Below are 72,028 nucleotides of genomic sequence, written 5' to 3' on the forward strand. Positions count from 1 at the left end.
AGGCTGTAGGAGCGGTTGACTCATGCAAGTACCTGAGATGATTAATAACAACCTTAACTTTAGCATTTACACAGAAAGTCAACTTATCTTCTGTCTTCAGAAACAAGGAGAGTTCAACATAAATAAAACCATCTTTATAAATCCTACATTGACTCTGTTTTACCGTTCTCTGTGGTCTGTTGGTACAGGGATCTCAGTGTCAAGGCTAAAGCTGACATAGGTGCCCAGCAAAGCAGCCTCACAGACCTGTACAATAAATTTAACATGAAAAAGGCAAAACCCACTCTCCCCATCAGTGAGTTCCTGTTATTACCCTCTGGTTCAGGTTTCAGATGCCTTTCTGCAAGAACCAACACATTTCAAACAACTCTTTTGTACCAAGTGCCATTTATCTGCTGGAGGGAGCAATAAGTCTCAGTTGGTTTATCCTGGTATTGGTGCTGGAGAGTTTCTTCATCACATATATATACACACACACACACACATATATATATATATATATATATATATATATATATATATATATATATATATATATATATATATAGTTTGTTGTCCTTTGTTTTTGATGTCTTGCTGCACACTAATTGCTTTTCCGGGATGATAAAGTTGAGTTGAGTTTATTTTGGCACCGTATAATAATGAGTGAATGTACCCTGGTCTGTTAACACAGCTGATACAAATACAGTACATTAGGTGCATTTTAGCTCAAAAAATATTTTGAAGCTGTGTTGTGTTTTGAAGCTGTGTTTCTAGGAGGCTGGGAGGATGCTGTACACCCACCTGCATGCAGATTTTAAGAATTCTCCCAGATGTGTGAACCAAAACACATTTTGTATCACAACGCCCCCGACTGCAACTCTCCGTTAAAACCATGAAACTCACCCTGTTTATTTTTATATTTACGAAACTATCCGACTACCCCCTCAAAAAAAGAGATCCCCTTCGACTTTACATCAGTAGCTCTGGTCAAATACCAACTCATAATCTGATTTGAACCGCAGATGTCTGAGCTTCAGTTGGAATGGACCACAATTTGGCCAATTAACTTCTTTCAATCAATTGTTAAAATACTTTTTAGAAATCTGAAAATTGAGTTTTGTTACTTAAAATGGAAACAATATCAAAGTGAAAAATGTCTTATATTTGTGAAGGGAGAATAATAGAAACTCTGTGATTGGACCTAATGGCAAAAAGCACAATTCCCAATACTTTGATCAGGCCACAAATGTGGCTGAATAAATATGTGCTCTTCCTCCACCAACACATCCACGTTCTTCTGAGATGGAAATATCAATGGTTAATAATCATTTTTCTAGAATAAAATATTGCTTAACCCATTCTCCAATATATTCAGCCATCATAATACAAACCTTGTGTCACAGATTGCCTGTTTAAAAGAAGAGAAAAAAAAGAGAGAATAGAAAACTTCCCAACAGGATACAAAAATGTTCAATACCTTTTCTTAAAGTTTATTGTGAAACAGCTGAAGTCAGTCATTCTTGAGGTCCGAAAGACTGAGGTTTCCTGATTTGCATTCATAGCTCACAGATAGTGGCAAATGTCTCACACAAACTATGATTTTGATCAGATAATTACTAGTCTTACTAAAGAACACATTTATGGTAAATCAAATGTTGCTGCCAGAAAAAGGAAGATTGTGAAAGTTATAACTATCTTTGGTCCTTTAAATGCTTTAACTATGGTCATATGAATGTAAAACAAAAGCTTTGTCACTTGGTATTTAAACATTAACTGAGACAGTACGGGTTTGATGAGACATTGTGCATTTGTCAGCCAAAAGCAACGATTGTAAAACTACTCGAAGCTCGGAAGGTTTCAGGAAACCTCAGTAAGAGTACAAAAAACAGCCAGCAGAGAGCGCTGCAGTCACAACCATTTGTGTGCCTGTCAAAGAATTAAAATAAGGTTATTTATTGAACCATAAAACTCACACATTTGACCTTTAGCTGATAACACATTGAGTTTAATCCTTTTATTCCAAGTCAAATGCTGGTTTCATGAAAAATGGCTTTGATTTAGAGATTTCCTGTAACACTGCGTCAGTCTCATTGATTGAAAAAACAAACAAAGAAAAAACATGAAAAGAATATCTGTAGGTGACGGTACACCAAAAAAAAGTTACTGCAAAGAAGAACAAATTTACACTCTTAGAAATTAAGTGATACTTTTAAAAGATTTCTCAAAAACAGTGCTACATTTATAAAGCTGCATTTGTTTTTGTTTTTAATCGTTTACGCAGAGAATTTCCATGTGAAGTTTGGCCCAGTCGGGAACTTGCCGACGGCAGGAACACACTCAAACATTCATGCAGACAAGGACAGGCTCGCAAACACAGTTTGTAAATAAAAGGATTTTTTTGTTTTTAATCAAAGAGGAGTATAAAACTGTAATGTGTTGCTGAAAAACTCTATGGAGTGATTACTGCATTATAAAAAGCAACAAAGACACAAAATCTGGGCTAGAAAGTTTAAAGGATTTGATGACAAATCCTTTTTGAGTCCTGAGCTTATCAAACATAAACAAAACAGACAAAAAAGGCCCACGTTTTTATATCATAGAAACACAATAAGGATTAAAAAAACAGAAATGTGATTTGTCAGATTTGACTGTCCTCAAACTTCCATGTTAATAATAACAGTAATAAGAGTAATAAAACAGGAAAATGACATCAGTGGCTCTTATTTGGAAAGAAACACATTCTGCAGCATACGTGTTGTTGACAGCATGTAACAGCAGTTTCAAGTGAGGTGATCATTGTTCAGGAAAAGCAGCATCTTCCTGTAAAGTGTAAAACTGTATTGATAAGAACTTCAGTAAGTTTTCGCATCATTATATCAACAAAAATATAATGTTACTAAACTTCAAAGTATCTGTGATGCTTCCTAGCAGCACTGAAGTGCATCATCCTGAACTAAACTCGACTGGGTGTGAGGAGTGCAGGCTGAGCTCAGGTCAGTTAAAGAGGAGCTTCTCACTGATGTCAACACAACTAAAAACTCTAATTACTCTTTATTTGCTTTATACACATAAACTACGTTCAGCTCTCCAGTTCAACCATAACCTTTCACTGGCAGAGAAGAAAGTACCTTCCTCAAAGGCACCATGGCAGCTGTTACTGAGAGGAAGTATCAAAACTCTAACTCAGTGCCAACCTCACAACTTCACTGTTAAATAAGAAACATTGAATAAAAGACTTGAGGAGCTGCTACCGGTCTGACATCTAATAACAGATCTGACATCCTGATCCAGATACTGAGGCTGCTTTCGGGATTTTAGCAGCCAAAGGTTTTTAAACATTTCAAATGCAGCTAAGGAAACATTTACCAGCCACAGATCAGATGATACCAGTGCTCAGTTTGTGGTCATCTATATACCATTTTAGTTTTAGTCTGGAGACCACTGAATATCACACCAGACAAGACTAAAAGAGTAAGTATATAAACTTTACCTTTCCAATCTTTAACTGCCTGTTTTTAAATATCTGTACAAATAAAAAATATATACAGCCTTTTTTATAGGTCGTTCAGTTCTGACGCAAGCCTCGACATCTTCATAACATGCTGGGTTATATGGCAGCTCTCTAAAGCTGTTCACTTTCACAAATTGGCTTGAACTAACTGATGAAAGTTGAGTTATTCACCATCAAACAACAGGAACATAAGTGATGAGTGCTAAGTTTCCAGTTACAGTTGTCAGCTGAGTATTTTGGAGTGTTAAAAACAATCTTACCATATAAAATCTGCCAAATCAGTGGACATGGGTTCCTAGTAGTCAACTTTCTCACACTGCAGCAACATCTGGTTTTAGAGCACTGGTAACATCTGGATGTGGCCAGTAAAATAGTCAAGAAGATGTATTTTGATTAAGATGTGAGTGGATCAGTTTGTTTCCTGGCTGCATTAGAAAGCAGGAGCTCCTTCCCACAGCCTTCCTAGTCCAAGTCTTCCACTGCTCTGAACTGCAGCAGAGATTTAGCTGACATTCTTACCCAGGGCAGATTGCGGTTCAGTGCCTCACTCGAGGACAGTCTGCCAGGATTTTTGGCTTCTGTTACATGGCCGTCTCTGTAACCACAAGTCCGGCCCCAAGGATGCCCAGCAGAGCTTGCAGTCTCTACCGGCGGGGCTGGATGCGACTGTGACGAGGCAAGGAAGAGGAGGGGCTGGAGGAGGGCGACATGGAAGCCAGGGAGGCGGTGGCGGCCGCGTCCTCCGCCTCCTCCAGGTCTCCGCCTGCTCCGTGCAGCTCCTGGCTCACGCTGGACTGTAAGGCAGCCGGGGTCAGCCACTCTTTGGGCAGGCAGCTCTGGAGGAATGGCACGCAGGAGCTGAAGTAGGCCAGGCGGTTTACCCAACGAGGGATCTCCCTGCCACACAGGATCTGCAAGAGAAAAAGAAAAAGACAAATAAATACTTTCAGACATCCACAAAGATTCATTGAAATACTGTAAAAAGTGTCAAAAAGAAGCACTTCAAACTTATACTGTTAAACTCATATTCAATGTAAGCACAAAACAACATATTTCTTGCGTTTTTTAATTATGTACATTTATTGCTTCTCTAAAGTCATCCAGGTGTTGCTCCTTGAACAAAACCAAGCCAGTGTTTCTTTTCTCAAGAGTTTGTGAGCATGTTTCCTCTCTTCTGCTTCTAAAAACAACTGGCCTTTACCAATTAAGTCATAGAAAAACAATAAAGTGTCTCCTCTTCCACCACCTCTACTACAAACTCCTGTCTATGTGCAGTGGCACCACCTGCGCAGGAATTAAAAAAATTAACCAAACGTTTCATGTTTGATACAAGGATTTCTGACACCATAATAGAAAAGAGAAATATAAATTGTTTCATACAGTGAAAAATAATGAATCAATAGATACAATACAAAAAATTTTACCCAACATATTCATAATAATACAAAAAAGTATCATTTAGAGCAGCAATAGAATGAAAAAATATCTTCTGGAAAATGCTTAAACAAAATTCACCACTCTTCTCTTCATGTGTTGCATGTTTTGTTGTGTTGGTCATTCATTGTCTTCACTCATTAAATCAAATTGTTTGAGCAATTTATACATTTGAAGTTTTACGTGAAAAAAATGATTGCATCATGAGATTTTCCATCCTGCTCATCACAGTTACTCGCAGGGAAATGTTGCACATTTGCTGACTTATTCTGTACCAAAGAAACCTCCAATAAAGAGTATGTTTCTGGAGGAGCAATTCATCCATCTGCTGCAACAAACAATCTACTCTACGTGCACAAGAGCAGTGTGATTGGTCCTTTTGAGTCTCTGATGGATTTCCTTTAAAGGCAGTAATACTGTCTGTAAGGGGAGTAATTATCATCACTCAGCTCTATCAGCCCCATTACAGCATGATGGGCCAACTGGCTTCCAAGAAACTCAGTATTTTCCCAGTATAAGGGCTGAATAGTGCTCTTATCAGCACACTGACTGAAGCTGCTGATGGGAGGATTTCTAATATGCACAAGAAGACAAAGAGAGTACATTTACTTTATAAATTACAAATATTTCTTGCAAACCATCTGATCCTGAATGCTGTGGATGTTTTACAGCCAAAAGGACAGAAACAGAGTCCTTTTAGGTGCCAGCAACAAGATTTGTCTACCTTAGTTACGTTCTGATAAGTACAGGATGCTAAACACAATGGACGCTATTCATCATGACCACATTGCTTCAGCCAGCAGGAAGAAGAGGAGGAGGAGCAAGTGGATCCCAGCATCCATCAGAAGGAAGCAGCTAATCCATACATTTGACCTGGGTAAACAATGTGCATCGTTCATGACAGAAAAGCTGACCTTTCATCGCAAGCAGTGCATATGAATCATAATATTAATCACTTCAATGCCAAATAAATAAAGGAGGAACAGAAAGAAAAATACGAGGAACAAAGATCTTTTTTTCAAACCTGTGCAGGCCTCTTCACACAAGGTGGAATTTCATAAGACAATGCTCCATTTTCTAATCTCTTTAAATACTTCACCCCTTCTTATGTCTTAGACATACGTTTTTCCCGATCAATCCTAATTCATTATTATTTTGTTACATATGCCCGGTCCAGTCACGGGTGAGATATTATAACTGACCTTTCAAAACTGCAACAACCATCTCTGTGTCCAGTTATCTCCACACCTCTCTGTCCAAGCCAACCTCTCATGTCAACAGATTAAAAAAACAGAGTTAAACCCCGAGAACACCACTTCCTCTGTGTGGTAATGTGTAACATATAGCAACGTGTGACTGTTTCACAATGTCCCTCAGTATGGATGTGTGGTTATATAGGTCTGTTTACTGTATTGATGTGTCAATCCATGTGTAAACATGTATATGAGAAACTGTAATTCTGTTGGAGAGGATAAGTCTGTGTATTTTATACAGGGCATATGTGCTGTCTTAGGGTGTGTGTGTGTGTGTGTGTGTGTGTGTGTGTGTGTGTGTGTGTGTGTGTGTGCCAGCTGGCTATGCAAGTCGAGGCTTGTATCACTGTCCTAATCCCCATCTGAGCGCTATATGCTAACTGTAAGTCTCCCTGCTCATTAGTCACTCCGACATAAGCTGATTGGAAACACAAACACAGACACTCACACCGACACACAAACACAGACACAGACACACACACAGACACACACACTCACACACATGGTTTTGAAAACTCTTACCAGGAGTAGGAAAGACAAAATGAACTCAGCAAGAGTTTTATGTTTAACTGAGCATGATGCTCCGTTTCTTTTTGTACTCTAATAACATCTAATAGATGGAATTACATCTACGAACTCCCATCCATCCATGATCTATAGCCACTTATTCCTGTTCACGGTGCATCTGTTCGAGGCTGCACAAAGGATAACGGTTTGGTTTGCAATAAGGGTAATGAAACAGAATGTTCTGTATGAACAAATTGCGCGTGTGTGTTTTTTGAGTACCAACCTCCGACAGCGCTGAAGAGAAGTGGTTGCAGTTTTTGTGCATGAGGTGGTAAGCGTTGCCTTTGTACTCTTTCCCCATCTCCTCCACGATCCGCTCCACATCTTCCTCTGTGAAGTCTGTGCTGCCCAGGACTATGGCCTCTCTGCAGAGACCAGAAAGGAAGAGGCGCCTGCATTGAGACTCACTGAAGATTCACTGAGGGCATCTTCTGGGAACCATCAAAGACCATATACTAGAATGCTTCATGTAAACAGATTTACCAATTTAAGTCCTACATTTGTAGCATTTATCCATTTCCAATTAAACTTTGAGGTTTGAGAGTTTGTACTTTCTCTTTGATACAAATTGACCAGAAATCCTCCTTATACACAAAACAAAAGAAGCATACAGACAACAGAATTTCACTGTGAATAGTTAGGTAACTAGAGGATGAATTAATCACATAAAAAGACATTACGTTCAATTCTTGAGCCACTTTCCACTTTAACAAGACATCAAACAAACGAATATGAAGATGATTTTAGTTTGAGAGAGCGCTGATTCAATTGGCTCATCACAGTGGATGATATGCAGGCATTTATCTGAGATGATCCATACTTATGGTCTACTGGCCTGCATGGAGACAGCAAACTGTGTGTGTGTGTGTGTGTGTGTGTGTGTGTGTGTGTGTGTGTGTGAGAGGCAGAATCTCTCTGTAAAGCCACAGGGCAGATCAACTAGAGCAGAAGTAATACACAGCAGCACAGCAGCTCTCAGCAGACAGAACTCATCCAAACATATTGAACCAACTAGATGTTCTACAGTTTTATTGACTCCATTCCAACGGCATTAAAAACAGCAATAAAAATATCTGCCCACCTCGCAGACATGATGCACAGCATGAAATAAATGCACTACAGTTTTGGCTTAATGTATTTAAAAATCAGCTCCACATCTTTGATTTCCTGAAAGCATACAGTGTCTCTTATAGTTGGGTTTTATATTCCAAAACAACTTTTATCCAACACATTTGTCCCCTATCAATGTTTATTTTATCCATTGGTGGTGAGACTTTGCAGAATGGAATAAAGAGTGAGAACCACATTTTATTTTCTGCTCAGTAATCTAGTCTCACCCACTGTTGCTCTCTGAGTTAAATTTTGTGTTATAGTTCTACCTGTATTTTACTTTTTCATCTTGTTTATCCTCTAGTTGGACCTCCCTGCATTAGATACCAGTTCACTGACAGACTGGTTGACTGAACAGGACTGGAATGTCTTGATTGCTTAGATATTGAACGACTCAAGTAATCACTAACAGCAAAGACCTGGATGGTTTGACAATACTTCTCAACTCAGATGGTAACCCTTGAGCCAAACACAAATATAAGCTTTGCATTGTATTAAATTATATATCTAACAGTCCACAAGTGAGTGAGTGACTGTACACCTTTATTGCAATCTGCTCAGAAGCTATGCAACTAAAGATTTTTAAATGTAAACGGACTGCATAAAATTTCACTGTACACTTACAGGCTGACCCTAAATAAAAGACCAGGAACTGCTATCCCGCACAACCAGATAAAAGGAATACTATGATCAATTTCTTGAAGGTTTATGTGTTATTGTTGAAAAAGCGATAATGAGCTTAATCGCTTGCATGTAAGCAGGATTGGTTGGCATAATACAATGAAAATAAAATCCCTGATTCATATAATAGCTGGTAAACAATGCTGTTACTAAATGTCCTACATTGACGGGGAAAGAGGATGGAAATGCGGCAGATATCAACAGGAAACAGCCCCTTGGACTATTGTTAGTTTTACAGTCAATTGTGCAAACGCTCATATAACTTTCAATGTTTTCATTATGATCATTCCTTTCACAGCATCCCGAGTTGCGAGGCAACCGTCCTACATTAAAAATGACCTGTAGCATTATAGCTGAGGACAATGTTTTAATTGCATTAAAAGCAAAAACATTTGAAAGCAATGGTGTAGTTGCACTGGTTCGTTCAACGATCCGTTATTTTGGGTCACTGCTTATTCCCTGATTTGCTAAGCCTATATCATGTAACCATCGTTAGGAAACAACACACAAACACTCCCCAACACCCGTGTGGACAACATGGAGGCAGAACAGATAGTGCTGCTGACTCTATTGTCTTTAGCATCAGCTGTTATGCAGCTTTAATCTGCATTTAATGACAGTGCAGCTCCTACATGCACAGAGGCAATGCTGTTATAAGAGCAACCAGCAACAAAAGGTTATTTCTGCCTGTTTTTACTCTTCGGCGAATGCCTTGTTTGGATCGCCGGAACGGCCATGTGATACGCGTTTACGGTCATTTAATGCGGACAGAAATATTTTCTGACCGTGCTAATATGAAGGCAGTTGGTTTTGATTTAAAACAAAAATAAAACTAGTGTGAATTTAGTCTAATTATATCTTTGGTGAAGCTGCGAAAACTGGCGGTTAATCCTAGTCAATTATCCGACTTCCAACCTCATTTTGATAGTGTGACAACAGTAGAAGTAACTAATCAAGATATGTCCTGCCTGATATGTGTTTCTGATTGAGTTTATATGGATGTACTTGTTACAGTTGTTAGTGAACAAACAACTATAAAAATGAAAAAGAAAAAAAAGAGAAAAAAAAAACTTGATAAGGAAACATTACAACCTCAGAACAAGAAAAGCAGAAGCAATGGGAGAACAATTCTTCCAAAAATATATAATTAAGAGGCTTGTTACTGGGTGTGGACAGTAAAGCTAAAGGTAGCAGGTTGAGACAGTAAACTTTCTTTTCACATACACTCAGTGCGATCAATGGAGTAGGAATGTTATATTTCACATGCTGTGCATGAAATGTTTTTTTTTTTCCAACTGTAGATAAAAAGACACACAACAACTTCCTTGACTTGTCCTGATTCTCTTCAGGCATCGGTCGGTTTTTACTGTGGTTTTCACGGTTTTCAGCGTGTCTTTTTGAGTTCTTGTTTTATAAACTATATAATTAATAGCCCTGTTGCTGTTCTCTAATGGAGTGGCTGTGCAGATGAAGGCTGATCCAAATCGATCATCCATGAGAATTATTTTATTTTATCTTCCATCTCCACTGAACAAAATGACTAAGTCATTTGTCGACTCAATTGACCATTAAGTAAATCAGCTGAGACTTTGGAGCTGTGACGTGACTTAATGACGGATTCACTCACCAACTGGCTCATTAGCTTACTGACTGGTTGCGTAAGAACACCTGATCTTTAATAAGCAGCTACCTGCCTGATAGCCTCTAATACAAACCCTGACCAGTTGCAACGTGTTTGGGAAGTGCCAAAAAAAGGGTGACTGATGAACAGTTTGCATGCACACACGCACGCAGGTACCTGTGCTTGCGTGTCTTATTAAAACAAAAGAGCCAAATTCCACGTACTCACTTGAACTTAAATGTCTCGCCAAGTTCAGTTGCATCACCTGGTGTGATCTCAAAGATCCCTGAGAATGGGTACGGATGTCCGCCGTAGGCAAACTCTAAAGACAGACAACGAGAAATACGTTAAAAAAAGCTCTTATTAACAAATACAAATGTATAAACAGATGTTTAGTAGAAAACACAAGGACGTATGTATTATGGAGGTTGAGGTATAAAAAAAAACATCCTCCTCTCTGAAACATCCTCCTCAGGCATGCAACTAAATGTAGCTGGTGTCATATTTCTGGGTAACCCTACCTCTTCCATAGATCTCGATCCCTGAGTGAAAGACTCCAATGCCCAGAGAGCTGGTGAATTCATTGATCCAGTACTGAAAAAATAAAAGAGGCAGACAGTCACGAAGATTAAGTTGTTGTGTGCAGAGCATACTGCATGTTTAAGTGCAATTTTATATGCTGTATCATCAAAATACAAATCACAGTTAAGCAATCTTAGGAAAATATGAATAACGATGTTTGGAGTATAAAAAGATCCACATGTAAATAGTATAAATGTGAGTATTTTAGAGATTTGGGTCTTTTTTCATAATTACATTCTTTTTTTAGTCTAAAATTGTCAAAATGGTTGAAAAATAAAAACCAACATCTATCACAGTACCAACATTAACAGGAAGAAGAGCAGCAAATTTGACTTTCACAAATCCACTAACTGCTGCAGCACTAAAGTAAATCTCCAAAGGTTAAATTACAGTCGAGCCAACTGGTGTGTGCCAGCTACATCTTTTAGATATCTAGAGATGCATCTTTAGTGATGCTCCTGTGATCGCAGTGGTTTCGGGTCTTTCAGCCTCAGACACCATCACCCCAGCAACCTTGTGTCACTGCAACAGTCGACTTCTGTTCAGCCCTCTTGATCACAAAAACACCTGCTGTCTTTCTCCGTAGTTTTACTCACAAATTAAATGATGCTCATTGTTGACTCTACTGTAATGCCGAGTTGACTGATGATTTTGCAGAGTGAACATCCCACAAAAACTCTACAGCCAATCTCTCTGCCGTGTCTCTGTTCTTCTGACACTTCCATCTTTTCCCCCCTCATGCCTTTCTCAAGTCACTTACCTTGGGTACAATTACCCAACGGGGGTTCCCAAAGAAGTAAATTAAGCTTCTGCAATTCAAGCTTTTAGACTGAATAAGTTTCATTTCGGCATTTCTATTCTTACACCCCTCAGATGGAAGATACTTATGTTAAAAACACATTAAACCTAATGCGGGAAATACTGCTGCTAAATAGAAGCGGTTTCTACCATGGTTTCTTTTATTTTTTTGCAACTGGTCAGATTTTTTTAATATACACGTGTATGTTTGTATCGAATTAGAACAGCAGACATTTAGAACTAAAAAGTAAATCAAATCTGCCAGATCGCTATAGTGGGAATACAAACTGTGATGAATACATTACAATAATGCTTGGAGACAAGAAGACGGGAGCAATGAAAGACATATTTTAACAAATTCTATTCCAACTGTGTTCCTTTGTGCAATTGTGGGAGTGATTATCATTTAAAACACTGAGCTTGTCAACAAGTCTTGTCATGGACTAGATGTGTCATACCAAATGTTTGACGTGAATAAAACAAGTGTTACACCCTTAACAATACTGCGCAATAAACCAGTCACATAGACAATTTTATTTCCTAACATCAAGCCTCAGCAAGACTCGTCTGAGCTCCAAGGGCTTTCTTTCTTTTCTTTTTTAATACTATTTTATGTTTATGTTCATGTTCTGGCTCTCTGGAAAGCGTCTAGAGACAACATCTGTTGTATTAGACGCTATATAAATAAAATTGAATTGAATTGAACTATTAATTCCCTTTACGTGGTCTATGTAGTTGTATGTCGTAGGTTCTTTTAACTTTAAGTGATTTGATTTTCTAACCAACTATCAATAGTATTTATTTTTAAATCAAAGCCTTAATCACCTACAAATACTAAAAAGGCCTTTTTAACTTCTCCGTTTACCAATGTCCATCAGATTGCATCGCAGAGTACTCCGGAGGGCTGGTTGGTTTTAAGACAATTTGTTTGCAAATTCACACTACGGGGTAAGAAAAGAAAATGTAAAGAATCAAAGATGACAAATATTAGGTCCAAGAAGTAACAGTCCACAACCGTCATTAATTTTCACATTGCCAGTAACAGGGTTTTCCCCCCACAGAATACTTTATCTATCAGCTGATCAAATCAGTTCAGCATTTTTTTCCTCTTAATACAAGAATAATACCCGTCTGTTTCAGCAACAGCTGGTTCTCGCATATCAAATAGGAGCCATGACTGCTGTAAACTGCAGACACTCAGTCTTAGGATACGAGAAGCCCACAGCTATTAGATACTCAGACTTTATATGGAGACAAAAACATAAACAACAATCTTTAGCTCTGGATCCTGATACCTGAACTCATCGTTGATAAAGAAGCTTCTCCAGAGTGTGTGATGCCGTGTTAAATGCCTTAATGTAGGAACATTCACAGGAAACTAAGAGAAGAAAACACAAAACTGATCTGTTTATGGGAGTAACAAAGTCAGAGTATGTAATCATTGCTCGGGGTCATGTTCTGGGTCTCTGCAAGCGCCTACAGACTTGTATTGTAACAGATGTTATTTAAATAAAACTGAATTAAATTGAATACATAAGAGTTTTCTATTTGATGGTGAAATAAGACTTATCTGAAAGAATGAAACAGTGGCCTGTTTCCGCCGAGGAAGAATAGGCTCTGTATTTATAAATGAATGAAAGAGAAGAATGGCTGCAGCAGTTCAGTGCTGTATTTTTGTTTCATTTTCATTTTTGTTATTTTTTTATAGCACATCAGCGCTTTGTAAATGCAGCTCAATATACTGAGGGATCAGGCTGATAACACAACTTGAGAGAGGGAAACTGCAAAAACCAAACCACAAGCCAAAAGCAAGCAACATCTTGCTGCATCTGCTTTTAGCCTGTGAGTCGGATGTACAAAGTTATTCTTATGTCTATTATCTCTAAATGTGTTCTTCCTTGCTAATTCACACTGGTCACAAAGCAAGCTTGTAATTTAAAACTTTAATAATATATATATATAAAAAAACTGAAATACTGATAAGCACCACAAGCAGTACGAGTGAGGAAAAGAAGGAGCAGGGGAAACAAGAGGATATTGGTACATGAGACCTCAGGTGCAGGGAAATGTTATGAATTCAGGCTTGTGAAGGCGCGCTGTTTACGCGGTGATCAGTTCAATCATCATACTGGATCGATGCCTTTGTGTATATTGGCAGCAGCAGGCTTGGAAGGCCATCAAGCTTCACACTCCAGTGTGCATTACCCTCTGATCAGAGCAGCAACAAACTACTGCAAGCCAAAAGACTCAGGAGCAGTAAATCACTCTTGCTGTTTTTTTTCCAACTACCAATGAATAAAAAAATGAAAAACATAGCAAAATAAAAAGCCACATTTTTTTTTAAAAAAAGAAGAAGATGACAAAGAAAATCACACTGGAACGACAAGATCAACACTGAAGTAGCTGGAATGGTTCTGTAATTCTGTTTCATGGTGCTATAATAGTGGCAACGGATGAGGAAAGACGATTCATTCTCGTCGGACATTTTGCAGTGGCTGAACAACATCTTCTCCTGTCTACTATATAACCACTGACCACAGAAGCAACATCAATGTCTCCCTGGCAGTTCAGGGCCACAGTGAAGAATGTAAACCTAACCTAAGGCAGGTGTGTGTTTCCCCCACAAATAACCTATGATGCAGGGCTGTCTCTGCTAATGAGGCTCTGTAAAAACACACTGGATTCTGAGAATGGGAGCCCACCTTTTGTGTGCTTTTTTTACTTCCATCATTACACAGTTATGTTGATATAATTATTGACTGTACATTTGTGTCACAAATGTTTTCACTCAAGCTACGAAAACCCCTGCTTTGAAAAAAAGACTAAAAAAAATCCCCAGAAAAGGTAGTTACATTAACTTTAATTGACCGTACAAGAGAAGCACAAAAGACAGACGGTATCATGGAGGCTGCATGTGTCTAAGTGATGCAGAACAACATGCACAGCAAGACTCTGCAGCCACCACAGAGACATACAACCTGCGCTGCTGCATTACACAGTTAAACCTAATACGCTAACACATCTTCCCAGTGATAAAGCAGTGAATGGTGCTGGCTGGCAGGCAGGTGGTGTACCGATAATGCGCTCTCATTAGACCAGTGTACTGAAGCACTCAGAGCTGGCCAGGAAATCCACTTAGCAGAGGTGGGAGCAGGACAGCAGGGAGGACCTGACGGAGAGGGAATTGTGGAAGGAGAAAGGATGGTACGGCGCCTATACTTAAGTCTGCATAAACGTTCCTGAAAGTCACATGACACCATTGATCCTAGAATGGAGAGGGGACATTTCCTCCGTCTTTTTTAGTAGTGTTGTTATACACACTAAAGAAAACCATCAGTTATTATTTCGATCCTTTCATTTCCTCATATTTGTACAGAACTAGAAATCCCAACGTCACATGAATCTCATACATTTTCACAGTAGACATCCTATACTTAATGTAAATAACCTAAACTTTATTAATACTTCTTTAAAAACCTATCTGTGCATTGGTGTATGTTAAGATAATTACCAAAAAAAAGACGTTTGTAGCTATGCAGGGTGCTGCATAAGTTAGATGATTAACCAAGCTTAACATAATAACTTGAAATGAGAGGAAACTGCTCATCTGGCTGGGGGGGGAAAACAGTCCGTCTGAAGCTTATAATAATCACATTATGTAATATATTCACAGGTTTAAGTTTACAAGTCGTCATAAACATAACAAACTATGGTATTCCAAGTTTTATAGTTTCATTTCCTATACCTCTCAACAAATTTGAAATACTACTCAAAATATGAAACTGTTTCTTTAATCACAGGCTACTCACAGGCAGCTCACAGCAAGCACTGAGTCAGTCCATCAAACTGAGTCAGACACAGAGTGACTCAACGAGTCAGCATGCAAATCTTTAGTCATGCACATTCACCATGACTGATCTCTACCAAAGTATATTAGCAGTATCCTCAAACTCAGCATGTTCACACAGTTCAGTCAAGCCATGTTTTTAGCTCAGCTAGGCCATTTTTATTGGATTCAAGTATAAAAGCACTTGAAGTGTGGTAGGGGGGCTATTCACTAAATTGACCTGTCACAGCTTTTCCCACTTGACCCATTACATCACAATTTAGTTGGCAGCAAATTTGTACCATTTTGATCGCTGAACTGTACTTTTATTGCTCTGAGTATTTTATATGTATTTACGTACACATACATACAGCACAGAGCATACAGGATATACAGTTACGTATATATACCGTAAACATTACTTTTTGCCTCATTAACCAAATAAGATGCACACAATCCTACACAGCCTGTTGAATCTCCTGCAACCTCTGGGTCAACGCTAAGCTCGAGAACAATGGAGCACGCAGAGCTAAAGGATGCAGATCACACTGAATCATTTGGTATATGAATGTACCGTTACCGAGTCACAGAGTACCCGATGTACCCTGATGCATATCGCATAATGTAGCAGAGATACAAACCTCTGATAGCTATTGTAAGCTTTTGCATGTTGCAAAGTAGGATGAGGTCACTGCAGCCAGTCACACGAATAAGAGCGAAGTAAAGATAAAGGCTTCTCAGACTTTATGGAGAAAAAAAAAAGCTATAGTGGTCAGTCAGTCAAGTGAAACACCAAAGGAGAAGTGAAAGAAGGGTGAAAAGAAGTGAAAGAGAACAATGAGGAAGGAAGTACAGATACTATCAGACAGAAAAGATGACAAGAAAAAGGCACGCAGAATCAGTAAAGTGAATGAAGGAGGAGAAAGTACGAGTCAGTGGAACTAAATGAATGAGAAGGTAGGATGAGAAGATAAAAAGCAAAAACAATTCCATTGTGCAACTGAAGATCTTCATCACTGTTAATGACTATAGTTTTACATGTTATCCCATTCAAAAGCATGTGAACTGGCCCCTTATAACAGATCATCAGCTAAACATTTGGTCAATTTGGGAATTTCAAGTTCAACATTTTGTAAGAAAGCAGCGTTTAGAGATTGCACAAGCCGCAGAAGATTCGTCACATGTTGTAAAATATGGGAAAAACAAGACAAAAAAAAAAGGGAAATTACAAACAAAATAATAAATATAACACAAGGACACACTTGGTGAGGACATAGCTGTTGTTTTGGTTGTGGTTTTACAGCCCACTATCCACACACATCCTAAAAACTCTGAGCTTTTCTTTTGTTTTGGTTTAGTAGCCTCTATCAAGCCAGTATCCATTTCATGGGTAATCTACCTGCCGCAGGAAATCCATATCAATCAATGATTCATCTACAGCTCAATTAACACAGGCGACCCACTGACTCAGCCCTGCATGATGACAACATTGTGAATGAAACTGATTCTGCAACAACTGCATAATGCCCCTGTGTTAGAACATGTCAGGCTACTTTTGACGTGTGGTTGTTCAGCTATTTGACATAAAGCCATGTCCATGTTACGACGTACATCCTCAATAAACCCATATCCTTAAAATGCCTTACTGCAGACTGCCAAAAAACTAAAACTAAACTGAACACCCAAAGTACAGGCGACTGACAAAATAATATTGCGTCATCTTTTTATTTCAGAAACAACTGGTTAAAATGTGAAATGGATGAGTTTGCTGCATCCCTGGTAGGGAAATCCAGTAGTGTCGAAACAACGGTACGTGTGGGTCAGTGAGTCTGTTATCATTCCTCCTCATACCGCCTCACCTGGCCACATCTGAAAACTCAGGTGAACTTTGACAAAAATGTAGCTGAACAACCAAAAAGCCTTCTTAATATGTGTGCATTATGAAAACAGACACAGAAAACATCCTTAATGGGAAAGAATCAGTAAGACCAATTACAAAAGAGAACCAGGAAACTGGACCATATTACACCGGTCATGAAATCACTACACTGGCTTCCAGTGAGTCAAAGGACAGAGTTTAAAATCTTACTGCTTACTGCAGCAAAGCACTGAATGGTCTTGGACAAAAATACGTGGTAGATCTGTTAGTTCCTATGAAGCTCCCAGACCCCTGAGGTTCATCTGGATCTGGTTTGTTGTGGTTCCCAAGAACCAGAACCAAGCAAGGTGAGGCAGCGTTCAGTTATTCTGCTCCTCACAGGTGGAACAAACTTCCTGTAGACCTGAGGTCTGCTCCAACTGTAGATCCTTTAAATCAGGCCTAAAAACATTACTGTTTACTCAAGCGTACTCCTAAATTAAATACTTACCTGCTGTACTCTACTGCCCTTGTCGTGCCAAAAAGTGATTGCCTGCCAGAATCTGATTTCTCCCCTGAAAATGGGTCTTTTTACCTGCCAAAAATTGATTGAAGGCCAAATACAATTAATGAAAAGTTGTTTCTACCTAAATATGATTTGATCTCATTCTTGAGCTTCATAATATAAAAACTAGAGCTCACATGATTGCTTTTAACTCTTTTAAAGGATCATTACAACACAAAATAGGCATTTTCACCTGCCAAAAATTGATTGAAGGCCAAATACAGTTAATGAAAAGTTGTTTCTGCCTAAATATGACTTGATCTCATTCTTGAGCTTCATAATCTGAAAATATGACGTTTTAGCGCTATCGCTCAACGGGCTGCTGTGCGCGCTCCCGCGGCCAGAAATCAGAAGAAATCAGATGCTGGCAGGCAATCACTTTTTGGCACAACACCCTTACTTTTAACAACTTGTGCTTTTTATTATTTTACCTCTTTTCTTATCATTTTATTTGTTAGTTACTGTTTAATTGTGTCTTGCTGCTTTTAATGTTGTTGTAAAGCACTTTGAATTACCTTGTGTTGAATCGTGCTCAGAGGTGTCAAGTAACGAAGTATTTGTACTTTGTTACCTTACTTAAGTAGACATTTTGGTTATCTATACTTCACTGGAGTAATTATTTTTCAGACAACTTTTTACTTTTACTCCTTACATTTTCACGCAATTATCTGTACTTTTTACTCCTTACATTTTAAAAACAGCCTCGTTACTCTATTTCATTTCGGCCTCTAAAAAAAAAAACTATCCAGTTAAATTGCTCCATCCGGATAGAGTGAATTTGGTTGTGGTTGTTTCAGATGTTCTTGTCCAGTTTTGTTCTTACATCCGTTCCCTCAGATTCCTGCAACTAAACTTGGATGTACATTCCAATAAAGGTTAGGATAAATGATAACATGCCTCTGAAGTTTGACTTTTTGCACCATTACAATACTTATAGGCAACTAGTCATCATATCTCCTGCTCTCTGAAACACATGTTAATGCTCAATAGTACACATATATGGTTCTTTAATATATTTGCATTATACTAAGATACATTCATTTTCAATGGCTTTTGTCCTTAAAGGCTTTTTCCCCCTTACATTACTTTTACTTTTATACTTTAAGTAGTTTTGAAACCAGTACTTTTATACTTTTACTTGAGTAAAAACCTTGACTTGATACTTCAACAGGATTATTTTAAAACTCTAATATCTATATTTCTACCTGAGTAATGAATGTGAATACTTTTGACACCTCTGATCGTGCTCTACAAATAAACTTGCCTTGCAAAAGGCGCATCTGTATTAAAATGAACGCAGCTCTGCGTTTGATGATTGGTTTTCAATCATGTTAAAAGAAAAAAAGGTCCGGACTTCGATTATTATTTTGAACCCAGCAAGGATGAGTCTCTGGATGGGTGCATGATGTTCTGCTCACCATGTCATAAACGTTGAGGATGATCGGCTCGTTGGCCATCACTGGCATCGGGATGTCGGTTCCTCCTCTGCGGTCTCCTCCTCCTCCTCCTCCGGTCCAGAGATCCACACTCTCCCTGCTCGGGTCCTCCCGCTCACAAACGCTGATCAACTGGATAATTCAGGTTCAAAACTCGACGTAAAATCATTAGAGTTCCCACTGGGTTTTCTATTGTTGAACATCGGACTGTCTTTGTCCCGGTGGTCCAGCAGCAGCAGCAGCAGCAGCAGCAGCAGCGGCGGAGACAGATGAGTCTCCAACTCGCTACACCCGCTCGACGAGGCGGAGAGCAGACTGTCTTTCAGGAAGATTACGGTGGCAGGAGAATAATGTCCATTCCACCAACGAGCTTTAAAAGAAATGTTATATTTCTAGGGTCTTTTTTTCCGTATAAAAAAATAATTAAATTGAGCAGAAAGCGGACTTGCTCGCTACTCCGTTACTAGCGGGCTAACGGCGGCTGCGGGGCGGGCAGGATGCGAGTGGATGACAGAGAAATATGAAGGCGAGCGGGGGACGAGGGGGATCTGCGATCGATTCACCAGCCTGATAGGACCAAGCATTATGGGGGATGTAGTTAATTTAAATAAAAGACGCGTTAACCTTGAAACACACCCAAAAGACTACAAAAAAAGCAGCCAAAAGCATTTGGAATCATTTTCATTAACCCTTGTACTGTCTTCGGGTCAAAATGACCTAATTCTTCTATCCTTCTTTCCTCCTGCTTTCTCCTTCCTTCTTGCTTTCCTCTTTTCCTCCTTTTTTTTACCCTCCTTTACTCCTTTTTCTTCCTACCTCCCTTTCGTCATCCGTTCTTTTATTACCTTCTTTACATCCTTATTTCCTTTCTTTCTCCCTTCCATCTTTTCTCCCTTCCTTCCTCCCTTTCCTACTTCCTTCCTTCTTTCTTTTCTCCTTCCTTCCTTTCTTCTTTTTTCCCTTCCTTCCTTCTTTCCTCCTGCTCTCTCCTCCCTTCCTTTCTTCCTTCCTTCCTTATTTTCTCCCTTCCTTCCTTCCTTCCTTCCTTCCTTCCTTCCTTCCTTCCTTCCTTCCTTCCTTCCTTCCTTCCTTCCTTCCTTCCTTCCTTCCTTCCTTCCTTCCTTCCTTCCTTCCTTCCTTCCTTCCTTCCTTCCTTCCTTCCTTCCTTCCTTCCTTCCTTCCTTCCTTCCTTCCTTCCTTCCTTCCTTCCTTCCTTCCTTCCTCCCTTCCTCCCTTCCTCCTTCCTTGACCCGAAGACAGCACATGGGTTAAGAGAAAGATGTCAATCCACACTTTTGTCCACTAAAAATTAAAAAATAACAAGAATGAGTGAATATGTGGAACCAACAATATTCTGTAAAAGAAGATCAGCTCTTCTGTTTATTGTGCATGCATTTCTCTTGACTTTAAGCCCCCGGATCTGTACCTATTAAGAGTTATCCAGTGGTATGACCATGTTGATGAAAACAGAAAACAAGTCATTTGTTCGATGATTACATTCAATTTTAATACGTCAATCTTGTATTTCCAAGGAAATGTTTCTTTTCCTCGTCTCATTTCTCAAAAGGCCTCTCTCACAGTCGAAGAGATGAACAACTGCAGATTGAATTCTTGTAGTTAGTCCTTGCCAAAAATGTTTTCTCCAGTTTAATAGCAGAGATTATCAGTTACCTGAAAGCTTAAAAGTTTTTGAGTGTTTCAAAGTATGAATATCTGCAGCCGAGGTTCACAATCTTCGAGGAGCACTCCGTCCTCATTTTCAGTGTGTTGTGGTCTTTCTCTTTCACAGATTTTACTTCCAAACTTGAAACAGAGCAGGGATTACCAGTACCATAACTCTGGAACGTCACATAAACATGCAACAAGAAGTTTGTCTCTGTTAGGCCCAAATTTATGAGTCATCCTGGCAGCTGTCATCCAGCAGCTCCATGAGCGCTTCCTGATTGGAGAAGTCCTGCAACGACAGGTTCACCTCGTCCAGCAGATCCTCTCCTAGCAGGAAGCCTTTGACGTCGTGCACTGTCATCCCAATGCGGTGGTCTGTTATTCGGTCTTGGGGATAGTTGTAGGTCCGGATCTTCTCTGATCTGCCCCTGGTGCCAATCTAGAGGAAAAAGAAGCTGCTGTCAGTGTTCATTCATTTTAGATAGACCCATTTCTAGTCAGTTTTGCTAATTTTTTGTGTTGTCCATCTCTTAGCAGCATACAAAAATCCCCAATATTAAGATGCAAGGAGTTTTTTTCACTGATTCTATCTTGACATAATCAATCCACTCCAGCATCACATTTGTTTTACTATAACACCTGTATTCTATAATACCTGCAGATGTTGTTTCTATTTGACTGCATGTTTCTCACCTGGATTTTGCGCTGATTGTAGCGCTTGCTGGTCTCCTCCTCCAGCTTCATGCCGTACAGCTTTGCTCTCAGAGCCTTCATGGCTTTCTCTCTGTTCTTCAGCTGAGATCGCTCCTGCTGGCACTCAGCAACCACACCTACAAAATGCAAACATTTGAGGACTACGTTTAACAAGATTTCCCTCTGGCTTATGCTTTTTTCACAACTAATTTTAGGAATAAAATTCTGCACCAAATCTAACCTTGACATTTACACACAACTGTGCAAAAGCCCAACTTACAACAACAGACATTTACAGGAACCGGCAAGTCACAGGTTTTTATTTTCTATTCATTTGACCAAGATATAAAGTACACAACATCAAGCAATGACTTCAATTCATGTATCATCATGTATCAAGAGGATTTTCACATATACATGACCCCCCCTTTTTATTCTCTGAGATTAAATACAAACATTATATAATTTAAAGACTCAGTATTCTTGAAATGCTACAAGAGGAGGACAATACGCTTTTTAAATCATAAGTTCTACTTTAAAGTCTGTGTTCTGAAGTGACCTGACCTGCACAAAAAAAACTTTTTGTGTATTATTTTGCTACGACTGAGTTTTTATTCTCATGAGACAACAGAAGTGGTTAACCTCGCTGCCTCACAGAAAGATGGTTCAGTGTTGCTCTTGTGGCCTACATGTGGGTGAGGGCGTGATTTTCTGCCTGTGTTGGAAACCGGTCCAGGGCATGCTCTGTCTACTACTGTCAGAACTCTGCAACCGTCTAATGGTACAAACCGTCTTAAGATAATAAATAATCAGTAAACTGTTCTTCAAGTAACTCAAGTGCTGAGAAGCAATTGGTAGGGGTTGTAGGGAGAAACTCCTTCTTTAGATAAAAATATGTTCAACATAACTAACTGAGGGAGGGCACTCATCTGCTAGTGGTTGGAGGCGAGGTAACAGGAAAAATGAGACAAGAAAGAGACAGATAACCAGCTTTCACTTTCTGTTTTATACTGTATCTTAGCTTCCTTCTTTTTCAACCCATTATTTTGTTTTGTGCAAACTGTATATTTTTAATAAAGGGTAACTTTTGCTTACATCTTGGGACAAATTAAGTCACCCCTGAAGCACCTGCTGACTCATATCCCACTGCACATAAAGCTGAAATGTACAGTTTTTACTACCTGCCTCCAAACAGTCCTGAAAAGGATGAAGTGTGTACGGAAAACAGGTGGATGTTCTGTCTGACGGCTAAACAGTTGTGTGGTCAATGCTGCCATCCCACAGCATCCTTAAGCAGGAGTAGGAATTTGATGTTCAGTCTTTTGGGGGTTTTGTTTTTACCTGTTGGAAGATGAACTATTCTGACGGCGCTGTCTGTTGTGTTGACGTGTTGACCTCCAGCCCCACTCGCTCTCTTAGTTTCTATCCTCAGGTCCTTTGAGTTTATTGTGAAAGATATCTGTAAAGAACAGCCAAGACAGACAACAGCTGAGCAGAAGAAGAAACTGTCTCCTGTGTGAGGTATCTGCAGGGTAAATACAGTAAGTGCTGGTAATCATTGTGTACAAATGTACTGCTGCAACAAACCCTTAAATCAGAACAAATTAACTGAATTTTAACAAGTTCTTCATGGATTAAAGATTAAAAGATGTCCATATTTCTGCAGTTTGTATATTATCTTCATTATTTCAATCTAACTTCCATTCCCAACATAAATGCTTCCTACTAAGGAAGAGGCATAACCTGTCAATGTTTTTACATAAGCCATTCCTGCAGGAAACTGGGTTTTACTGAACTCAACGGTAGCTTGTGTGGCGTCCATCTATGTGGTGCAGCTGTACCTCGGTGGGTTGGGGCAGCACAGCCACAGTCATGGTGCTTGTATGCATCCGTCCCTGCCTTTCAGTCTTGGGGACCCTCTGAACTCGATGGACTCCAGCTTCAAACTTCATCCTCTTGTAGCTCTGATGACCACTGATGCTGGCTGAAGCATGACGTAGCCCACCTGGCATAGTCACAGGTAAACCATGAACACTATGTCATCGCAGTTTTAGTAAAAACGTTTACTTCAGCTTTATATGAGTGATACTTTTCACAGCCTCAATCATTTTATCGTACACGGGTGCAATGAGACGTTGTTATTCCAATTTTTCAAAAGGGAGGTTTTCCATCTCTTGACTTCAGTTTATAAAAATATCAATTTTGGTGAAATGCAAAAATGTACTGCACTCTTAAGAGTTTCTCTCTCCCTCTTCCTGTGCGAAGCAAAATGTATTGACATGTGAGCCAGTGATAAAGTAACAGCTCCCCCTTGTGTTTGTTATTGGCTACTGCAACGTAGAAACAGAACTACAGAGAAGGCTCAGTATCATTTCGCTGAGATATTAGCTGGATCAGTTGGTTACATACATCCCTTATATTTTGGCCACCTTCTTAAACTCCATCACTCTCCATGCTTCTAACATGGAAACACAACACGAAAACCAGTTTACTTCTTTTTAGACAGAGACATAAAATAATAGCTAATAAAAAACCCTTGTAATTCAGGAAGCATTTTACAAGAGGGTGCACTAAGGCTTTATGACCATGCCTGTCATCAAAGTAAAAGCTACTGACCGATTTCACTAGTCATGTGCTCCAGGACGTCGAAGGACCAACCATGGTGCTGAGAAAAGCCCTGGTACATGTCAAACACCTTTAGAGGACAGCAGACAGAACAACAGCATTTAGTTATGCGGAAAATATTCTACTGTGATTTAAAATAAGCCTGATAAGACACAAAATAAATACTAAAGTCAAGACTATGAATATTAATTTTAGTTTCTGTAATAAAACACTTGCATGCGCTTCAGCATGATCTCTTTCTATCACACTGTGACACATCTCTATTCAATAATAATAATTTTAACAAATCTATTTAAAATAATAACAGATAACAGACCTCAGCAGTAAACAGCATGGCCTCCTGACCACCAACACCTGCCGTTACCTCCAGGACGAGGTCACTTAGGTCGGCCTCCTCCTCTGGGATCAACCTATCTAGGATCTGATTGATCAAGCACATTGATATATGAAACATGAATGAATGTAATAGTAAAGAATAACAAATAATAACATTGTCAACTTGTTCATATGATTCCATTAGAAGATAAAGCAATGTCTTTTTTATGCAATTATTTTCCTTTATATTTCAGGATCTTGTCAGAAAGTGTTCTACCGTTAGTCTCAGGTCCTGAATATCTTGCAAACAGCCTTCTTTCTCGAGCTCTGCCAGTTCTCTCAAGGCTAGATCTTCATCTGTGGGAAAATAAATAAATAAAACATACACTTTAGCTAAGCATTGAGTATAATAATTTAAATTTGTTTATGGACAGAACTTTTTCCAAAATGCTTTTATTCTGGTAGCTAATGTATCAATCGCACTGACTTACTTTAACAAATATTTGACTTTATGTCAATGTTTCTCTGTGTATATGATGTTGCTATGCAGAATTGCAAATACAGAGGTGAAGCATTTATCCATAATTACTCATGATTACAGTAACATTAATGGTTGAATTCTTACAGTCTTGGTTGACTGGCTGAAATATACCTGAGAGCAGCTGTAATGATAAGAGATATGTGCATAAACCTTTCAGAATCAGAGTCAGAATTTATTGGCCAAGTTTGAACATTGCCTGACAAGGAATTTGACTCTGGTTATTTCGCTCACTGTACCCAGATTTAAAAATAGCAAACAGTAAATATAAACAAATGTGGCACTTATTAACATATATACAATTTAAAAAACTGAAAGGTGCAGCTTTGTTCAAACTATTCTGCATCTCACCCTTTAAGAGCACGTCAGTCTCCACGATCTCTTTCTGTTTTTTCTCCAGATCTCTGATGCTCTGAATGAGAGGAGCCAGCTTCATTACTGTGGTCCTCTTGGCCCTCATTTTACCTTCACTACACGGATCTTCTGTCAGATTATCACTGACCCCTTGTAAACACTTGCTGTACTCTGTTTCCATATTCTTCAGGTACTGCTGCAGAGATTTCTTTGCAAAAAGCTCATCCACCGAAAGCAGCTTCATCATCAATGGTACACCTGTGTGAAGAGTCCTTTTGCCTCTCCCAAAGTGATGGATAGCAGATTCATGAGCAGTTTGGGTGATCACAGGGAGAGATTTTTCTATACAGGGAATGCAATCCCTTCCTCTAGGAAGAAGGCTTGTGAGTCTTCTGTACGCCATTGCTTTAGCAGATTTGACTGGAAGATTGTCGCATCAGTGTAGCAGGAAACAGTCCTGGCTGTGCTGCTACTGCTCACACCGCCAAATCGCATTCAAAAATACTCTGCTTTAAAATAATTTGGATTTAATTACAAATCAATGCCTCCTATTTTCTATATTAAGATTAATTATGTACGAGACAAATAAAGTATTTAATTCGGCATGTATGTCATACGAGAAACACGCTTTACTTTTGTTGAAACCTTACAATAGGTTACAATTAATAATTGTTATAGTAAGTTCACGTCCCTGGCAGCTACAGTGGGTATAGGATCAAAATCTTACATCGTAATCATAAATTAAATTCAAAGATATTGATATAAATGTCTGTTAAGGCGTAATGTTGCTAATAAAACCAGATTTAAATCCGGAAACTATAACACGACCATTTGACAGGGTAAACAAAACACATTTCAGTGCTAAAATGCCTCCCTGAAATGATCCAAAGCCTTCATCAGATATTCATCTGCAGCCGGAAACATCGTCGTGTTTACGTTTCAGTCATTTGTTGTCATAAAATACTCCAGTAGCGATTTTTGTGATGCTTGCTCCAAAAACACAGCTCTTACACCACCTTGCAGAAGGGCGCTGACATGTTGAATGATCTTCCTCGCTGGAAATCTTTCTCGACAACTGGCAACAGCGCCAACCTGCGGGAGGGTTGCGTTCCTACAGTCCGGTCTCATCCGCTAGTCTCTTTTAGTATTTTTTTATCAGAGGGGGGTTGGGTAGCCAAAAATTGTACTCAAGTAAAAGTACTGTTACTTCATATTAATATGACTCAAGTACAAGTAAGAAGTAGTCATCCAAATAATTACTTGAGTAAAAGTAAAAAGGTACTTGGTGAAAAAACTACTCAAGTACTGAGTAACTGTTGAGTAACGTCTGATTTATTTTTTTAACACAACCATTCAAACAGACAAAAGTACAAAATAATCATCTTCAGGCAAATTAAATGAATAAAATAATAAAATAAATTAAAATTAATAAAAAATAGCTTAGATTAAAATAATCTTAAAGTAAATTCAAGTACTTTAATAAATAATAAAATAAATAAAATAATAACAGAATAAAAAAATAAATTAAGCACAAGTAGCACAAAATTTCAAGCCTTTGTACTTTTCTTTTTTAACCAGAACTAGAACAAGCCCATGAACTCATATAAATTCTGTGTGTGTGTTCGAGTCTGTGTATATGTGACAAAACATGCAAAAACAAACATTTTTCCCAAAGAATCACCCAGTGATGTCATGAGATTACGCGGAAAAAAGGGATAAAAGAAAAGTAACAGCTCAACGTAGCCTAATGTAGCAGAGTAAGAGTAACAGTTTCTTCTTCACAAATCTACTCAAGTAAAAGTAAAAAGTATAGTGATTCAAAACTACTCCTAAAAGTACAAAATTTCCCAAAACTTACTCAAGTAAATGTAACGGAGTAAATGTAACTCGTTACCCACCTCTGATTTACATAATCAAATAATGCATTATTGTCTATTACTTAAAAACGATATCTGCTGTGATTAAACATATCTGATGTGAAATTCTGCTCATTTTGAATAATACATTCAGAGATTGATGCAACATTATGCACAAATGAAATAAACTGTAACTCATTATTACTCCCCTTTTTTAGTTTTTTTATTACTCCACTTTTCAACTAAATCAAACCATCCCACAGATACACAGTGATATATAGTGTAACTGAAAAATAAAGAAAAAATAAACAAGAGATACAGCTAAATAATATCATAAAGGTATACTGTCTTTGCACATGATATCATAAAGTTAACTGCAAGATACTCGTCACAGCACTGTATTTTGAATATATGGCATGCTTCTTGCCACAGATTAACTGCATGTAGTGGTAATGTGAAAATAGTTTTTCAGCAAAAGTTAAATTGAGTTAGATTTGAAACCATGGGCTTAAACAAATTAAAAAAAGACTTAAATATTCGACAATGGAGTTGGCTTTTAGTTTCATACACTGGATATACATGTCAATTACAGTGGAAATGACTGTGACGTGAAATTTGACTTAAAAAAGAAAACAGGACAGATGCAGGGACTAGCGTTTAATTTGCATTCCTACATGTAAAGATGCCCCACAAACCACATACAAGTCTACTGACCTTTACTGTGTAGCTATCTGAAACCAACAAACACACACACACACACACACACACACACACACACACACACACACACACACACACACACACACACACACACACACACACACACACACACACACACACACACAGACAAAACTTCCTCAGTTTGGTTTCTTTCAAGATTCACTTCACACATTCCAGCCTGGGGTGTGAGCTCACTGCCCTGTGAATGGCTGCTCTTGTAGATCTTTTCTCAAACATTAGGACTCCAAAGACAAATGAGCCCCAACCTTAACCCCATCCCCCTCCTGTCTGTCTTTTTTTTTTAACACTTGCCTTTTAACAGTAAATGCATGTAAAAAATAATAGCATAGGCCTTATTTAATGTTATGTTATCATCTCTTGCACTTTGTGTTGCAGTGCCACATGAGAAGTGCATTACTAATAAAAGTTTAATTGATTGAGATGTTTCACATATGCATCAAAATGAACAATAATATAGACTCAAATCTTAGGTAGGAGCGCAAGATGCTCTTTTTTGTAATTGTATTTAACTTTGCAATAGTAAGGGGCATAGATACACACGTGTAGCCTATATATCCATGAGGAGCCTAGACGGATGTCTTGCTGTAGCACAGAATGGAGCAGCCGACTGCTCCAAAAATATTCCTAATTAGAGCAAAGTGTAACCTACAATTAAGTTCCCTTGAGATATAAATGATTTTAAGGAGGTTATCTGGGGGATGATCACTTTTATAGCCACAGACTGAATAAAAACTATACAGCATAGAATCAGGTCACTTTTTTACTCCGTGTTTCCAGTCGGATGGAAATCTAGTGGGACCACGTTGACTGCGATCTGACGTCCCTATAAAGTCAAATCTGATTGGTCGACGTTTTAAAGGGACGAACACCCACTTTGCTCTGATTGGTTTGCGCCTTTTACATACCCGATTTAAAATAACTGGCGCATTTTTAGTTGTGAACACTAGTTTAATGTTGCAGGCGGACGGTCGTGTCATTTGTACTGCAGCTCAGCGGGTAAAAGGAGGGAAGAGAGTTGTTCTCGGTCACCTGGACTGCAGACCCGAGGTAAGAGTCTTCCTCACATATTCTGCAGGTGCAAACGTATATTATATACCGGAGTGTCGTGGTTTAACAGCAGCTTTAGCAATACTGAGCACCAGCTCGGTCATTCTGCCAGTCCTTCAGTGTTAAGCATTTAATCCAAACTAACACCGACAACCTAAAGAATATTGTATTTGAGATTCTGTTTAAAATAGTCTTTTAAGTGTTGAATAATTGCATTAAAAACCGGCTAAGGTGAAGCTGGTTCTTAATTGAAAGCTACCTGCTCAAAAGCTACCACACAATATACGTGACTAAATATTCAGGTCGATGAAGTTTATTTCAACATATGTATTTTAACTTGCACCAGGATACAACCAGACACTTAATTATAAAGTAACTTGTAGCATTAAGAGATGTAAAACGAGGACCTTCGCGTCATCACCATCTTTCCGCCAAATCGCGTCGCGCCAAAAAGATTTGTTTTAGAAAATACTCATCTATAGCGTCTCTTTGCTTTAACCTGAGTGATGAGGTGAGGTTAGTATTCATTTACAATTATACTTGTTTCATGTCGGGTGACTTGATTGTCAACTTTTGAAAGTAGATTCAGTTAAGTTGGTTTGCACGGAAGAAGCCGTTCTGACTAGCAGGCTTAAGTCGCAGTTTATACATATCTTTTTTTTTCATAATATTTTATTGATTTTCAGTATTAACACAAAAGGTATAAATCAAAAACAGAATACAATACAAACAAAAAGAAAAGAAAAGGGCAATCGACACATCTATAGATACAACACAGTTACTGTGTAAATTAAAAAAATTTATATTGTGTAGTACACACACCGAGCACATCAGAAGGTAAACTGCAAGAGTACAGCTGGGGGTCTAAAATCCAAAGAATCGCTTCCTTTATAAATCAAGGCAGATAGATCCCTGGGCAAATGGTTTATAAGAGGCCACCAAATTTTCATGAAGTTATCTTCCCTATCTTTTAATTTGGCACTGAGTCTTTCCATCGGAAGAACTGTAGATTTCTCTATACCATTGGGTTACTGATGGAGGTTTCTCATGAATCCAATTGAACAGAATGCACTTTCTAGCTACGCAGAGAAGCCTACTAAGTAGCTTGGCTCTACCAGGATCCAATACTCCAAATTTTGGTTTATACATATCTTAACTTTTGCTTTTTGTCTTATTTCTGTAGGAATCAACATACTCAAGTGTGCGTATGTTTCACTGTGAAAGGGTTACCATGAAACACCCTTACCACGAGGCCAGGAGAGACGGCACTATGGAGAAAAGCTTTGCAGCAGAGTCGAAGCTGCTGCAGCTCAAAGCCTCTCCGGTGAAGGAGCCCAACCCCATCAAAGCTCCCTCTCCAGAGGTCACCAACACCCTGTTTGCTATCAAGAACCTCGTCAGTGCAGTCCACAACAAGGAAAACAGCACCACGACGGAACACGAGCAGACACAGGATGAATGCTTTGAAGATAGTGGCTATTTATCTTTGCACAATAGTCGGATCGAGTGTCACCATGAAGAGGAAGGCCTTGTTCAGGAGAAACCAGCAGCAGGGCTCTCTGCTGCCGCAGCACACCCAGAAAAGACTGCTGTCTCAAAGGATTCTCCTACTAAATGCCAAGGGAGGACTAAACCCAGCCATCAAGCGTCTCTGGCGGTTTCCACTCCTGTGGGTCGTTCAGTGAGAAGGACACTGTCATCAACCCCCTCCGACCGACACACTGACCACAACCTGCCCATTCTCAGGTTTGAGCAGGTTGTATGTGAAGAACTTGCTAAGAACTACAAGAAGAATAAGAGGTGAGATTCTATTATTTTAGCATGATGATGTTCATCAGAGGGGAATATAATTACTTATTTTGTTAGTTGAACTAACACTGGGGGATATTTGTGGTTAGAGAAGTCTGACTGTTTCTCCAATAGGAAGTAGTTCTGTTAAATGAGTTGCTCTCTATCTTGCGAAACCAGATTTGCGTCTAGAAAAGAGCTTTACAACCCCCTCTATTTCCTTTGTAATGTCCTGTCAGAATGAACACCTGAAGACTTAACCTTTGTCTAATTTCACTGGGTGGTTGTTGTATTTGATTCAAATGTGTGACCGTCATTGTCTTAAACTAGTCTTGTTTCTTTTTTTTTTTTAAAGATATGACTGGAGCATCATCTCAAAGGTGGCAGAGAACCATCTTTTGGATCGTGTGATTGGGGGTCATATGGGTCTGGAATATGTCGATATGTTTACGTCTCTGCTGTCCAGGAATATGAGAAGCATCCTAACCAACATCCTGGCACTGCTGGGGGAAATGGATCTCATTAGGTAAAGGAAACCTTCACTATCAGTAGAGATGGTTGAGAAGCAAATAGGCATGTTGATTCTTATCAGCAAACATCTTATAAGAGAAACAGGAAATTCAGGTTAAATCAGGAACAACTGCTATTGCAGCCCAAAGTTTATACAGTCTTATCTGATGAAGTAACTGGTCAAGCTCATGACCTTCTCATTTTGGAAAATTTGTATGGACATTTAAGTAACTTAATCTGGTTCAGGGTTTTTTTCATGTTCTTTTCCTCTATATTCAAGTTCTTGTTTTATCACTTTGCAGCTGTAAGAAAGTGAGTCGGACGTGGAGGAAGATAATCTGTGAGGATACAGCAGCTATGAGAAGGTGTCAGCAAGCCGAGACAGCACTCAGGGTGAGAAAACTACTGTAAAACACAGTATGGACGTCTTATCCATCGCAAACGGAGTCCATGACCTAAGGGCAGATGTACTGATATTACTTTTACCTTTTCTAGGAGTCGAGGAGCTCTCTGAGGCAGAAGGCTTCTGGTCTGACGAGAGATGTGACTATGTCCAGGGTGGTGTTATCCTGCATGCAGACTCTGGCTTCCTCAAGTGCACCTTCATCATCCTCTTCCTTGTCCACTCCAAGCTCTAAGAGCAATAGACGGACACCTTCCGTCCAGGACAGCACACCTAAAAATCAGTCTACACGCTTCAATCAATTCACGCAGGCAAGTGTTATTAAAACTATGTTTTCACCTCCACTCTTTAGATCATTTGAAAGTAGTTTTTGCATGAACTGATAGTTGTATCTGATCTAGGACGCATCAGGTGTGTTGAACATCAAAATCTGCTCTATGGCTGTGCTGTGTTGCTTTTATTGCAAGTAAACTCTGTGTAAAGCCTCACTTTTCAATAAACATGACCATCTTTTTTCTCTTTCCAGGCTGCCAGCAGGCTAAAAAATCACGAGTCTCAGCGGTGCTGCAGGCGTTGTGGCTCACCGGCTACCCATTTAAGCGAGGTTCAAAGGGCCACCTGCACTCGCTCCAGCTGCCTCTTTGACTTTTGCACCCGTTGTCAAGAACCTTTCCATGGCTCGACGCCCTGCCGAATGGTGCAGCCAAAATCCCAATTCTCTACCTCCAAGACAAATCCAATCCTACCCGGGAGTGCTCGCAGCAAGAGGAGCATCAGACGCCTCTGATGGTGTTTTTGTTCTGATCGTTTTTAAATGGCCAGGGTCATCGTCAACAACATTTCCAGTGGCTCTGCCAGAACTTCTGGCTGCTTTTATTCAGGCCCAAGGTGGAAATGGCAATATTATTTGTGCTTTTATGGGGGGGGTGAAGAAAAGAACTTTGTCATGCAGATCTCTGAATCAAACGAGGGAAGCACTTATGTCACTGCACAACCAGAAAGTGTCATTGGAGCATCAGAGACCTCTTATTCCCCAAAAAGAAGTATAAAATGTCAGGCTTTAAATGTTGCAGTTTTGTTTTTTTAAGAATTAAATTGCTGTAAATACAATGTTGTTTTTACAAAGTTTTAAATATTTTTAATAAATGCTAATCTCAGGTTTAGTTCTGATTTACTGCATTTGTATATTTATCTGTAAATAGACTATTCATAAAGGTTATCCTGTTGTTTGTATACTTGTCAACATGTTCACAGACCTCAGTTTTTCATGAGTGAGTTTGTCTCATCTTTAAAGGAAACTTTTCAATGTTGCATAATAACAATAAACTGCTTTATACTTATTACATGTAAGCTGGCTTTTCATTCTTAAAGATGGTCAAAAATTAAGGACATGACTCCTTTTGTTCTAAAGTCACTGCAACAGGTAGCAGCCAAGATGTTGAGCTCAAGCAGCACATTCATTTGGGTTTATCTTTCAAAAGGTAAGTTACTGCTCCTTTGAATGTCCTGAAGACACCATGGTGGTTGCTGTTGGCACCGTTGTACTCCTTTACATAGAACCAAAACATCCATGTTTAGGTTGGTTGGTGGCTTGAAAGCTGCCTATGAAATGAGAGAACATGGATTGCTTCTGTGGGGGACTGGCGACCTGTCCAGGGTGACCCCTGCCTTTCGGCTGTAATGAGCTGGGATTGGTTCCAGCAGACCCCCGCGACCCTGCAAAGGATAAAAGTGAGTATAGAAAATGGCTGGATGGAAGAATATCCTGATTTTATTGCACTAGAGGGCAGCATTGCTTGCTCTCTCGGGGCCCTCATCTGACATTCATTTCCGTCACTGTACTCTTGTTGAAATGTTCAAATGAGAGCTACTGACAACAGAACAGAGATCTGCACACCCTCCATAATCAAAACAAAGAAAAATTGTTTCATGTAATATTAAAAAAAATCAATAAAATAAATTGAAAAAGACAACTACCCAGTGTATTCATACAAGTGTATTTTAAATGCAAAAAAGTAATGTTTCTGTGTATTTCATATATCGGGGATAAAGTGAACCAGTTCTCATTTCTGTGATACTCTGATCACACCAGAGCCTGTGTTTTCCAGTCCAAACTGGCCAATCAGGTAAAAAGACACATTTTATTTTATTACAACATGGCTCATAGTCAAACAATGTTACACACTTTAAGTATCCTTTTTCATCCAATATCAAATACTGTATATTACTTTATCTTTTGAAAGAAAAGGTGATTAATCACCATCTTTCTGAACAAATTTCATCAGCATGGAGATGGTGGCGTTGACACTGTTCTTTTTTCTGCTATCGGTTTGTGTAGATTAAACCCTTAAATGCATTTTCTCCAACAGTTTTCCATTACTCTTCATTTTTGTTTTGCATGACCATGTTATTCAATTACATTTTATATCATCTTAAATACTGCTTAGCCTGCAGGATCCCTGGTCATCATTTTCTTTGTGATTTTGTTTCTTGTGAATGAACCTTAATTCTTCTGATTTTTTACACACATTAGAAACAAAATTAATGGTTAATAAGCCTTTATTACTCTCATTTTAATAACTGACATGCGCAAAATATTCTTCCAGTTCACCTTTATGTCCTATGATACCACAATGAACCGAAATATCAGGTAAAATACCATCTCCAGAACCATCTTCATCAAAACTGGGACCTCAGGAAAGTACCAACAATCGCTGACTTTGGAGAAATTCCTCAAACAATATCTGCTATTTCCCTTAAAGTTTTAGCCTTTGCTTATTAAAAGAGTTATGAATCTGCAAATAGCATCACTGACATTATATTGATACCCTTGACATTTAAAAAATGACCCATTTATCTTTCACCTCCATCTCTTGTAGCTAAGTTGCTGCATGTGCTGTGGTTCTGTTGTGATGACGCATCTACACATCAGTCAGCTCTTATTCAGCTCCAGCATGAAAATAGCTTCTGTTCATTGGGATGTCCTGTGGCATGGAAAACCCTCGGAAAGTGCTGCTGTGATAGCTGTTGTCTTTTATTTCATACATTTTGACAGGCCATATCATTCAAAGTGCATGTGTATTGAATTTAATGACTGCTTGGTTCCATGTCTGCTCACAGAATTTATAAAGTTAGATATTATTGTGTCAGTGGGAAGAATACTTAACTGGTTTTCATATATTTGTGGATTGTGCATAGTTCTACCTCAGCAGAGGATTCATCTGCTGAGGATGAACTCACAGAGTTTGTGAGAAGCTCCTACATGTCTTTCATGGTTCATTTATCGAGAATCTTTTGACATTGTCTTTTATTTGTCGGTTTAGTGGTCCTTCAGTAAATGACAGGGACAGCCTGAATGGCATTGTTTAAGCGTACTCAAAGATCATTGGTGTTTAGCTGAGATCTGGCCTTGTTCTGGAAGAGAGATTTTACTCTAGTCTTCAGGTCAACGTTATTAGATGTTTGCAACTAAAACTAATTGGTATTCCAAGAAATTCATCCCATCTGCATCTACTACTACTACTACTACTACTACTGTCATTTAGCAGACGCTTTTATCCAAAGCGCCTTACATCTGAGAGAACAACACAAGCAAGAAATCACATAGTTCAGGTCCAGCTGGATCAGTGCTGGTCAGACTGCTGACAGTCCAGTTGGACGCAGGTGCTGCCATGCTAGGGCTGGAGGATTTTTTTTTGTGTTTCCTTCCTGCCCAACACAACAGTCCATTTATACAAGAAAGCTACATCTTAAAAGACACCATCATGCATCATCTTGTCATAAGTGCATGCAGCTTACTCAGTGCTGAGTTCTGCAAAGAGCTGGACAAATCTTCTAACTAATTCTGATGAGCAGAGAAGTTTACTAGATGCAGAAATGCTCCTTAAAGAGCTGAGTCTTTAGGTCACCTGTAAAAGTAGGGACAGACCCTGCAGATCAGACAGTTTGGTAGGTCGTTCCACTATCGGGGAACAATGGAGGAGGATAGTCTGGCTACTGATTTCCCCCTACGTTGGGGTGGAAGCACCAGACATCTTTCACTGACTGAGCTGAGCTGTCGAGAGGGAGTGTATCTCTGGATGAAGCAGTGAAGGTAGGCAGGAGCTGTTTGGGTAATTGTGTGGTAGCCAGAAGCAGAGCTTAGAACTTGTTGCGCGCTGCAACTGGAAGCCAGTGCAGGGAGATTAGCAGCAGAAAATAAGTAAATAAATTAAAAATAATCAAAGTAAATTGTATATTAGTGACCCTAACCATCGATCCATCCAGTTTCTATACCCGTTTTATCCTTTGCAGGGTGTCTGCTGGATCCTATCCCAGCTCCTTACAGGCGAGAGGCAGGGGTTCACCCTGGACAGGTCGCCAGTCTATCGCAGGGTCACATAGACACACAGACAACATGGATTTTTTTTAATTCAAGGAAAAGTTGATATCTAATGAACATTTATTTTCCCAACAAGGACATCAAATATTAGTATAATGTAAGGCTAATGTGGCTTAAAGTAAGAACATCTGAGAGGCCATGGATGTGTTAATATAAGAGCGACGTGAGCAGCAGCTGCACTCCTAACATGTAAGAAAATGTCATGATGATGGCACTAAATGGACAATGTTGTAAAACACCAGAGCTCCTGATGGAGCTGCTGTGGGGGCTGCTGATTAATCTGTGCTGTGGCCTTTCACTCCCCTCCGCCACTCAGGATCATTTATCTGGCAGATTTATTGATCGGCTGCTGCACACAGCCACATCCCGACACAATGAGACCTGCTGCTTGTTGTAAAAGTCATTAGAGCAAAGTGTTACATCTCTTTCTGTGTGCAAGTGTGTTTCTGATAAACTGTTGAAGACCAGGCACCATGGTAAGCTTTGTCCGCACCAAGCACAAGCTATGGGTTTGGAGAAGAAACACCTTGGAGAGATAGGTCTGCATCTTGTCCACATCCATATATTTATTTTCACAAGATTCTTCAATGTAATTCTTCTTGAAATTTCTCAGCCTATTTTTGCTCCTTCATCTGCTCCTCTTTTAAAGTTCAACCATGTTCTACTTTTAGCCCTTTTCTGCCTAAGGACTGAGGAAGCAAGAGTGGGTGGATGACAAGGCAACATCCGGACCATGTGAGCTGTGTCTTTTTCGGGTTGATGATCTTGATGCGCAGTGACTTCCACAGGTCAATTGACAGTATGCCACCAAAGCTGAACTGTAAAAGTCCTGAAATGAGACTGTCACTTGATCGCCTCCAGATAATCATGAACGAAACAGGAAGTGAATCAAGAAGAGAGCACGACAAACACGCTAAGTTTGCAGCTACGCTGTGAGCAGGGTTACAGTTTGTAGCAGCACAAATGTTTTTTACGTTTTATTGAAGTTATGCTTTTGAAAATACATATTTATAGTTTTAAAGGGACTTTCCCTTCAAAAACCGAATAATAAAAGCTTGTCAGTCTGCTTTTGATCTGTTTCATTGACACCTTGAATAAATGTTTAAGATCCAAGTCAACTTTGGAGACTGGACTTACATTTATTTCACCCTCTTCACAAAAACTACTCACCTCCTCTTTCTAAACAGTTTTGATGAGGGAAGCTTGATATATCCCCTGCATATGAAGCAGACCAAATTTATGAACAAGCTAGTTATAGTACACTTAACTAAGCATGCGTTAGGATGGTAAATGTACTAACTTACTAACTAACATACCCGGTTAGTGGCTACCAATTTACTCATATGTACATCTCAATCAAAATAGCATTTGTTTTATTTTTGGAGGTGACAAAGGTAACCTATCAAATATTTGACTGGAACGTTTTAATTTGATCCCTTTCATCGTTAGATTATCCCCAGTGGTAAAGTCACAGGTGCTATTAGACATATATCAAATGTTTAGATAAAATGAGAGAGAATGTAAAATAAAAACATTATTCTTAAGGTGTTTTTGTGTCTTTGTGTCTAAGGACTTAGCAACAAAAACTGACTTTCTTTGCATTCTTTTTATGGTAGATTTGATGAATGGTCAGGATCTTCTTTTATGACATTTTTCCAAGTAATTTGTGTGCTATGGAGTGATGCTTAAGTACACGACGATTAGATAGTAACATAGTAAGACCCATGTATGTCTCCAGTAAGGGTATTGATGGTGAAAGGAACCACTTTCACCTTAAGCAACAGGCCCACGCATGCACACATTGCTTGGTGTTAACAGGCTGCAGTCCTTTTGCTCTGTCTATTTTTACTCTGTTTGGTCCATTAAGATCAGCAGTGATGATAGTTAATGAGTGAAGCCTCTTCACAAAGCAGCCAGTAATCGCAAATGCCCTGAGCAGCGGACACACGCGCATGCACAAAAAGTGAGTGAGTGAGAAAAACAACACGCTACATGTGCAGGCTATGTTGGAAACTATCCACCCATCAAAGCGTTAACATATTTTTTGTAGAAAATAAAGTTCAAAACATTTGTATGTTCTATGGGTTATTACGTCTTTGTGATGCCACATGGGTTTACTTTTCTGTTTACATTTGCAGCTTTCATTTTGAGATATATTTTGGGATATATTTCAGATTCTTTTACTTTAGAGAGCTTTTCATACATCATATTATAATTTTTCAAGACTTACTTTAAAGGTATAGGGGATAACGTTCACAGAAAAGCTAGATTTAAAGGTTTTAGATTAATTTTAACATATCACGTGGTCTGTTTCTTAACAATTCTTTAATACATAGATGTTTGAGGTTAGCAAGGCAAGGCAAGGCAAGTTTATTTATATAGCACAATTCAACACAAGGTAATTTGTAGTGCTTTACATTGACATTAAAAGCGGCAAGACATAATTAGACAGTAAATAACAAATAAGATTGAATAAAATTATGAATAATATGATAAGAAAAGAAGTAAAATAATAAAAAGCACAAGCTGTTAAAAATAGCACTCATATATAGAAAGATATTCAATTCAGGTTTAGAAATGTGAATTTCTGACATTGTATTTAATCTTGCAATGACTAATTTCAACAAAATGTGCTAGTTCTTGAGGTCATCTTGATTGTCACTTGTTTCTGTGGGACTTTGATAAACACACGTCCGGCTGAATTTTCTTTCCCCTTCTCTTTCGTCCTGTTTTGGTGGTCGCACTTTTATAGTTTTCCTTTTCTATTTGGCTAACGCGCAGAAACAAGTCTGGTCGTCAATGAGCATGTTAGCAAGTTGACTGTATCTGAAAGCATGACTTGCCCAGTCATGACCTCACTGTGCTGTTATCATCGCTGTACAATATCATATTGTCTGAATTAAATTAGCATGATGTCAAACTATGAGTTAAATCGTATATCACGGTATTTGTAAAATGCATTGTTATAAAATTTCTTGCTCACTTTAATCTGATGTAAATCAAGCCCTGAAGAATGTTGCTTTAGTCAAATATCTGATACTATTTTGACTCTCATGAGCAAAGTCAAGCAGAGAAGCATTGACTAAAAGGATATATCAGCTTGTCGATCTCCATAGAACAATCACAGTACCTTAGCTGGGCTTTAAGAAAGGCTGAATGTATTTAATAAAACAAAACAAGGAGTAATATCTCCGTTTTTCCCTTTAAGGGGTTGCTACAGCAGATCAGTATTCTGGATATTGATTCGGCTTGGGTTTTACAGTGGATCCCTTTCCTAACACAACCCCTCCCAACGATCCAAGCTTGAGACTGACACTTTGAGAACTGTGGCTTGGGACCCGTTAGTGCAGTGTTTCCTCAGCCCTGTTCCTCGGGGGAAAACTGTCCTGCATGCTTTAGACCGCTCCTTGCCTCAACACACCTGAACAGCCTTTTTTATCAGGGTGAATTGAAAAGGGGAAACATCAAAACATTTCAGGAGAGTGTGTTTCCCCCCCATAAGGTAGGGGATTTATTCAGTAACCTCCGGTTGGAAGTTTTCTGATTGTTTTCTTTTCATCCTTATCCTGCCCTATGATCTTGTGGTCCTGTCTCTGTTCTCATCTTCAATATATTTCTGCTGCATATTCTCTAATTGCTTGTTCACTTCAGCTGCTAACTGCTTCAGCTGGTTATCCATATCTGTGACTGATTACAACTGCTGAGCATTTAAGCTCCACTTGTCCATCTCCCAGAGCCGAATTGTCTGGGTCAAACTGGAAGTCATGTTGTTTTCCCTGACAGCAGTTGGCTTAAGTTTTGATGCTGTTTGTTTATTGGTTACTGTCTCGTGGTAAACCTCTTTCAGAGCAGGATGCTCGTATTAGTCAGACTTTCTGTGTACCATTGGCTTTGATGATAGCTTTCTGTGTTTTTACCTGTGAGCCAAGCTTCCACATGCATTTGACTCTTCTGTTCAGGAGCTAGTTCTCTTGCAAAAATGAAAAGAGATAAAATTCAATTAAAAAGTCCAAATTCTTTTTTTTCTCAATTTCTTCAGTAGGTGCTAGCTTTAATGCTTGGAAACGATATTAAAAAAAAGCATGTATGTCAATTAAGCTTTCTTTATTGTAGGAAAGAGCAAAATTGACATTTTCTATTAATGCCACATATTACAACTTTGACTTGGGGTTTCGGGGCCTGAGAAAAAATAACTTTGCACTTCTTTAATCTCCTGTCTTTATCTTTTCTAGCAGTAACTTTAAAAGAACAGAGAGGTGGGACACTAACTGGGAAGTTTGCTAATGGTGTGATTAATGGTAACATGGATAAAAATAGACATGTTTCATACATTTAATCATCACGGAACTCTTTAGAAATGACACGGTGAATCAAACCATTATCCAGAGTCACACTAAAGGTGTAAAGATCTGTTAAATTTAAAGGTGTAACATAGCATTGAATGTGAAGGCTGTGCTTTTATTGCATCAAAAAAAGCAGTGATTAGTGATTTTAGTAATACAGAAAAACATACAGTGGTTTGTGGTGGCTCATGTGTAATCAGGAATACAGTGTATGTCACTATAAGATAGACTGTGATTTGTTAGTGCTTCCATTCCCTTTGTGTCAATAATGCAAATTCAGACTGGATAAATAGTTTTTTTTTGTGGAAAATCCTGTCAATACTTTATTATTACATTATTACAACATTTAGATACATCACATTATACATTTCTGTATTTCTTATCCTATACTTCTAGTTTCTTGACCAATGGTCTTGACAATTCAGAGTGTATTTTTCTTACTGACTACTGTATTAACACACTTTGTGTGAACAAATGTGCCTATTTCTAAAACTTGAAACAATAGAAAATAATAATGTTGCCTTTCTGTAATAAATTTAATTTTTTTTGCCACTATATTCAATTGAGGAATATCAGCTTATTTGTTTTTTCAATCAGCGTGGCTATTATAGTCCATGTAAGGAAATCTCTTTGGTCATGTTTAGTCAAATATTCTTATTTTATTACAATTCATTATCTACACATGATTCTTACATTTCCCACAACCATTTTCCACTTATGTTTTAAAAATATTCCTTTTTAATGTCACAACAACAGAAAACTCTTTGTTTTGCTGTGAAGACTTGACCATCATATATTGAGCTGGATGTGCCTGTAACTTTGTCCAAGTCATTCTACTTGGAAGACCACAGAGAGGATTTTCTCAGACATGTACTCACAAATGCCAGGACAAAACACTGAGAGGGTAAACTCCCTCCCCAGTTCTTAATCATTGACTAAGTATGATTTTTTTCAGTTCTGAAGATTTAGCCACATCTATGATTAGTCCTTTGAGTTATTTTTGATAATAACAAATAAACAGTTTTAATGATTTATTCAACCCATTCCCAAACATAAAATGAAATCTTGAAGAATTTCACAAAAAGATAATTTAATAAAAATAGCTAGGACTAAATGAGGGAGCAGGATGCTGAATCTTATGACTGACTACCTTCAATATTGTCATGTTTTAGGGTGTTTCTGTAGGGGTTTGACTTTTATTACTTGTGTTTTACTTGGTTCTTTAATTTTGGTCTTGTGTTTGTGACCTGTTTCCTGTTTTATTTTGAAAGGCCGTGTCCTTGGATTTAGTTCTTTCCTTTCCTTTCCATGATCCTGATTGTTTGCATCTGTTTCAACCCCATTGATATCTTGTGTTGTCTTTCCGTTTCTTCCTGCTGGTCAGTTTGTTCTTCAACCTTATCTGTTTTGCATTTTTTAGGTCATTCGTTTGGAGTTCTTATGTTTTCTGTAAGTTTTTTTTTTCTTTAACTTTTTGTCCTAAGTTTTCGGGTTCCTGTCTAAGCAGGACTTTTTGTCGAAGTACTTTTCTGTTTTGGAACCCCTGCCATCTCATGTCCTGCATTTTGGTCCTCTGCACTCACACCACAACACATATTTTGTTTAGGTTTGACAATATGTTTCATATCCTGAGTGGGATGAAATAATTATGATGTGCCTCCTGACTGGTCTAATTGCTATAGCTGCATTTGGCGGTTCTTACTATTTAAGTTGTGGTTGTGTGACCTCTCGGGTTTAGGGGCTTAAATTTATATCCGCATTTACATTTGTAAGGTATGTTGAAGCTAGATAACAGATTTCAAATAGAGCACTTCACACAGGGAAGATGAATGAAGTGGAGAGGAGGGGCTAGCGCTACAACCAAAAACCTGATGCTGTAGGTACTGTAGGTATAAAAAGCATTCTTGAAATGACAGCCCTTTTACTGTACTGTATTGTTAGGATATTTTGATCAAAACAGGCCCAACACATTTCATCAAATATTCTCAACTTTTGAATAAAAAGAGCACAATTAAATGCTCTTTAAGACAAAAAAAGGTACAAGACCAAGTTGAAAAGTGAGCAGCAGCTATATGTTGCTGTCCATGGTGCTGAAGTTTATGTTTCATATTTCTAGTCAAACAGTTCATCGGTTGCACTTCCTTTCAGTTGTTTTTCTTTCAGCTGCAACTGGACAAAGTGATGAATTCTACTGTCACCTTATATCATCCAGGTCTTCTTCCACCCCACTTTTGCAGAAAAGTAATTGTAAAAATGTGCTTTGTGTTGAGACTCGGATATTGAGACCTCAGTCTCATTCAATACATGTTTTATATGCACTAAAGTTTGTTTTAGCGAGTAGTTTTAAAACTTAGGAGCAAGATTATGCTTGTCAATCTTAAAACACTGAGAATTAAATTGATTGTATGAACACTGGGAAACAATGAATATTCCCAAGCTGCCTTTGTTTTACTAGCAAATATTATGTGGTCTGTCTTTTTAATGGATTTTAATTTAATTTTTCCTGATATAATCTTATAGGATCCATAGGCAAAGCTAACCAGGGGATCTAAAAACCAGTTTTCTTAAGGCTTTGGCTTCGGAATAAAACAAGAAATGCATTCAGTGGCTTTCCATTGTTTACAACTCTGTGTCACTGAGCTTCATGTCAGACAGCTGGCTATTTACACATATAATTTCAACATGTAATTTTCAAAGTAATATATAGTTGTTTCCCCCATAAACACCTCAAAAGACACATCAGTTGACCGGAGTGCAGCAAAATCTCAGACTGGTGAATTTAATCCAAAAAGATAATATTTTTTTTATACTGTATATATTAGGGGATTTAAGATGTGCATAAATTAGTATCTATGCTACATTTTAACTTAAACATTTTTTTTCTGGAAAGTCAATGTCATGTGTTAGAAGGACAGGTACAAAAGCAAACACATATCATCAGTAACCAGGAGCTTTAAATTCCAATCCTCCTCCCCGAATGGGTCAAATTGTGTCCTAAAACTTCAACTGTGGATTTATCATTGATAAAGCCACATATCATTAATCTCTTATTAAACAATTGGCCAGACAAGACAACTCCTTAAAAAAATAAACCAACATCTTTTATTTGGTTTTTGGTGTACATCACTATATGCACTAAAGGCAGGTCCTTGCACAGTTTTAGCTTCTTTGCTCTATATACTGATTAGTATTAAGTGGATATATGCTTCTGTGTCCTCTTCTTTGAAACATTTTTGCATTTAGATTAGGTTTTACACCATTTTAGATGAATGGGGAAATTGTATCATATCTATTATTCATACAATTTTAACTACAACACCATATAATTACAGTTCCATGTATGGTCAATGGGGCATAAGAATGTATATATACTGAGTATAAAACCTGGTGTAATTCTACTCCATTGAAAAATAATGGGACAATTACTTAGCGAAAATATATCAGACAGCTGTTTTTATTTAAAGCTAAAAGATTAGACATACTGAAAACACATAAATGCATCAAAATAATTTTGTACCATTGATATTCAACAGGTCCAGTGTTGAACTGCTCATCTAATCTGATTGGAACAGTTAAACATACTTCAAAGAAGTGAAAATAAATACAATGATGGTTGTGTTAAAACTTTCTATTAAAGGTTTTTTTTCTGGAGATTTAATTGCACAGTTGCTGCACTGAACTTTGATTACAATTCAGAATTTAATTACCAAAATTTTACATTCAAAGTAATTTTGAAAGCACTTGAAATGAATTTTAGGGAATATGACACTTTTTTGTCCTTCCCATTGACATGCAGTGGGTCAAATGTTTCATGAGAAATTAGAGTCAATAATATGACTCAAAACACTAATACTGAAAGCTTGTTTTGACCTTTTAAGACAAATTGTAACAGATATACTCTTGAATTAACATTTTTACAAGTTTTTAATATCAAAAGGAAACAGGGCCATGATTTGGTCATCAATTTAACAATGTATATTGATCAGAATTGTTCAAAGTTGAAGGCTGACGGAGCCAGTAACCCACTTAAAATCTTTTTTAAATGTTTTTCATTCAAAGTTCATGGTACTTATGTGAATAAAAATTATTTCACAATTCAAAACTTTCTTTTCATTCAAGATTACAGAATATCCAACCATATATGAAAATCAGAGGGTACATTTTTGAAAACCATGCTTTTCCACTGAGGTTAAACTGGAAAATGTTTAAACTCATTGTTGGTGGACAACTTCTCTTTAACGGATTGTTACAGTGGAACATCAGTGATCTCAGAAACATAATAAACCCGTTGCTTCTGTTTTTGCTTCCTAGCTCCAAATGCTAACAAACCAAAACTCCATATGAGTGTGCATGTTGCTCATGCAGCTCGAGGAATCGTTAGTGATTTGCATTGTGTATGTATAGACTGTATATATACAGAGTTAGCATGAACTGTGTAGATGGACAGATAAATAATCACATTTGAAAACACATAATTGTTGATTGATCTGACTTTTGAATGTCCTTTGGATTAATACTGTAGTTTTTCTTGGAGTAAACATTTTCATGAGGATGAAATGAGGTATTCACTTGAGTACAGACCTCTCCTCAAAGTGGCTGCAAAAAAGAGAAAGAGGAAGGTAAACAATACAGTAAACCAACAATTTTACAGTGCTAATATGCTAACGAAATCTTCATGTACCTATTTGCTATTTCATTGATTGAACGTAAAAGCAGTGTGTTTGAACTTATGTGAAGGTTTCACAGCACTCTTATTTGGGCATATATTTGAATTTGCTCTCCAGTGTTCACTTTCTCCATAAAAAAACAGAGCCCTTTGTGCTTCTTGCTTTTTGTGGTGTGTCTGCATGGTACTAATAAATTAATATTTTAGGGGGCGTCATTTGCTGTAAAGCTGTGCTACCTTTTTTTTTTTTTTTTTTTGAAATACAAGCCCATGAAGATATAAGGTTAATTTGCTTTCAAGCATCTGTCTCTCTGCATATCAGTTAGAGTTATTGATCTTGCTTGTGATGTTTTAAGAAATAATGTATGTGTAATGATGTTGGGAATTTTTTCTGTAAATGAAGGCCAATAATTCAATAGTGCATATATAACGTGTGTAAGTGCCCACCAACTGAAAGCTGTTTAGGAGATGGTCGACATTGATGTCGTCATAACTCTCCTGAAAGGTGTTGGCCTCGTCCCTGGACTCCTCCTGCTCACTGGCTCCAGGATCTTCTAGGCTTTAAGTGTTAAGGAAGGGCGGCATTGAAAGATGATGCAAAACATTAAAATATGCTGCATATTTTCGCAAAATATATATATTTTTTTGTTGTAGAGTAACTGAGTACAACCACTGCTAACAAATCTAGCAATTTTACTTTCTACTTTGATAACTGCATTGGTTTTATTAGTATAAAATGATCTGCAAGGGCTTTTCTGTTTTAACCCTCTGCATGTTGGGTATAGTGTTTTATAAAAGGTTTAAAAAACAAGATTTTAAGTTCTTACGGTCTCTTTGATTGTGTGATTTTTTCATACAGCTGCAAAGTGTCTTTCACATGCATAAATTAAGAGAAGTGCAAAGTCTGCAGATATAGACTTCTGATTCTAAACACAATCAATACAGCTTTACATTTTCACTGTGGTGAATATAAGGAGGGAGTCATTCCTACCTTCTCTTGCCCGTTAAGACTGAGTTCAGGTACTTCTTGACTGCCATCTGTTTGCGGAATCGACTGTAATTGTCTGTAAAGATGGCGTCTGAGTGGCGCTTCACTGGCTCATCCATCAGCTCGTCACTGGACAGAAGAGATGACATTGGACTGACACCCAAATTCCGAGGGCAGCATATTTCCATGAAAAGTCATGATCTGTGAGTAATGGTATCATGGCTCTGTGGGGATGTGTGCGTATGGGTGTGTGCTCCCCCAGGCTGTATAACAAATATGTGATTAAACTGTAATGGCATGAATTAACCTTTAAAAATGTTTAACCAATTACACAACGCATCATCAAGCAGGTCAACTCTTTTCATTGCAAATGTCAGTTGGTCCTCTTGCGTTAAAACATGAAAACATTTTTTTCAGTCAGATAAAATGATCTCTTGTTGGTTCTGTTTCATGAATTTTCTTTTACTGTGAACCGTCTCCCTGCTCTGGCAGAACATGCCTTAAGTTTGTTGTGACTTGGTCTCTTGAGACAGAAATATTTCTTTTTTTAATCCATTGTTGCCTTTTTTTCCTTCTGAAAACAGATTGTCATTTAATGTTTAATGCTCTAATTGAATGCTAATTTAATATTCTTTTTGCCTTTACTTCCTGTTTTGTAGAATAAATATCTAATATAATTGAAGTCAAATTTAATGAAAGAAAGAGTTGTTTTATTCCAACATAAGATATGTTCTGAGGGTAAACAGCACGGCTGTAAACAGTGCCATCTTGACATATCTCAAGCTTAAATGCTTAAAAGGTTCTTGATTAAATGGGAAGTAGATCCAGTGTTCCTAAACTTGAGATTCATTCACATGTGCCTGCTGCGGGATGGGCAGAGTGCTCGCCTACCTGACCCGCTTCCCGATCAGAGACTCCAGGTACCTCCGCGCCGACAGCTGCCCCAGGAGTTTGCTGTATCCGCTGGTGAACAAACCGTCTGCGTGTCTCGTCGGTCTGCACAACACAGCCCCATTAATGCAGTGACACTGGAATGCAAACATCGCTTTTTGCATCCAGACGCGCGCCAGTTATGAGACTGCTGTTGTTTCTGCGCATTAATTGCGCCAATTATAGTCTGAAGCAGAGATATGGTTTGAAGGCGCTGACCCATTTGTCATCAAAACTGTGTAAATGAAATGCGACACCATGCATAAAATAACAAAGGAATTCCAGAACGAGTTCATATGTTCAGCAATGAATGACTATTGTCAACTTTTTGAAGTAAGTCCCCCCTTCTTTTTTTTCTGAGACTGAGCGCAGTACCAATAATGACTAAAAGTATATCTCATATAATTGTAACAGGTTGCATTTTAGTCAAAATTCATTTCGCTGAGCCATCCAAATTTTTCCACGTGTCTAATTACACAGTGCTGGGCAATTTCCCCATCACCACAGGTTGAGATTTTAGTTGAAACAATCCCAGTTTGCTCTCACCTCATGGATGTGTAAGGTAGACTCAGAGTCCTCGTATAGAACACACTGCACAGGGCTATTAGGAGAAGCAGGTGGGGACCGGACCGTTGTAACATCGCTTTACACCTGGGGATGAAAATGTTGACAAGTAGTAACTCGCTCACAAAGTGCACGCCTTCCATTGTTCCAGGAAAAATATGATCCGAATATCTTCTTTTTTTCCCCTTATATTATCATGTATTATATCCACCAGCGTTCGTTTAGATATCAAACTTCAAACAAGCTGTCTAATGTGCGTAAATGCGCACGCTGCTGTATGGAACCGCGTGTATGATCGCACTCCCCCTTCAATCTGAACGATCTGTTCTGCCATTGATACGAGCATTTAGAGATTAGTTATTAGCAAGAGATTAGTGACAAAATTGTTTTGAAAAATAAATTCTTCCATACAAAGCTCTTACAACAGTGCTTGTAAATATCTGGTTGTGTTATTTTTTTACATCTCAGCCGAAACTCTATCTAGTCCCACCTGTAATAAAGAAGTTAAGAAGATAATGATTCGTATTGTTACTTCTTTTTTCAAGGCTAGACTGCTAAGATGTTGACCACAGGCTACATCCAGTGCGTTATTACGCACACAGACAGCAGCGGATGACAGGTTCACATTGAAGTTGGAACTATGTGCCATAGTGGACAACAAGCTTATTTTTTTTACACATGGAACTGCTTCTACATCTACAGTGAAAGTTATTAATTGTTGTAAAACTCATTATATGATTATTTTGATAAACTTGTTCCAAAAGCTGCTTGGAGCAAAAAGAAAGTTATAAAACACATACAGATCAACAAGACATCAAATATCCAATGGAAACACTGAAAGAAAATCTTACAAGTGGAGAAAGTCGTGGTGTTTGGCTCTGATCCTGCGTCCTGATCCTGACCGGCTGCTGTACGTCCACACTGCCGATCCGATGTGTCCTATCTCTCCTTCTCTTTCTGCGTTCCTTGTTTCCTCCCAGTTCTGCTCCCGTTTTATACACCTGGGCTTTTCTCACAGTGCAGGAGGCGACTCCCATTCATCTGGCGCTGGAGACGTCAGCGGCTCGCTGCTTCCGTCACTGCTCTTGCTCACGGTCGGAACCAAATAGGCCTATGGTGAGATTAGTGCAAGGTTTCGCTCATTTTCTTCTAATTAAACATAGGGAAAACTAACTTATGTATATACCAGTTTTGACTCATCTGATAATTCGTCCCAGGGCTTCTCAGTGTGGGTCAGAGAAAACCAGGACAGAAAATTCTAAACTTATAAAGAACTGAGATTGGTTTCAAGCAGTTTTCTGCAGGCAAAGAGAAATAAAAAGCAGAAGAAGAGGAGTCAAATCCAAAGATTTGATACTAAATTCAGTTCTTGGAAGACAACAAACAAAGTTTTAAGCTTTAAGATGAGCAACATTGCTGTGTTTTAAATACATTTGAGCATATAATTGTATTAGCCTAATGGTTACTTTATGGTAATTTTTAGTTTTAATCCTGAAATTATGTCTAAATAGTGCATTTGCTGAGTATTAAATTGGTAAATGGCAGCCCAAACAGCACATAAAAGCTGCAAAGACGGGGTTAAAGAACAATATTTTGATCCTCACATTTTTAGAGTAACATATTATCACTATAGTCCTGGATAAGTCTTACAGTCACAGAGTTGGAAACTTTTTTGACCTAATCTTTGATTTACCAACAAACATACATATGTTGAGATTCATGGATAATAAATCTTTTGTGCATGTCTGGGAACAGACAGAAAATCCAGCTGTAAACACAAAAAGGTGTTTCTTATAGTTCAACTCTCAAGTCATTAAATAAGTTCAAAGTCAAAAAGATACATTGTCATCAGAGAAGATTTACCAGTGAAATGTAACTTATCACAACAGTGCTGTTAAAGGATTACCCACCTATGATCAATATAGGTTTAAAAGCAAAGTTATTTTTGTAACAGATTTTGTTAATGTACAGAAGTACCAATACGTATCAGTTTGGAATAACTAAATACAATAAAGATGGAATCAGACTTAAAAAAAAAATCTCTTAACATGATTTTTTCTCTCCAGGACTTGTAATTAATAAGAGGAATTAAAAAATGTTTCTGAAAAAAAAGATATTCCAAATTTATGGGCAGCAGTATATAATGTTTTTTTATGTTACAAAAAGAAAACTTCAGCCATATTACTCAGTCCTAACCAGCATTTTAAAAATTACCTGATCAAACCAGAACTATCAAATCTGCCAACAGGACAGGACCTCATCCACACATTGACTAGGTTGTCCACATGTTTCACACTTTATTACTCTTTATTACAATTGTATTATGACCATGTGTAACATTCATGATATAATATAGAAGATATGAGGATATTTTTCTTTGCCTTGTCTTTTTTCCCTGGTCATAACCCAAATATCATAATTTCACAAACATTTCAGCAGAATCTTTTTCTTTTATTTTAACTATTTGTTCATAAACACAGTGTAATCACTGAGTTTGCCAATCTTTTATGTCACCATAATAAATAAAATTCTATTAAAAAATAAATAATTAATTCTCTAATAAAAAAAAACAACTTTATCCAAACCAGACATTGGGTTAATTTTAGTGTCAGACTGTATTAGACTCTTACAAGACAACACCACCAGGACTGAAGTGGATCTGAATTCACCCGCAGTGTCGCCACCATGAGTATGATTTGTTTTGCTAGAACAGCACAGGGAAATAGCTGTGACGTCAGTTGATGCCTCATCTGTACGTCCCACAATCCATCCATCCGTCCGTCCAAATGGGTGTGAACCATTAAGCTGATTGAACTGGACATGGAAGATACAGGAAGAAATTATGATCTTGTCATGGACCAGAGAGACAAAGAAAAATGTGTAATAAAACATACAACAAGAGGAGGCACTGCCTAATTCACTGTAAACCTAATCTGTATGAATTATGAGACCTAAAATTTTAATACACGTGATATTAACACTGAAAAATGTGGTTCTTGTTTTCCTCCGCATATTTGTGACTACAAGCTTTAAAAGAGGGCTAAACTCTCATCTTTGAGTAAGACACACATGCCCTGTTCTCCAGGTTAAAGCAGCGAGCGACCATACTGCTTGTTAACAGCACACAGTTATAAAGCCAGCAGATGGTGTTGGGGTGCATTAGCGCTCATCATCAGTAACCTGCAAATACGTAAAGGCATAATTAAAGCTGAACAATATAGATGAGTGTAGGAGAGCCATATGCTGCCATCCAAATGGCATCCCTTTCAAAGAATTTCCCTTCTCATTTCAAAAGACAACGCTGCACAGCCTGCATGTATTAAAGCAGCATGCTTTCAAAGAGTTGGGTCTGCTATCCGTATCATGACACATACTGAAAACAGTTGTTATACAATGAAAATAATAAAGAGGTAAATAAAAAAATGACAAAGGAGTATGAACAGGAGAGTAACTGAAGTCATAGAAATAAATAGGAAATAAGCCGTGCTTCCGTCAAAAATGTTCAAAAACAGTCTGTATTTGAAGAAAATTCTATGCGTGTACATGAGATATTGTCTTGTTCCCACATGTTTGTTTCCTACTTTTTTGGAAACAGGATTGTAAATCAATTTAAAAATATACAAATATAAACCAACAGAAACAGGTAAAACGTAAAAGGCAAAACGACTGAAATGGAGGCAAACATCATCTCCATAGGCTGATGCGCCCCTTTTTGTTTACCACTTTGTATATATTTTCCACTTAATTGAACAATTTCAAATGAACAAATGTCAAGTAAACAAACCCCCCAGCATCACTTTCATATCAGTGGATCACCAAGCTACACAATAAATGAAATGAAAGATACCTTCAACAATATTATCATTTTAACATCTTTTAACTCAGTGTTTTGATATCATGGTCCAAAATATACTGTAAGTGTTTTCATCCATGCATTGTTAACTTAGACTTTGGCTATTCTCAATTTCTTCCCAGCACCAAATATGAAGCATTTTGAATTAGTTCAGACAAACAAAAATGAGCTTAAACAGAGTGAGAGTCTGACATTAACACACGGAAAGACTGCAACAGATGAACGTTAATGTTACTGGTGTTTGCAGCAGATGTTGTTTAAAATGCTCTCAACCCCGGTTATGTTCATTGTGTGTTTACAGCATTGTTGCCTGGTACTAAACAGCATGATCCGTGCAAACACCATCTTCTTCCCAGAAATCAAGTTGTTAGTGTCAGTTAAGATGTACCTCAGATGTTCTGTTTTATTATTGTTACTGTATGTAATGTAACATGTGCACAATTACTTGTAAAGAATGTTACATGTTGCAAATAAAAAAAAGACCTTTCTGCAGGGCTTTTCTGTTATCCTCGACCCCACAATAGTTTAAAAGTAAAATAAAAACAACCAACATGTTGGGTGCAAAAAAGAGAAATAAGATAGGATAAGATAAGATAAATCTTTATTGTCTCCCTTAGGATAAATTTGTCTTGGACACGAGAGGCACAGGCGACAATCACACTCCAACAAACATAGAAACACAACCCCGAAGTCTTTACCCACACATACAATCAAACCACACTATAGTTAACCCACATCAGTTCCCACTCCCAGTTCCCAGAAAACCCATTACACAATTCCCCTGAGTAGAAGAAAAAATTATTGCACAGAGCCCGACTGAACTTATTGCACAGATGTCCACATTATTGCACAAATGACCTACGAAAGAGAACCTGTGTCATTAAATGTTTGCAAAATCAATACCTGTTTGCATACATTTATGCTAAAAGGGACATTTATATTAAATTTTGTTGGGGGCAGAAAAATACATCAAAATATTAAAAAAATGAACAAAATTTAGTCAAGTATCCACCAATTGTTTTAAAAAAGAAAAGAAATTGGATAATTTTGATAAATTTGATAATATGAATATTAAGCCAATTTTAATTATAAAAGAATTGGGCTCAGATGTCTGAATTTATTTAAACTAATGTGGTAATTGATTGACTAAAATACAAAGTTCTGAATATTTAAAAAATATATTTAATGACAAATGGAAAGGGACAATATGATAATATGTTAGCAATATAGGACAAATCTTTGTGCTTGTTAGCCGCCTTGAATTTAATGAATCAACTGAGACAAAAATAATGATATAAATAAATAAAATAAACAGTTTTTGAAAATACAATACAGATTAAGTAAAAGGTATGCAATAGTATCTTAAGGAAATATGTGAATCAAGAACCTCCTAAGAAAACAAAACAAAACAAACAAACAAACAAAAAAAACAGAATTATTTCTGCTTGCTTTTGAAATTGTGCCTTTGATGATAATCACAAATTGTGTTTCCTTCTGCATCATGATGGCAGCGTCTCTGACCTTCTCCGGTCTTTTATATCTCCTCTCAGTCAGCAGATGACCCCCAACTCATCCTCCTTCTTCTTAGCCATGATGGCACTACGTGAACTTTAATGTGATCAGTCCGGCGAAAAAATAGATTACGCAAAAGTCCATGGGAGAAGGAACTGGTCTAATTGACAGCAGTGACTGAGGACAGATCCCTGCAGGAAGAGGATGCTGATGGAGGAAATATCAGTAGTATTATGTTGATGTTGATGGAATGTACAGAGGAAAACGTTCCTATAGGCGAGAATCAGGCCGCCTGTATTCAGAATGACACAGAGGACTCTGGACTCTTCATTGGTGCTTTATTTACCCTACCAGTGATGACCACTGGGATCTTTTGCTTCCACTGAAGCAGCTATTACTGTTGTACAGTTTCAAATACAAAAACGTTGGGTCAATTTGTAAAATCTAAAAAAATAAGGCAAGGCAAGATTAAATAAAGCATATTTCAGCAACATCGCATTGCAAGGTGCTTTACATAATAAACTATGAAAAGTGAAGATAAGTGCAGTTGTAGAATAAAGAAAAGTGAGACTAGAGTTAAAGCTAGAGTTACAATTTAATACTGAAATTAACATTGTTTAGATTTAAATTCAGAAGGGTTTAAATAATTTTGTCAAAGGCAGCTGTAAATAAATGAGATTTTAACCTTGATTTAATGGAACTGAGGGTTTCAGCATTCCTGCAGTTTTTTGGACGTTTGATCCAGATCTTTGGAGCATAGAAGCTGGATGCTGCTTCTCCTTGTTTGGTTCTGATTCTGGGGACACAGACTGGACCTGAACCAGAAGACCTGAGAGGTCTGGATGGTTTATATGGCAGCAACAAGTCTCTGATGTATTTGGGTCCTAAACCATTCAGTGATTTATAAACTAATAGAATTATTTTAAAATCTATTCTCTGATATACAGTGTAAAGAGCTCATGACTCGTATCTCAGTTGTGTCGTGTGACGAGTTGCACTATATGCTGCATGTCAGTAACTATGAAATCGTCTCACAGAGATTCAGTGGAAAAGATGAGAGAGGCAATTAGCAAGAGAAAGAATCTACAAACGAGTGACCAAGAAAGAAACCAAACAAGAGTAAAATTCTCGCAAGGTGTTATAAAAGTGACTGAACCGCCAGGCCTAAAGGACAACCTGATGATGTGCTTTAAAACTTACCGGTCAAAAAAGATGTCCTTTGTTCAAGTTGTTTAGAGGCTGCATCCACATTTCTGGGCTTGGGGGCATCTGGGGTGAACCATCACAGAGGTCATGCATTGAAGTTATTTCTAGCACCATGTCTTTGGATATGACACCAGTTACTAAAACGGATAGCAGCAAACATTATTCCAAGTTCTTATAATTTCAGTCTTACTATAACTGTACAACTAGCTCACTGAAGTCCCCTCTGCCCCCTGCACTCCTTATAGGCAAACAGTAACATGTCCATCATGCCTGCTGAATACCATAGATTGAATAAATATTAGATACAACTCTTGCTCCGGAGTACTGTCTCCCTACAAGCTTTATGCCAGTAAAAGTAGTTGGCTGTAATTTGATTCAAGATTAGGCGGTTATGAAGACTAATTGCCTCTATATAGATTACATTTGTTGCTGAACAAACAGTTAAATCTAAACTTGTTCAACCTGAACTATGAATGTTTAATAAAAGGAAAGTAGGTATTGTCCGTCTTCGATGAATTTACCGTATGTATGTGTATACAGCAGAATTATTAGAGAATTATGTGCCAAAATATTTTGAGTGTGAAATATAAATAACTCAAATTAAAAAACAAAAAGGATTCATGGTGAATATAGGCATGTTTCCATCCATGGCATTAACATATAAAAAAAGGAAAAAACCCTCCCTGATGTGTTCATATTTAGCTTTTTGTTGTTGTTTGTGTTCCTCACATACTCTTGTCACAATTGTGAGTCATAGCAATGTTAGTCATGGTCAGCCAGGTCACTTGTGGCTCTGGATGGCCCTGATAAACAAAATCCACTTTTCCACGTATATAACAGATATAATGAGCATCACAAACTGTTGATCAAAGATAATAAACTTAATAAAAGATTACAGGGTTACTTTCTATCCATCATATGTACTCTGTAACTTCTGATTTTCTGAGTGGTTAAAGTTTTTTTTGACACCAGATGTGTTTCACCTATTTGATATATTCTGTTAAAATGATGCTTTATAGTAAATATTTCCATGGCTACTTTATTATGAATAGAGGGTTGGGGTGGACTTGAGAGTATGGCAAGCTACACCCTGCCTGTCACGGAGTGGTTGGATGAGGACCCAGATGCAGGAGAGCGAGAGGCAGGAGTTAAGCAAAAAGGTTTATTTAAAAAAAAAAGGCAAGAACCAAAAACGCTACAGAGCAGGATTAACAAAAAAACACTGGATCAAAAACCAAAAACTTGGCAGGACACATGGAGGAAGGAAACAGTACGGAACCACAAGGAGCAAGGGAAAGACAAGACCAGATATACACAAGGGGGTAACGAGACACAGGTGTGAACAATCAGGCCAGATGGAAGACAGGCGTGGCAAAACAGAAACACAAACTAGGGGAAATGTCAACCACTGACACTGCCCAGGTTACCAATCCATCAGGCGCTAAACTCAATACTTTGCAGTGAAAATCATTCTAAATGATGGGAATAGCGGACATCATTTTAACTTCTTTGTGTTGTGTAGCTGGTATACTTGTGTCTCCTTTGTAGTTATGCGTTTTATGGATATGGATGTATACAAGAGACACATGTGTTTGTCTAATAGTCTGTCCATGGAAGCAGGGATCTGAAGGGGCATGGATGACTTTCTCTAAGTCATTATCAAAAATTGCCACTACTTGAAATACTTCTGCTACTTGGCTTATATTACCTTAATGTTAACATTGTATGTCTTTGTCAAGACCAAAAACTCCAACATAAGATCAGAATGTGCTTTATGGAGGATTCTTATGTGCAAACTGGGCAGGTAGACAGGTAAGCTTAAAGGTATTGTGACATGAAAAACACATTTTTCTTGATATTTTGTGTTTTGTTGGGTGTCTTGACATCAATTACACCCAAAAAACAACAAACTTTTAACATTCAGTGTATTGTGTGCTTTCTGGGATTTTCCGCATAACTGTGCAAAAACGGCGCACCTGGTTTGGTGGCGGATCGTTACGTAACGATCCGCTAAATCACCGCCCCCTCCACCCAGCTCCCTGCCTCCTCTCTTCTCCAGCGCACCATAAAGGCTGATTTATGGTTCCGCGTTACACCGACGCAGTGCCTACGGCGTAGGGTTACGCGGCGACGCGCACCGTACGCTGAACCCTACGGCGTAGGCTCTGCGTCGATTTAACGCGGAACCATAAATCAGGCTTAACACTGAGCTGTTTAGAGCCTCTTTTGTTCTAATCACCGGAGGAAAACTGCTAAGAAGACCCGCGGCCACTGACTGGACTTAAGATAAGGGGACACTTTATTTACATGCCTTTATTTTTGTGATTGTTTGCTGTGGACTGTCTGCTTCGCCCTGCTGCTTTTCCGTGCATGCTTCGCCTGTCGCTCCCGGCTTAACTCTCCGACGCCGCTGTGAGTGTATTGCTCGCGGGGAGCTGCGGTCCCGGTCCTCTGGTCCCGGTTGGACTTCATCCCCGGGCTGTAGTCGCCCTGTCTGGGCTGTGTGTCGGTGTTTGTGGTTTGGTGTGCGAGCGTGTGTGTGGAGACGCTGGCAGAAGTGTGTAGCGGTTGGTTGGAGGAGGTTTGGAGGAGGAGCGGCGCAATGATTGACAGGAAAGGGGGAAAAGGACCCGTTTTTCACGGCGCAAAAAAACACTGTCATAAAAAGGACAGAATGGAGTACTAGAGTGAAGTTTTTCATGTTACACTCTTTTAGACACATTTAAGGGATGTTGGCCAAGACTTTTAATAGTGTTAAAAGCATGTTAAAAATGATGTCACAATACCTTTAAGGTAGATAAAACAAACAGACTATGCAACATGAGAGCGCTAAGATGGTGATGGTAAAAGATGTGAGTAAGTCAGTGATAGAGTCATTACTGCTAGTTAATGACTTATCAGTAACGTAAGTACTGCTAAGTAGTCATTTGGTCATTACTGGTAAGTACTAAATATATTACAGCAATTAAAGACTTTTTAAAAGACTGTGTAAGAAGAAACAAATGTGTGCTGAGGATCATGAGAATCCAGGTTCACATCCTGACAGTGGATGTCTTTGTAATGATGGATTCTGCATCACGATTCTCCCACCAGCCAGTGTGATGAGGGGAATCCCCCGGCTTGCCGAATGCCTCCTCTGCACCACTTTATCCAATTAGCAAACCACAGAGTGACGACTCTGATGGCAGATTACGGCTGGCTGCCTGACGGGACTCGCTGGGGTCTCTCCGTCACTCTGGCTCATCTCTGTCTTTTTCCGAGTGTAAGTGGCAAGTGGAGAGGTGGAATAAGGAGGCTGAGATAAGACATATCCAGATGATGCTAGACAGAGTGTGTGAGAGGAACTGCATCAGAGGCACTAACCAAGGCAGGGACAAAAGTGATGATTCAAAGAAATGAGGAAAGTCGAAGAGGAAAATACATGAGTAAAGTAAAATTTTAAATAAATATGCTACAATAAAAGTCTATCCATGTTTTGTTTTGTTTTGTTTTGTTTTTTGTACATGACATGCATGCTTATGTGGAAGTCAGAGTAAAGTTTTTTTCCAATCACAATTGCTTTTTTGACCAAGTATGAACGCACTTCACCTGAGTATTTGGCCGTTTGGGCAAAAGAAATATATAACATATACTGTATTATGGCCATGGTGAAAATCATTGGTTCAGAGGGGATGGAGACTGTAAACTATAACTATTCAAAAATATTATTCTCTTCTGAAAACATACCATCAGTTAAATAGGATTAACATTATTATCTAATTACTAATTAATAAAAAATGTGTCTCTAATCTAGGGCACATATTTAATTGGAGGAAAACAAAATTACAGAAAATGATATAATAAAAAATGCCTCACTTAAATAGAAATCTTCACTTAGATATTTCTTGAAGTGCATTCACCATGATTGACAACCCTCACTAATACCATCCCATTACGGCAGAGGTCATAATGCATCCTCATCCACTGGCCTCTGCAGGGGCTGCAGAATTTTACATATTTATGACCTTAGGACACCTCCAGTTTGGCCTGGACTGTCTGAAGTTGCCTGTAGCTGAGAGTGTCGTCAGTCATCGTTTCAGTGCTGACATTCCTCATTTTAGATGCTGTTTTGGTAGAAACATCTGGAATCTGTTCAGCTGATGGATAGGCAGATTTAAGACATGTAAGACAGATTTAAAGGGACACATGCTGTAGTTTGAGGAGACACAGATAAAAATAGTTAAACACAGAAAGACAGAAGATAAGCCGGAAGATAAACAATATCAAAATTCATTCAACCTGAAAGATGAATGTTATGACAGATTTCAGTAAGTAATCTGGATCAATATCCATTTTATTGTGCACAGTTTAGCAGTAAAAGATGTGCAAACCTTGAAATGCAAAGCAATTAGAAATATTAGATTGTATTATTATTTTCATTTTTTTAGAATAATAATAATTATGATTATTAATGACACATTATAAGAAAAATAACATTTGAAGTGGATAACACCATTAAATCAAAGTTGTCCAAAGACAAGAATGGATATTGTTCCAAAGTCTTGTATCTCTTGTAACATTGACTTTCTTGAAGGTCATCATGCTCGGAAAAGTTAACTGAAAAACGTTTTTTTCAAATCGTAATACTGAGGAAAGACTGGCTGGATGTGTGACAGTGTTTGTTACCCTATGAGTAAATCCCTCCACAGACAAATGAAAGACTGTTACAGTCATCAGTAATGCTGTGATAGATGCCTGTGTCAAACTGATTTTCTTTTCCCGTGTGGTATGACTCTTCCTGGCTCAACGTGGACCCTGAAGGAATGGTGATGGATTACCATTGGCTACCAGAGGAGAGTCTTCTGGTAAATTATAGCAAAACTCCCCTGGTGGTTCAACCTGGTTTCCTGCAGAACGACACAGGATGCATTCAGAGCTGAACACGGAGACAGCTGGTCAACAGAGCCGGATGAAATGCGGGAAATGAGAAGCATTATTCCTCTGATGCAAATCATGTGACACAAACTGTGTGCTGCTCACCTCTCTTTACTGATAAACTGCATGACCGAATTCGCAAGACATGACATTTGTTTTTTCTTTGTAAGCACGAAATACAAAACAATAGATCTAAAGTTTACAACTTTAAGACTTTGGTATAGGCTGAAAAGAATACAATCAGAGATGTTTGCCAACAAATGACTTTGAAAGGTTCAGGAAATATTTCAGTGCAGGACCAATGTTGTTGCAAAAAAGAAAAAGAAATTCAAGGACTAGTCACAGCTGATAGAAAAGGGGCCCAATTACAGATCTCTGTGTTCGATCTGCCAGTAGTGTTCTGTTGTATGAAGTAAACAATGTAAAGTCTCAGAAAACAGGTTCTAATACAATTTGAGTATAAGTAAAGGAAATGTAAGTAACAAGCTTCATTTAGAAGTTTATTACACATTTGTTTGTTAATTAAAAGTTTCATAAGTGTAGTGAACAGCACCCTTACCTCTCAGAAGATATGAGCTGTTTGACTTTTTTACATTTTCAATTGTATTTATCAATAAGGGACCATGTACACTTTCAGACATAAATGTTTGGGAGTTAGCCTAAGGCTAATTCACATCTGCAGTCTCCTGGCAGGGGACTTTATTTCTTTGATCAATGTCTACATTTTATTGCTTGACTTTGGTTTTTAAATATATTAGTTTGGATCCATGCTTAAAACACTGATAGTATATGGATATTGCAAATTAATTTCTCACAAAGTACACTTCTGTGAAAGTTTTATTTGTTGCCAGAAGGGATTTCATTAATTCCTTCTGGCATCTCCAGTTCAGAATTTACATCATTATTTTCCCCAGAGCTGCTTCATAAAGGACCGTGAGATGAGATTGTTCTGACAACGCTCTTTCGCATGGTCAAGGATGAACTTTGTAGTTGAAGAGACACTGACATTTAAAAACATGTGTTGCAGAATTTTGGAGGAGTCAGCTCATGTTTGTGCAATTTCTTGGTTAAAGCCTGTTTCGTAACCCTATGTCAATTTTTTTCTCTTCGTCATTAATGAATGTATCTGACAGCTCTGCAGCTGCAGATGTTGCACATGGACACAGTGATGGCTCATGCAGTTCAGTATTGTTCTGAAATCTTTTATGTATGCTGTCCAAACCTACGTGTCACCAGTTGATTCTTGAGAGGCTTTTACAAGTTATGAACCTGTGACCATGAAAAAGAACTCATTAAAAGTGTGTGAGTGGGATAATTGACTTATGGTTACACTTGATCAGAACTCAGAAATCACTTTATTTCACCAAATGTACAATGTACACAGGAATTTAACCTGGTAAAAACATCACCACTGAGCAGTGAAATAACAATAATTAGAAATAAAAATAGAAAAAAATATAATAAATAAGTAAAAAATATATAAAATAATAAAGTAAGAGAAAAATATTGTCATGGATACAACTTCAATACTGTGCACAACTTTGGCCATGACTCGGCGTGAGATCAAAAAGTTGTTAGAAGTACAATATTTCCCCCTGGAATACTGTGGAGTACAACATTTTAAATGCAGGAAAGGAAAAAGCACAATTATCACTAAACTGTGCTTTAATAAATGTGTTCAATATTGTTCCACTACTGCATGCTCAATTGAAACCTGGACTATGATCCACTGGTAACTGGTGATCAGTCAGTATTTTCTACACCACCGCCATCGTGTTTTATTATTTTTTCTTGATTGTGGTCCTTTCTTTTTCATATTTCTCTTTTGAAAGAGAGAGCATGCTGTGTTTGTACCTCATAATGAACAATAGTAATGTAAAACACATGCATCCGTGCCACAGCATGTCTTTGTAAATGTATCTGCATTTCAGCACTGTGGCTATGCTCACGAAGAGAGGCCCAGCCTTTTCTCCTGTATTCCACTTCTTCCTTTCTCACACATACATGGAGCGACACACTCCACATACTCATCAGAGCTCAGCTCCCTGGAGGTTCCTTTAATGGACGCCTTGTTTTTAGCGTGTTTGCCTGCTGTACACATCAATTAGACCACCAGAGCTCTTCGTTGCATCCTAAATTAACTAAATTAACTAAATACATAAATACATTTGGGTTGAATTCAGCCCCATGGCAGACATTACGTACAGCAAGAGACTTTAATTGGTTCAACACACACTTGTACACGCACACACTCGCATTTCCAGCATCAGCTGTAATTATCCAGCAAAAACCTACTGAGGAGGCACTGGGGTCTGGCTCTCATGGGGACCAATCAGATTACACTGTCATCTATCTATCTATCTATCTATCTATCTATCTATCTATCTATCTATCTATCTATCTATCTATCTATCTATCTATCTATCTATCTATCTATCTATCTATCTATCTATCTATCTATCTATCTATCTATCTATCTATCTATCTATCTATCTATCTATCTATCTATCTATCTATCTATCTATCTATCTATCTATCTATCTATCTATCTATCTATCTATCTATCTATCTATCTATCTATGGTTTTTAGGTTATAAAACGTGACTCTCTCTCTCTTTGAACATGTGCCATTTGCAAAGGTAGACAAGCAGGTTGAGGATGCACCTTTTGTATATAAATTGAGCCCGTTTAGTACTGTGGTTGTTCTAAGTAAAGCTAGACATCTAACATTTCCTTACAAGACATTAGTCATTGAAAAGACACGGTGTCTATGGAAGAACACCACAGAGGAAATGGAAGAAAATGAATCAATTCAAATTCACCAAACTATCCTACAGGATGATATCTGGGTAAACTCAGTAGAAGCTGGGTGATGCAGCTGTTGCTGTCGAAGGAACCGTGGCCAGGTGTTGAATGTCTAATGGCTGTTTTCAATAAAAACCAAGAGAAATTACAACTATCACTGTGTCATCAGCTTCAGCACATTGTTTTTGTTTATTACTGTAATGCAGAAAAAGATACATACCACATAGGATTTTCATGCTTCTCACTGTCGTGCATGTGTGATAAACCACCTGACTCTCCGTGAAGTCGTGTGAAGTCGTGTGTAATGGTGCCTAGCCAGAGTAAAGTCGTCATTCTTTCAGACTTTTTACCAAAAAGGGGGCAAGTAATAACATTGTAATGGCTGCATTCCTTTTAGGAGCGGCCCTGCTATTGTGGATGCTGGGTCACCGGCACACCTGAGAAATGGTAGAAAGCCATCGTCATTAGCTGTCGCTGAGCCGTTCAGCTGTGACATGTCAAAATGTGCTGCGAGAGAACTTTTTCATCTTACATTACAGGACTTTTGAGGAAAAGGCAGTTTTAAAATATGGATTGCAGGAACAGAGAATATTAACATTTAATAAAGTTTAGTAGCTTTCTGAACCAGTAAGGTGTGTATATGATCTCAGCTTTGTGAAGTTGAAGTTTTGTTTAACGCTGATCATCAGCATTTACCACATATTACACTTTCCTGCAGTCAACCTACTTATTCCTTTTTCTCTTAAATGTTTTGTTTATTCCTAAAACAGTGTATTATTTTAGTATGTGTAAACATGCACTACTAATTTATAGTCATCTCAATAATTAACATTCAAGGTGGATTTTTTCACAACATTTTTAAATACATTGCACTCAAATAGTGATATACCGTCTATAGACTGGCTTTTAAATGACTCTAAATCACAGTCTTTGATGTCAAGAAAAGCTGAATATTACAAGCTTCACACAGGCAACTGTATGTAGGTGTAACTGTTGTCTTTAAGTTTAATTTTTCACTGAATAGTATATGTGCACAATTACAGGCGCAATTTTCAACAATTCATCCTTTGAGCATTAAGCCATTTCCCCAGAAGAATAAACTCTACCAAAAGGGTACAGCGCTATCATTGACCCGCCCCAGCTGACTTCAGTGCGTCAGCGTTGCTCATGGATGCTTTCGCAGCCCTGCAGTATTAAAATCTGAGCACCTGTTATGGCAGAATGACCTCATTACAAACAGCCAGCATAGTGCTGCTAAATGAATACAATGCTATGGATGTTGTTGAGTTACAATACTGTTAAAGTGGAAACCTGACATAATAATGTAGGATATGGTCTTATAAAATAATTATTTTGTTTTGGTAACATTTCTGAAGTTTGCATTATATTAAATTTACATTAAACTAAACAAATCTCATGTTTACAAATCTCAGGGACAAATCTCAGAGCATGTTCTATACCCCTTCCTCCTTTAGTTGTCACACATCCAACCAAATATGAGGGGAAACGTTTTTTATATGCTGAGAACACAAAATGAATAGAAATCAAGCATTTGTTTCATCACCTGCTTATTTACAACTATCAAATAATGTGCTTTATAGGTTACAACATTTTTTTCCAGAATTCTCATATAACTCTTAATTTCTAAACACATTTTTTCTTTCCTATTTTCTTGTTGTTCGTCTTTCTGGCATTTCGATAATAATAAATGAAGCATTCCCTCTCTTTCTCTCTTCCTCTCCCTGACAGATACACCTCAGAGAGCTTACTGATATTGTCTGGGAGACTTAACTCAGTCAGATAATACCTTGTTGTTGTGTGACATTCATCACATCCGTGAGAACCAAAGCCACCAGTCTCCTGATCTCCTGCAACAATCTAATTTTTCATTCTGCTGATTTGATTTCATGATAACGCATCCTGCCTGTCTGCAGCATGATGCTTCACACTGCAGCGAACATTAGAGATACAGCTTGATTATATTTTGAACCACTTCATTAGAGAGGATAAATATGCTTATCAGATTAATTTGATAATCAGATCGAGTTAAATGAATGGAAATACAACCACAAATCAGAACAGTTTGGGACAATGGGGAAAAAACAAAACAAAAGCAAAACATGGATTCATAGGTTTTTCTTTAACAGTCAGAAACAGATATTTCATATGATATATTTCACATAAACATTTATTTATGTAAAAAAAAAAAAAAAGAATAATGAAATACATTTCAAATAAAGTTGGACAGGAGAAAGTTTCACCATTTTGTAATGTTGCCATTCCTTCTCATGGCATTTATACCATTTTACATTCACGGATGATATGAAGAAATGAAACATTTGTGGTGTTATTTTGTCCGATTATTTCAAGAAAACAGCAACAACAAAAAAACAGACTGGAAACAGTTAAAGAACTGTTGTTAAGGTCTCCATCACAGCATGACTCCAAATAGATTCTTGCAATTACTCACTACTTCCCCATTTAAATATCAGCTTATTTATTTTTAATTGGTGAGGCAGTCACTCTTCCTGAAACATGTTTTAATATTGTTCACATTCATTTACTTAAATATAAAAGTTAGGTTAAATTATATGTCTGAAATGTTTGCAGTCTACCCATCCAAACTTTCTGTAGAGTGTCAATTGATTTACACCGATTTAATCTGACTTCATTTCATTTTAATGCAGTTAATTTAGGAGAATGAATTAAAATAATTTGTAGAAGTCTTTTGTTTTTTTTAAGCACAGAAATCTAAAATTCATATTAAATTCGCACAGGCTGGTCTGCTTGTATTACAGTTTTTCTCAATTGGTTTGGTACATTTCTCACATCAGAATTGAAATTCTCAAAAGTTCTTGTTCAGTTTTCACATCATCATGCCATTTGTGCAGATGAAAAAGGCAGTTTCTCATTGCATCGAACAAATTGCAAATGCTTTTGTCCATCCATGCAAATGATTGTGTACAATTCTCAGTTTTTTCGTACATTATCAATTGCTTTTGTCATGCTAATCAAAATGCTTTGTTATAGGAATTTATCAAATAGTCTCTTTCCCCAAAACATTTAGGCTATAGTTCATCATATAAGTCTTCACATGCAAAATGATTTACCAAGCCATCATAACATGTCAAGCATATATACATTTCCATAAGACATTTGTCTGTAAATATGATCTAAATTGGTAAATTCCTCCCAGGTGAATCTAGACTTTCTCTAATGAAAAGAGTTGATCAACCAATGATCGACAGTTTTCTGAATGAGCTCAAGGGAGCATCTCATGAACAATCTACTGGGGAGTATATAGGTAACCAGAGCACAATAGAAAGTTACAATGTCTGACAATGGAAGGACAACAGCCAAGAAGAAGGAGAGGAAGAGGGGTGAGGCTGCGTGGTGGAGGAGTAGGAAGAGGAAGAGGCAGAAGAGGTGGACAGAGGCTTCAATCTGACAAAGCGCAGAAGACGGGGTCGAAACCTTATTGGACATCGAGCCACCATTGATGTGCCAGGCCAAAGGGGTGGCAACATAACTATGTGTGCCGCAATATCAGATAACGGTGTGCTGACACACATTCCACTGATGGGTCCATACAACTCTGAACGTCTAATAGCATTCCTAGACACTTTGTACAGGGATCATATCCTAGGTGGCCCAGCCGAGAATATGGCCCAGCCCAAATATGCCATAATATGGGACAATGTAAGCTTCCACAAGTCAAACCTAGTAAGGCAGTGGTACGCAAACCATAACAGAATGGTGATGGAGTTCTTACCACCATACTCCCCATTCCTCAACCCCATTGAGGAATTTTTCTCAGCCTGGAGGTGGAAGGTGTATGACCGAGAGCCACACACACAAGTTACCCTTCTTGCTGCAATGGATGCAGCATGCCAAGACATTACTGCAGATTCCTGCAGAGCATGGATAAGGCATGCAAGAAGATACTATCCACGCTGCCTTGCACGGGAGGACATCAGGTGTGACGTGGATGAGAATTTGTGGCCTAACAGACAGGAACGGGAAGAAGCTGAAGATCAGGATTGAGATTAGAATTTGGGGAGTTGTTCATATTTTTTTGTTTACCTATGACCTATGTTTATATTTTTGACCTATGTTTACACTTACGTATTGTATTTCACCTTTGTTATGTGCAGTGCTGTCTTTTTTTTTCTTTACGGACTGCAATGTCAATGTTTGCCAATAAAGAAGTCATTCTGTAAATGTGAATCTTGTCTTTTCCAATCAATCTTACACATATACATTATATGAGGTCAAATGTACAACACTTGTCATCACACCTAAACCACATTTTACATCAACATGTCTCTTCAAAGTGCCTTCAATTGCCAACATGACTAATGAATTTGACTGTCTTATCTGTACACAATGACACAATGATTAAACATTCTGATGGCACTGACAAGTATATTGACACAAAAACTTGCTTTTGAGGGATGGACTAAGGATTTTGAGCAAGAGACTGGCTTTTGCAGGTGATCCACAGTGTTTTGCTATTTGTTCAAACTGTTTTGAGAAATGCACTTGATCTTCTGCAAATTGCAAGAATGATTGGAAAAATGTACCAAAGTGATTGAGAAAAACTGTAATGTTACAACTTTTGGGGGATGATGATACTATTTTTAGAGGAATATGATTCACAATTTGATGTGGATCCTCATCAACTAAGTTGACATCAACTGCTGTAGTCGTTTTCAGGTTCATGGGAGTTTTCTTGAGCCATTCCCAGCCATCAGCAGGGCAAAAGCAGAGGTACATCCTGGAGAGATCAAAGTCAATCACGTGTGTTATTTTGCAACATAGAGAAAAACTGTTGCAAACACTCGCACCTAGTCCTGGGGTCAATTTAGAAACACCTTGCATGCATGTTCTTTTGGACTGTCAGAGGATGCAGGAGGACTGGGAATACAGGGAGAACAAGTAAAGCCCACACAGAAAAAGGCCCCAGCAAGGATTTAAACCAGCCTTGAACATGGCAAGAAACAGGAAAGAACCAAGAAACAGGAAAGTCAGTGAATGATTTCAAAAGAGGAATAATCTCATCTGTAGATAAACAATGTAAATCATAATCTGAAATGTTAAATAGAAGACAAGAACACAGTTGTGCTCTTGTTGTGCATAATTTAAAATTCTAAACTGTTCACTCGCAACCAAGAGCAATAAAAAGTGAATTAAAGAGCATTAAAAATTTACTTCCTGAGCTTTAAATGGTCTTATTAAGATTTAACAGTCTTTTTGATCATTTTATACTGCCTTTGGAACTCTTTTTCTACTAATTCTTTGATGTATATCATTAGTTTTCTTTTAAGGCCTTTGATGAGGTTTTCTTTTTAAGGCTTTGCAGCTATTTGGCTTTGGGAGTAATCTTGACATTCGTAAGATCTTTCATACATAGCTTTGTTATGCAAACAGACTCATCAAAACGACTAAAACAATGTTTGTTGAGGTTATTGAATGTCTTTCTTTTTATTTCTGTGGCTACAAAATAAAATAATCTGACCATTAAATGCCTTCTTAATTGACATTTTATTCTATCTTTCAACTTTTGGCTTTTCTTGCACCCAAATTAAACCATCTTGGAAAAAATACCTTGTGTATGCACAAAGTAACAGCCCCATACCTGACTGGTTTCATAAGCTCTGTAATAGTGTTCCTGACATTGGTGAGGTCAGGACTCGAGTTGTAAAAAAAGATCAGGGGGGATGGTGGATTTTATCATATGGGGACAGATAATTTGTGCTGATTACAAATATTAATATATTACAAATAATAGCACTGACCAAAACACCTGCAGAAATACTGCAGGAATGACATAGCAGCAGTTAAATGCAGCCTTCTGTAAGCTTTAAATATCCACTGGGCTTACATCAAGTACATCAAAACACAAGAATAAAAAACATTTTTCTGAATTTATCAATATGCCTCTGTCCTTCACAGGATAAGTAAAATGAATCACTGCAAAAACTCAAAATCTTAACAAGAATATTTGTCTTATTTCTAGTTAAAATGTCTCATTTTAGTAAAAAAATCTCATTACACTTTAAACAAGACTCATCACTGGAAAAAACAACAATTTTCATCTGTTTCAAGTAGATTTTCACTTAAAATAAGTAGAAAAATCTGCATTTGGAACAAGATTTTATTGCTTGTAATGAGAGGATAAAGGATAAGGATAAGTTATTTTTCTGGTAATGACTCTAAATGTTGAAATAGCACATTCATTGATAAAATGACATAAGGGATGGAAAGGGGGGATGATTTTGACCATTTTTATTTCAGGGGGGATGCCATCCCCCCTCACCCCCCTCAACTCGAGTACTGGGTGAGGTGTATACATTGCCCATGATTACCTCTCATTCTGACCACATCCTCTACTCTACTGCATCCTCCAGATGGGGATGCAGCTGAACAGCTGCATCCCCATCTGGTTTGGCAGCTTCTGGGCCTCAGTTAGGAAGTTGCTGCAGAGGATGGTCAGGACAGCAGAGGAGATCAGCTCATCAGGACTTATCTTCCATTTTCACATAATCAGAGAATCCACACATGCCTACCATGGGCTGTTCTCCCTGCTGCCATCTGGAAAATGAAGTTCTGCAGCACCAAACCGAGGACAGCCAGGTTATGCAGTCTAGGCTGGATTATCCATATACTGAACCGGGTGAGCGCCCAGGGGCACCAGCCAATGAGGGGGCACCAAATCAAATGACTAACTGGACCATATATGTCATATTTTGTTATTTTCTCTATATATTTGCTGAAAGAGGAGCAAACAGGTACAGCAGTAACCAATGATATAATAAAAATACATGAAAATAATATTATAATAAAAAGAATTGCGTTTGAGTGAGTGCCTAAACAATTTAACAACCTTAAATCTAACAGCCTACACATTGCTATTTTATTAATGTGCTGTTCCCTACCTTCACATCAGCTCATTCAGTAGGCCTGTTTGATTGTTTAGTCATATGCTGTAATAGTTTTGCATGTAGTCCTCAGACAGGCCATATATGATGGAAATGATCATAGTTAACATGTGGTGTTACATTGGCATGTGAGTTTTATTCTGATTGGAGCACCAGTGTAGTATGGCGTTTGTCGACTCATGTCTATCTGTGGTGTTACTCTTAGTTCGTTGCTTGTTTTACATTTATTTGTAGTAAGTGTTGAGCATGTACTTCAGCAATACGTTCATGTAAATGGTCTTTATAACTGTAGTAAATTTCCCTTTTTTTACTGTAAAATGTGGGAGGAGGGGGCACCCCCTCAAGTGTGGTCACCCTGGGGCACCACACTGAATTAATCTGGGTCTGTATGCAATGGTTTAATTCCCCAAACCATCTGACTGTTAACACTCACACCATGGCCATTTCCCACCCCTTCATCACCCTGTCTTTTTACCCCCTTTTACTGTACAGGGCAGCTACAGTACTGTTTAATATCACTGGAGGGTTTTAAAAATATTACTAGACTGTTTTCAAAATGTTTCTGCGATTTTTTTTAAAATGTGTATTGAAATATCTCTGAAGTGGAGACACTTTTTTTATTTGCTGCTGCATTAGATAGTATATTTATTAATGGATAGCCCCTTGAGATGAATCATCTCGTTTTCGAGGGGGTCCGACAAAAAACATACAACACAATACAAAACAGTTACATACATAATACATAAGGCTCTCACACACAAGCCCGCCCACACACCAGTCCCCAACACCCACACCCGAAGAGCACAAGTAAACACTGCATATAATGCAGTAATAGCAACAAGAACAACAATATTAATGTTAATAATAGTCATTATTATCATCATTATGATACAACATATGAAGGAATAGATACATTATATATAAAATAAATAAATAAAAATAAAAATGAGAAGGCAATACCACTAGAGGCAACTACATGGTTTATTGAGGTTGGAATATAGTGAGTTTTTAAAGAGGTGTAATGAATTAAGTTTTCTTATATTGATGGGTAAGTTGTTCCAGTCTGATGGGGCTTTAAACTTAAAAGCACATCAGCCAATTTCTTTAAAGGTTAAAGGAACGAAAAAGAAGGGTTGCTGAGTGTTTCTAAGAGAATATGAGGATGTATATGGAATCATATATTGTTTTACCTAAGATGGATAACTAAAGTGGATACATTTGAATATGAGTTGGAGCCAGTGCAATGCACTTACTGTGCAATGCACTTACTGTGCAATGCAATTACATCCAATACCATTATTCATTTACACTTCATATTTATTAGACATATACACATCTAGTTTAAATATATATATTATTATAGTATATATATATATATATATATATATATATATATATATATATATATATATATATATATATATATATATATATATATATATATATATATATATTAAAGGAGCATGAGGCAGGATGGAGGCAGGATTTATGAAAAGAATTCGTATACGTTTTAAGTTTTCTAGTAATAATGTCAGATGAAGCGTTCCAAACCCAAAAGAATGACCCCTCTAGCGTATCTCTCCGTTGCCTTGAACAGGCTGTGTGCTGCAAAATGTGCTGCAATTCCGGGCCGGAATTTACCGCACTGTCCTGTGGATGTGACGTCACATGACGCTGCATGCGCGTTCTCCCCGTTCTCCCGTGCCGGCTTCACTGTTGGCTGCAGTACCCCCGACGGCCGTCGTGGTGAAGGGTGGTGCTAGAGAGTCTCATTTCTTAAAAGGAGCCTCAAGCTCCTTTAATATCAGAGGTGGGTAGTAACAAGTTACATTTACTCATTACATTTACTTGAGTAAGTTTTGGGAAATGTTGTACTTTTATGAGTAGTTTTGAATCACTATACTTTTTACTTTTACTTGAGTAGATTTGTGAAGAAGAAACTACTACTACTCTTACTCCGCTACATTAGGCTACGTTGAGCTGTTACTTTTCTTGTATCCCTTTTATCCGCGTACGCGTCAATCTTATGACATCACTGAGTGATTCTTTGGGAAAAATTTTTGTTTTTGCATGTTTTGCAGAGGTGTGAAGTAACGAAGTACAAATACTTCGTTACCTTACTGAAGTAGAAAGTTTGGTTATCTATACTTCACTGGAGTAATTATTTTTCAGACGACTTTTTACTTTTACTCCTTACATTTTCACACAATTTTCTGTACTTTTTACTCCTTCCATTTTAAAAACAGCCTCGGTACTCTATTTCATTTCGGCCTTTAAAAAAAAACTATCCAGTTAAATTGCGCCATCCGGGTAGAATAAATTTGGTTGTGGTCGTGGCACAGATGTTCTTGTCCAGTTTTGTTCTTACATCCGTTCCCTCAGATTCCTGCACTAAACTTGGATGTACATTCCAATAAAGGTTAGGATAAATGATAACATGCCTCTGAAGTTTGACTTTTTGCACCATTACAATACTTATAGGCAACTAGTCATCATATCTCCTGCCCCCTGAAACACATGTTAATGCTCAATAGTACACATATATGGTTCTTTAATATATTTGCATTATAGTAAGATGCATTCATTTTCAATGGCTTTTGTCCTTAATGGCTTTTTTCCCCCTAACATTACTTTTATTTTTATACTTTAAGTAGTTTTGAAACCAGTACTTTTATACTTTTACTTGAGTAAAAAACTTGAGTTGATACTTCAACTTCTACAGGAGTATTTTTAAACTCTATTATCTATACTTTTACCTGAGTAATGAATGTGAATACTTTTGGACACCTCTGATGTTTTGTCACATTTACACAGGCTCAAACACACACAGAGTTTCTATAGTCCATGGGCTTGTTCTAGTTCTGGTTAAAAAAGAAAAGTACAAAGGCTTGAAATTTTGTGCTACTTGAGCTTAATTAATATTTTATTCTCTTATTATTTTATTTATTTTATTATTTATTAAAGTACTTGAATTTACTTTAGGATTATTTTAATCTATTTTTTATTTTTTAATAAAAGTAGCCTACTTTTTTACTTTTACTCAAGTAATTATTTAGATGACTACTTATTACTTCTACTTAAGTCATATTATTCTGAAGTAACAGTACTCTTACTTGAGTAAAATTTTTGGCTCCTCTACCCACCTCTGATTAATATTCATATTTAG

The 72,028-nt window shown here is 37.9% G+C and overlaps 4 protein-coding genes across 4 annotated transcripts; 1 reads left to right on the forward strand and 3 right to left on the reverse strand.

Moving 5' to 3' along the window:
• Positions 1-1,462: 1,462 nt before the first annotated feature.
• On the reverse strand, positions 1,463-19,743 carry LOC133463796 (deubiquitinase DESI2). The gene is made up of 5 exons (XM_061745516.1): positions 19,207-19,743; positions 10,681-10,753; positions 10,388-10,481; positions 6,971-7,112; positions 1,463-4,404 (listed from the first exon to the last, which is right to left on the reverse strand). The coding sequence occupies exons 1-5, from the start codon at positions 19,252-19,254 to the stop codon at positions 4,138-4,140; spliced, it is 624 nt and encodes a 207-aa protein (XP_061601500.1). The 5' UTR covers positions 19,255-19,743; the 3' UTR covers positions 1,463-4,137.
• A 962-nt stretch (positions 19,744-20,705) lies between these two features.
• On the reverse strand, positions 20,706-26,436 carry mtrf1l (mitochondrial translational release factor 1-like). Its single transcript, XM_061744885.1, has 8 exons — positions 25,412-26,436; positions 24,800-24,879; positions 24,524-24,628; positions 24,199-24,277; positions 23,424-23,587; positions 22,924-23,041; positions 21,583-21,719; positions 20,706-21,328 (listed from the first exon to the last, which is right to left on the reverse strand). Exons 1-8 carry the CDS (start codon positions 25,815-25,817, stop codon positions 21,116-21,118), a joined length of 1,302 nt encoding a protein of 433 aa, XP_061600869.1. The 5' UTR covers positions 25,818-26,436; the 3' UTR covers positions 20,706-21,115.
• A 2,523-nt stretch (positions 26,437-28,959) lies between these two features.
• fbxo5 (F-box protein 5) lies at positions 28,960-33,083 on the forward strand. Its single transcript, XM_061744957.1, has 6 exons — positions 28,960-29,058; positions 30,242-30,858; positions 31,202-31,372; positions 31,659-31,749; positions 31,852-32,070; positions 32,286-33,083. The coding sequence occupies exons 1-6, from the start codon at positions 28,963-28,965 to the stop codon at positions 32,544-32,546; spliced, it is 1,455 nt and encodes a 484-aa protein (XP_061600941.1). The 5' UTR covers positions 28,960-28,962; the 3' UTR covers positions 32,547-33,083.
• A 10,446-nt stretch (positions 33,084-43,529) lies between these two features.
• vip (vasoactive intestinal peptide) lies at positions 43,530-48,605 on the reverse strand. Its single transcript, XM_061744924.1, has 6 exons — positions 48,483-48,605; positions 47,614-47,718; positions 47,029-47,133; positions 46,141-46,266; positions 45,597-45,708; positions 43,530-45,079 (listed from the first exon to the last, which is right to left on the reverse strand). Exons 2-6 carry the CDS (start codon positions 47,706-47,708, stop codon positions 45,071-45,073), a joined length of 447 nt encoding a protein of 148 aa, XP_061600908.1. The 5' UTR covers positions 47,709-47,718; positions 48,483-48,605; the 3' UTR covers positions 43,530-45,070.
• Between the last annotated feature and the right edge of the window lie 23,423 nt (positions 48,606-72,028).

Source organism: Cololabis saira, chromosome 17 (assembly GCF_033807715.1).
Source record: "Cololabis saira isolate AMF1-May2022 chromosome 17, fColSai1.1, whole genome shotgun sequence".
NCBI classification, from domain to species: domain Eukaryota; kingdom Metazoa; phylum Chordata; class Actinopteri; order Beloniformes; family Belonidae; genus Cololabis; species Cololabis saira.

Bases quoted from the DNA above. Each gene is read 5' to 3' on its own strand.
- fbxo5 (XM_061744957.1), top strand. From the start codon at position 28,963: ATGTTGCAGGCGGACGGTCGTGTCATTTGTACTGCAGCTCAGCGGGTA. The intron at 31,373-31,658 runs GTAAAGGAAACC...ATCACTTTGCAG, and splicing joins GGGGAAATGGATCTCATTAG to CTGTAAGAAAGTGAGTCGGA. The intron at 31,750-31,851 runs GTGAGAAAACTA...TACCTTTTCTAG, and splicing joins AAGCCGAGACAGCACTCAGG to GAGTCGAGGAGCTCTCTGAG.
- mtrf1l (XM_061744885.1), bottom strand. From the start codon at position 25,817: ATGGCGTACAGAAGACTCACAAGCCTTCTTCCTAGAGGAAGGGATTGC. The intron at 24,880-25,411 runs GTGAGATGCAGA...ATTTTCCCACAG, and splicing joins GACTGACGTGCTCTTAAAGG to ATGAAGATCTAGCCTTGAGA. The intron at 23,588-24,198 runs GTCAGTAGCTTT...TGACTATGCCAG, and splicing joins GCACATGACTAGTGAAATCG to GTGGGCTACGTCATGCTTCA.
- vip (XM_061744924.1), bottom strand. From the start codon at position 47,708: ATGTTACAACGGTCCGGTCCCCACCTGCTTCTCCTAATAGCCCTGTGC. The intron at 47,134-47,613 runs GTGAGAGCAAAC...TGTGTTGTGCAG, and splicing joins CTACCTTACACATCCATGAG to ACCGACGAGACACGCAGACG. The intron at 46,267-47,028 runs GTAGGCGAGCAC...TCTTCTGTCCAG, and splicing joins CTGATCGGGAAGCGGGTCAG to TGACGAGCTGATGGATGAGC.
- LOC133463796 (XM_061745516.1), bottom strand. From the start codon at position 19,254: ATGCCAGTGATGGCCAACGAGCCGATCATCCTCAACGTTTATGACATG. The intron at 10,754-19,206 runs GTGAGCAGAACA...TTATTTTTTCAG, and splicing joins TCCTCAACGTTTATGACATG to TACTGGATCAATGAATTCAC. The intron at 10,482-10,680 runs GTAGGGTTACCC...GTCTGTCTTTAG, and splicing joins GATCGAGATCTATGGAAGAG to AGTTTGCCTACGGCGGACAT.